The sequence below is a fragment of the Pan troglodytes genome, chromosome 17 (assembly GCF_028858775.2).
Source record: "Pan troglodytes isolate AG18354 chromosome 17, NHGRI_mPanTro3-v2.0_pri, whole genome shotgun sequence".
Taxonomy (NCBI): domain Eukaryota; kingdom Metazoa; phylum Chordata; class Mammalia; order Primates; family Hominidae; genus Pan; species Pan troglodytes.
The window spans coordinates 86,283,964-86,356,052 of NC_072415.2; the positions used below are offsets into that span (position 1 = coordinate 86,283,964).

At 41.7% G+C, this 72,089-nt stretch overlaps 2 long non-coding RNA genes across 5 annotated transcripts; one reads left to right on the forward strand and one right to left on the reverse strand.

Moving 5' to 3' along the window:
* Positions 1-3,089: 3,089 nt before the first annotated feature.
* On the reverse strand, positions 3,090-34,058 carry LOC107969532 (uncharacterized). The gene is made up of 2 exons (XR_001711434.3): positions 32,958-34,058; positions 3,090-4,618 (listed from the first exon to the last, which is right to left on the reverse strand). It is a non-coding gene; the product is annotated as an uncharacterized LOC107969532 (long non-coding RNA).
* LOC104003202 (uncharacterized) lies at positions 11,128-38,850 on the forward strand. 4 transcript variants are annotated; one of them, XR_001711430.4, is made up of 7 exons: positions 11,169-11,569; positions 14,527-14,593; positions 29,878-30,111; positions 35,576-35,685; positions 36,210-36,314; positions 37,879-38,070; positions 38,548-38,850. It is a non-coding gene; the product is annotated as an uncharacterized LOC104003202 (long non-coding RNA). The 4 variants fall into 4 exon arrangements; XR_001711433.4 differs by lacking the exon at positions 14,527-14,593 and adding an exon at positions 26,494-26,614 and having other exon boundaries at positions 11,175-11,569; XR_001711431.4 differs by lacking the exon at positions 14,527-14,593 and adding an exon at positions 28,426-28,577 and having other exon boundaries at positions 11,175-11,569.
* The last annotated feature ends 33,239 nt before the right edge of the window (positions 38,851-72,089 follow it).

Below are 72,089 nucleotides of genomic sequence, written 5' to 3' on the forward strand. Positions count from 1 at the left end.
GAGCGAGGTCGCTGGTCTCTGAAGTAAGTCCCAGGTTTCCCACACTTCCTCCATGAGAAGAATTCTGGGGTGCTTGTTAAACATCCAGCTCCCCAGGTATGTACCCTGAAGATTCTGTTTGAGTTGGTCTTGAGTAGGACACAGGAACCGGTGTGTTTAATAGGCACCCAGGGGATAACAATCAAATGTGACTCAAAGCCAGTGCCATAACCTTGGCTCAGAAACAAGCAAATCTGCCCAGGCGCAGTAGCTCACACCTGTAATCCCAGCACTTTGGGGGACTGAGGTGGGCGGATTACTTGAGGTCAGGAGTTCGAGACTAGCCTGGCCAACATGCTGAAACCCATTCTCTACTAAAAATACAAAAATTAGCTGGGCGTGGTGGCAGGTGCCTGTAATCCCAGCTACTCGGGAGGCTGAGGCACAAGAATTGCTTGAACCCAGGAGGTGGAGGTTGCAGGGAGCCGAGACTGTGCCACTGCACTTTAGCCTGGGCGATAGAGAGAGAATCAGTCTCAAAAAAATAAAGAAACAAGCAAGTCAGTCCAGGCTCTTAGACAATTCACCATGGGTTTTGCCAAATTCAGTCCATATGCAGAATGGTAGTACACATGTGGATTCGGTGTTTCAGGGCCCTTGTGCAAGCCATCAAACAGGGCAAACCTGCCACCCTTGCAAAATGTGGTAACTAAAGAGCTTCTTATCAATAAGGGGCATCTATACAGGTCAAGATTTCACATGCGACTATCCCATTCCTAAGGTGACTGTCCAGTGGAGAGTCTCCTGGTTCTTTCATGGCAGGAGTGTCCCAGGAGACCATGCATCCAGAAAACATGACAGAATCAGGTGGGAAAATCAAGCTAGTCTCTGAAGTGGTTTAAACTGAGAAGTTTCCAACCAGGTTTATCGGATGCCGACACGCTTCCCCATGCCTGGCTTCGCTGGACGGTCTGGGGTGTGGTTCTCTCTGCCAGCGTGGCTGCTGCACATCTTTGCTATTAATTTCCAGAGTGAAGAGATAAGGTTGGTGGGGCCACCATGACTTTGTTTCTTTTCTTTTTCTCTAATAAGAAAATTGCTTTCCAACCAGTAGAGAAATTCAGAGACAACTGGTGAGGAGGCTCGGTTGGGGAGAAGCAGGCTCCTACCTTTCATGTGCTCCTTCCCCAGCACCGGCGAGGCCGGTGACCTGCTATTTAGTGCAGCAGCCCGAAGGCAGCAGAGAGCAATGCTCGCAGTTTTCACCTTCTCTAATGTGGTCGGCCCACATTTTGTAAATGAGTCTGTTTCACATTCAGTGCTACACGTACTCTTTGTGAAATAATTTTAAAAGCCTCAGGATACATTGCATAAAAAACCAAACAATTAAAACATTTCATGAAACACAAACAACAACAGCAGAAACCCATAAAAACAGCATCTGGGCTTTCATATCTCCTTCAGGGCCTGTAAAGTGGCCGAGGTTGTTGGATCACGAGCCGTGGAACCCAGCCTGCTTCTTTCGCCAAGTACAGCTAGGCCAGGTGCACCCACCCTCCCTGACAGGCACATGCCAGCAGGCCAAAGGTCCTGACACCTTGCACCCTGCTCAGCGTCTGGGAGCCTTCCACCAGCAGGTGGTTTGTGGGCGCCTTGTGTTCTCTTCACATTGACCAGAGGGCCTGCCTCCCTGAGGCCATGTCCCTGTGGCCTCCAGGCTCCTTCCCTTTCCCATCCCGTCCTCTCTCACTGAGTCACAGGGCCTCAGAGCTCACTTGTTTCAACCATGCCTTAACATTGAAACTGAGACCAATTGAAACCCCCAATGCAACAGTGCTGACCGATGGTGGGACATTGAAGAGGCATTTGCAGCAGAGGGCTGGCTCTGCCTTCATGGCGGGATTAATGCTCTTTCTCCAGAGTGAACTCTCACTCTTGCAGGATGAGCTATCTGGAGAGCAGGAGGTCACAGAGCAAGGCCACCCCTTGCGTTTTGTCTCTTTGCATACACCTGCTCACCTCTCTCACATGTGCTCTTGCCAAGTAATGTCATCCACCATGTTGCAATGCACACGAAGCCCTTGCCAGATGCAGCCACCTGATCTTGAACTTCACAGCCTCCAGAACTGTGAGCTAAGCCTCTTTCTTCATAAATTACCTAGTCTCAGATCTTCTGTTATAGCTACAGAAAACAGACCAAGACATGACTTATCCAAGAGCTTTCAGGGAATTAATGGCCAAGCAAAGGTTTGAACAAGCAGCCCTGACTCTTGGACAGAAGTATTCCTGACACACCATGCTGGAGGCTCAGGAGTGAAACCACCTGGCACAGGTGCTTAAAGAAAATGCACGTAAAGAAGCAGCTGTCATTCCTAGTAGGCATAACAGGGAATCGTTCGGCGGTTGGGCCGAGGTGTGTCCCATATGTGTCCAGACACGGTCGCCCAGTGTCTGTGATTGGTGGCTAGACCATGGCATGTTTTCTGTGTCCAGACACAGTCACCCGGTGTCTGTCTGTCTTGCTGCACTGGGTCATGAGTGGCTTGTCTGGTGTTGCTCTTCAGCGATGTGTTGTGTTAGGGAGGATGCCAGGCCCAGCTGTGTGGGCTGGGCTGGCACCAGGGAGGGGCTGCTATTCTCTTTCTCAGAAATGCTCCCATTTCACAGCTTTGTTCCAGTTGGCTTCTGGCACGTATCGGTCATGTGGACCTGCCCAGCAGTGTGCATACCTGCGAGTATCAGTGCCCCATCTCCACAGCATCAATCCCTTTTTGGTTCCTGTGAAAGGTCTCAGCTTCACAGTGGAGGGGCTGGGACAGGACCATTAGTGAGAGCCTCAGTGCTCCTGATGTTCCTACTTGCTGAATGCCAGCATAGCCATGGTCAGAGGCAGTGTTCTGTAAAAGTCCAGGCTTCAGAATCAGGCAGACCTGGGATTTTGCTCAGGCTCCGTCTCTGACAAGTTGTGACAATGTTGAGCAGGAGATGAAATCTCTCCAGGCCTCAGTTTCCCATCTGTCAGTTTACCCTCTCTGTAAAGAAAGGGTAAAAACACTTACCTTCCATATTTATTGTGAGGATTTAATAAGATGGTATAGGTTTACCATATGTGAAGTATTAATAAATGTTTAATCATCACTTTACTGCCTTTTAGTAGTTACAATTTACTTAACACCTACCATGTGATTTGACATTTGAAGTTCTCTCATCTTCACAAAAATACATAATTGTCCCTGTTTTACAGACAACAAACTGGAATGTAAAGACGTTTACTAAGATACCCTGAGGTTAAAAAGTGAGTGAAGTCTGAGGCAGGGTTAAATCTCTATCTGCCTGTATCCACAACCCATAATCTTCCCAATTGACAAGGGATCCCTAACCAGGGCTGTGGGCCACATGCACAGATGGCCTCAGCAATCCTGACGCAATATTGTGGGGTATGAGCTTTTTTTGGAGAAACAGTTTCATCACATCTCAAAAAAAGGTCTTGCACCAAAGAAGGTTAATAACCCAGCATCATACCAACTTTTCCTGACTTCCCCACTGCAGGGACTTTCAACATGTCTTGGCATCAAAATCTTTCTTTAAATAACATCTTATCCAAAACTTTATCATTTACAAAAGGCGGGGAGGTTAAAAACTGCTTTGGATTAAGGGCACATAGAGGGTGGGAGAGAAGGGATCAACAGCTCAGGTCCTCACCAGCTCAGTCTCCTCCTCCTCCTCCTCCCAGGGCTGCCCCTGCCAGGCGCCAAGACTCCAGGGATCCCAGGTGGAAAGCCACCATGCCAACAGCCACAGTTACCACAATAGTTTTCCATATTATCTGCATTGCAGCAGCCACTAACAATTCCATCAAGAGACACTCAGAGCAGAAACCATAAATGTCTCCAAGATGCTGTGTGGACCGAGGCAACACTCAGCTCCAGCGTGACAGGTTCCACTTTAAGGACCAGGCCTCAGATGGTTGCGTGAGGAGGTTTCCTGAGCAGACAGTGCAGGGAATGGAGCACAAAGTGCTTGGTGGACCTCCCAGAGTGCTCGCTGTCCTGCCTTCCAGCATGTGAGGAATTGAACTCTGAGTTGAAGACGCTTAAGCCTAGCAGTCAGAGGAACACAGGACAAACATCAGCCAAGAACACCCTCTAGAGGCACCTGGACAACCTTTTTCTGAATGATTTCAGAGACGCCAGGAGGAACTTCCCAAGAACAACACCCCCTATCCAGCCTGCTAGGAAATCTGAAATGAACCCTGAGGCTTCATTATTCTGTATCCTAAAGAATGTTCTACCTTCAAATACCCTGGCTGGAGCTGCACACACAGAAGGAGAAAGGTCCCCGGAGACCACAGGAGTCACCACTCCAGGGAGACCATGGGTTAGAGCCTCAACCAATGTCTGAGCAGTGCCTTAGATTGCAACAGTGCTTCACAGCCTCACTTCATCTGTTCTTCCCAACTACTCATGAGATTGAATGCAGGAGGTAGATGATCCTCTTCTCACAAATCAGCCACTTCATGAGATGGAATGCAGGAGGTAGATGATCCTCTTCTCACAAATCAGCCACTTCATGAGATGTTTACAGAGGAATGCAGCAGAAATACTGACGCTGAGCCTGTCCCCTCTCCAAATCACTACACCTACACCAAGAGGGTACAAGAAAAGACGTGGGAAAAGGCATTAAAAAATAATTTTAGCTGTTTCTTAAAAGTCTCTGGCCTTGACATTGGCTAGGCATCATCAGAACACTAGACCACATTGCACTTAATAAGCATTGACTTTATGGGAATCTGTCTTCCAAATGTATTGCTTCCCGCTATGCTGTCTTCTGTTGTAAAAACACTGCAGCATTTTTACAGGTTCCTAGAAAACCCAGAAAGAGTTTCTAGAATCCTAGTCTCACATAAGGAGCTGCATTCCAACGTGAGGTATCTGTAGCCTGCATTGGACTGGTGGTAACCAGTGTTTCCTGATCTACATTATGGAAACACCATCACAAGGGATAGCTCCAGAAAATGGCTAATTTCAGGGCCAGGTCACGGAGGAAAATGTGGCACAATTGCCGTCAACCCAATCAGCAAGTGGATGATCACTAGGATAATGCCCTTCTCCGTGAGCCCTTAGAACAATGTCAGAGGAACGCAGGACAAACATGGCCAAGAATACCCTCTGGAGGCACCTGGACAACCTTTTTCTGAATGATTTCAGAGATGCCAGGAGGAACTTCCCAAGAACGACACCCCCTACCCAACCTGCTAGGAAGTCTGAAATGAACCCTAAGGTTTCATTATTCTGTATCCTAAAGAATGTTCTACCTTCAAATACCCTGGGTGGAGCTGCACACACAGAAGGAGAAAGGTCCCCGGAGACCACAGGAGTCACCACTCCAGGGAGACCATGGGTCTTAGCCTCTATTATGTGACCTCTGTGTGCCTCCCCTGCTACCATAAGCTCCTTACAAGTAAAAGGTGAGTTTTAGAGTGAGGTCATTGTGCCATAAAAAAAGTGCCATATGGACAAAGGATTGTTATATTGTAACACATGTGCTTCCTCCAATGAAATTTTTTAGGATGGGGACCTTATTGTACTGATAATCATTTTTGTCTTTTAATTTTTGACATAACATTAATTTCTTGGGCACCCAAGAAAGTGTTGATGTTTTTGACACGTAAGAAGCCAAGCTTCCCGTTGGCTTATGCACCTCCTGCCTTATGAAATTGCTGTTCCTGTTATTTACGGCCATGCTCATCTTGTTCCAGGTACTGGACCATGCACATGTGTGGTCCCAAAGCCTCCACACCGCAATCCAATGCCCAGTTCAGCGAAGCTGTCAAAGACCTTTAGGAAAAAAGATTTCAAGACAAGCAAAAAAAAAAAAAATACATAAGGCAAAAAGAAGATTTGCCCATGAGGCAGTAAAGACCTAGCATGTAGCATAGCGCTTGGCAGCTCCAGCTCCAGCAAGGCAGCATGGCTGTGAAGCCCCTCTCAGAACGCCTGCACAGGACGCCGTGCTCCACGCGGGATGCTGGGAGGAGCAGTGGGCCAGGCTGTGGAGGGTCACAGACTCAGAATGGGTGGCATGCAGCTTCTGGAACTCGGTGAGCTTCCAAATGACACTTCACACCAAAATTATGCAAAGATTAGTTTTTATGAGTGGCAAAATCACAAAAACACAAGACAACAAATGAAGACAGCAGCTAATGTGTCATCACTATGCGTATTTTGTCTACTTCCAAAAACACTTCTCTAGAGCCTACAATTGAAGAATATGTATACACATGAAAATGTTTGAAAAAAAATTAAGAAAGAAGTCAGGTAACTGAAAAATGGAAAGTGAGTCAATAGTTGTAAAAGCAGCTAGGGATTATACACTTAACCATAACTGAGTTTTGAACTTCCTGGCAGTCAGGTCAATAAGTGAAACCTATGGCTTTCTAAGGACATTACAGTTCTCAACAAAAACAAACATTTTTCCCAAGGTAAAGTTCTGTGCTTAATTCATTAAGCAGATATGTAACATAAAAGACACTGAATAACATCATTAATAGTCTTTAACAAAATTCAGAATATAGAAAAATGTGGATTATTTAGCTGTCTCCTTTAAGATAAAATCAAAACCTTAATTTCACTTGTTCTTGTAACTTCCAAAATTAGTACATCTTATTATAAAGGATTCTTATACTGCACAAATGAGTAAAAATGTAATTGTTTTCATTTCTAAGACAGAATTTTTAGTTTTCGTTCATTAAAGATATTTGTATTGTGGCTTTGCTTCTCGATGAGCCTAGAACGTGGGAGAAGGGATGTTTTCAAATCCTCTACCCTTTCTCTCTCAAGTGTCAGCTACCTGCTTAGATTTCTGCTGAATTCTTAGTAGGAGTCAATTCGAGATGTGGCTCTAGACAGCTCTGTCCACAGAGCTGTCTGTGCAAGTAAAAATGCTGCCCACCTGCTCTGCCCAATGCCACCGCCGCTGACCCCGCGTGGCTCCTGAGAGCCTCGACTGTGTCCAGTGCAACTGAGGGACTACAGACCACTGAAGTGTTCACTCTAAAAACAGTAAGGCAGCAAATTTTATGTTGTGTATATTTCATCAAAATAAAAAATAAACAGTGCATATAGCAAGCTGTAGAAAGTTCACAGAGATTCTGAAAGAAACACAAATTTGTGTGAAGATTTTGCCAAATCTGGGTCAATTTTGCTGGGCTTACTCATAAGATTTCCAAAAATGTCTCTTGGTTCCTTTAGACTCAATTTCTAGAGTGATACAAACACAGGATCTGGTTTTCTGTCTGTGAAAAGTGCAGGATTTGGTTTTTTCTCTGTGAAAATGACAGTTTCTTTAAAAAAAAAAGGTTGCAAAACTTGGCTCTTTGCCTGATAGGGTGATCTATCCAAAAGCAAAGCCTTCACCTCTGACCAGAGCTACCTTCTGCACTTTGGTTCTTTGTCCCGCCCTGATCATTCTCCTTAAAATAAAAGAAACAGCAAATATAAAACACATATAATACAGGCACATATACATATATAATAATATTATATATACTTAACATATTATACTAAATATTATAAATATTTTTCTACATTTACATAATTAAACCTATTTTTTTAATAATCCTGATCGAGGCTTCAGCTCACCTTCCACACGAGAACACATGCAAATTAATACAGACCCAGAATTAACAGACACACAACTAAGCCTACGAGATTTCGGATCACCAAATATTTCAACAGATTCATAATTAAAGTTGGTAGTAGGTGTGGGGCCTTCTCAGGTATGGCTTTGAGACATGTGTTCTAGGTATAGGTGAGAACAAATTTGCAGTAGGTACATTTTCTAAAATGGTTTCTTTTATGATCAAGCCAGCCCACTGTCTCAATCTCCTACTGACAGGAGGTGCAAGAGCTTTGCCTCCAAGTTGCCACAGCACCTTCACAAATCTTCCATTCACACAGGCATCAGATGCCTACACATCATGTTTTGCAATGACAGGATACTACTTTTTGAAATATTGCCCTATTTACTTTTTCTGGTAATTCCTTTCCTTCCTTTATTCTTACCCCATTCAAGCACCTCTGCTGTCCTGCGTTTATTGACTCAGGGGAATAATTCAGTAGAGGAGGAAGGAAGGAATCTTGAATCTCCTGGCTTCTGGGTCTCAAAAATGTAGTCCCTTGGAGGAACAAATAAATGCTCAAGCCAAGATATATGAAAGTTTTGAGGAGAGACGTGCTTGTCTCCCCAGTTGCCCACCCCGAACTCACCCTTGGACTAGATTAAAATGTACTGGCTTGCAGGGAAAGAGAAGAAAGGTGGATAAGAAAGAGAAGTCCAGTTGCAGGTAGGACCCTGGGAGGCTGCAAAACCTGACATAAGTTCATAAGATCCGGAGTTCCCACGCCCAAGAGAGAACACCTGTAGAGTGAGTCTGGGTCAACTGGCCCATGAGGAGCCCACAAGATTTTTGTAATCTAACACAGCAAAAGCACGAAAGGCAGATTCCCAGGCACCATCAAGTGCAGGCCAGCAGCAGCAGCTACCAGGCACATGCCAAGGAAGGGGAGAGCGACCTGAAGGCCAGGGTGCCAAGGACCAACTCACTGCTCTGGAAGGGTAGGGGCCCAGACAGAGATCAGCAAAAACCCCGGGCTTCCCTGAGCATCCCTGCAATGCTGAGTAAACAGTGGTGGGACATTCGAGGGGCTGACTGACTTTTATTAAGATTCCATTACCCCCAGGAAAAGGAAAACTTGAATTAGAAATTAAATCAAGTTACTAAAAACTGAAGACGCATATTTCTTCCACAAGAGTTTAGGCACTAAGAATTTTACCGCCTTTAAGTAACAATCTACAGCCTTCACACGAGGGTGTGCATTCCCCGGGGCCAGTGGGCTTTCCTGATTCATCTCTTTGCAGAGCAATCCACAAAAGAAAGCCTGCTTTGGCTGCAACGCCAGCACTTACAGACCAGAGCATCCTGTTCTGCACACTTTCGCCTTATTTGAAATGTGTGTATATCGTGTTCAAGTATCTAGAGCAGGAAGTGCAGACAGAGGGCAAGGGTCGCACCTGCATCACAGCGTGCTCCCCTCAGAGTCCTGCTGTAACCTGTGCTGTGGATTTTCCCTTCACAAACGGTTTTATTAACAGTTACCTCTAGGATTTAACTGGAAAACTAAGCAATGTCGCAAGAAGGCTCTGGGGAAGACTGACCTTCCCAAAGATCTCCTTTCTGAGCCAAGAGTTGTTGAATTCTCTAAGCCAGAAAGGGCAGCTCTTTCTCTTCTGAAGGCACCACTGCATTCCAGTTAGGAAGCATTCCTAGGACAGGCTGCCCAGTGACCAGTGGCCACGCCGGCCCCCAGGGATGGATGGAGAGCTCTGAGTAAATGTGATCTCTTCATCTGTACACGAAAAACCTTTTGGAAAGGGTATGCATGTTGTCCTTATCCCTCAGTGTCCACGGAGCCCTGGGGATAAGGAATCATTCACAGAAATCTTCAGGAGAGCCTTGAAAACCCACTTAGTCATCCACACATGCTTCAGAAATTATTCACATAAGTTAGAAACCCAGAACATTTGGGCTGATTTTGTTATTTGTTGTATTTCTCTCTTTACGTTCATTTTTATCCTCCAAGTTCCTTTCCTCTTATGCTAATAATTATCTGCCTTGAATGGATAAAAAGTGAAGACCCATTTCCTTCTGATTAGTCTGCCAGTCTTCAATGGGTCTTCTTGCCTGATCTATGCATTCCTTCTTACCTCCAGCCTCAGGGCCAACTCAGGTGATCCAGTTGATCTCACACCTGGATTCCCGCAGTAACTTCCAGCCCCGCCTCCAGACACACCCCAGCCTGGTCTGCTCTGCTTTCAGCTAGGTCACTCTTCTCAATCACTTCCTTTCTCTTCTTACCCTTGACTGCCTGCCACAGGCCAATCAAGCTGGCAGCAGTGATACAAACCGTACTGCAACCAGACTGGCCAACGTGTTCCCTTTCCCCTGGCCACAGAGAGATCATGGTTCAGGCCGACCACAGCCTCCCATTCGGCTCTCTAGAACTTAACCTTGCAAGTTGAGGCTGCTCACCCTCTGTGGCCTCGGGGTCATCAAGACTGGATGTTCCCTAAGGCCTCTTTCAAATGTGCATAAGCAGAGACATTATGTGGAGGAGCCTATGCTGCTGGAGTCGAAAGGGGTCTTAAGTGCCACCATGACACCTCTGTTTATGCAAACTCCACATGCAGATGCCCTGTGCCAATTTCTCTGCCTCCATTTCCTCATTGTAAAATGGGTATCACAACAGCACTCACCTTGAAAAATGATGAGACTTAAACAAAATATCCACATTAATATTTAGAACAGGGCCTGGCTCACTGTGAGATCTCAGTAAATGGTAACTTTCTTCGGACATCAGCCCACATCCACCACCTCCAGGAAGCCTGCCATGACAACTGCAGTCCTTAGTCATTTCTCCCTCTTAGTAACTTACAGCATTTCTTCTGTCTTCCCTTCACTTGACACACAGTCATATACACTCTACAAATACTGTTTCTTGTATTCTTATTTTATCCAACTTGTAATGCTTTTCCCTCAACCAGATTTATGGAGGGTGCCCCCTATTGTGCTTCTCTGTAAACACTATGGTGACTTCACAGTGCCATGCCTCTTGCTGAACACCTGGAGCTACAGACATTGGAAAACTCCAACAAATGCCCAATGTCCTGGTGTGCCCAGAAAAGGGCCTGTCCAGGAAGCTGAGAGTCAGCCAGCTTCAGGACCAAAAACTTCACTTCAACAAAGATGAGATAGTCATTGACACATCAACTTCCAGAGAAATTGCTCATGGTGGATGATCTGTGATAAAAATAAAAATTAAAAAAGAAAACTCCCCAGCTGTTTGATCCACTTACAGGGCTAAGGAAGCCCAAAGATTTGGGAAAACTTCAGGTTTGGGGGTTTCCTTTAAATTCTGCATGTTATTAGCATAGTTTACTTTTCCTTATCAGTGAATATTGTATCCTTTGCCAATAAGAACACATCTCCACATATAATGTGCCTAAAAGAAAAAAGGAGAGAGCAAGACCAGAGTGTTCGGGTGGTAGTAGTTCCTTAACACAACCCAAACACACAATGCTCAATATGTCATAATGGAGATATCAATCTTAAAAGAATTTCATCAGTCTCCAAAGACACCATTGCCAGGAACCATGCCACACCATACCAGTCAGTGAGCCAGGCTGGTTCTTCTTATCACAAAAGATCAAATGCCCAGGAATATGAGTCATCTGAAGATTCCTGCTAATGAGCAGAGCCCTGCACGAGAGTTGACAAGACTGAAGCCCAGAGTTCTTTGTCCATGAATGTTGGACAAGAATGAGCAGTGCCTGCTTCTCTTAACTTCGAATCTGCTTCAACAGAAAGAGCTTAATGGAAAAGCATGCCCTGCACTTCTGTTTTCCATGAGGAGCCAGAAGTCATCAGCAAAGCTGCAGCCCAAGATGAGAAAAGCCATTCGCCTCCTGGGGCCTCCATGGAGTGAATGCCTTTAAGATGACAAGAGCTGGGATGTAGGAGGAAGGTCATTTTGTGAGTGTGTCTTCATTTTGGTAGATTTTCTTGCAGATGTTTCCAGATGATCATGTCTTTATAATGGTCTTAGTAGACTTGCAGCCTTAACACTTTAAAATAGAAAGTTACCACCTCAGCAATGCTATTAGTGTCACAATAGGTGGTCGTTTGTAATAAGAATCCTTGTACCTGGGATAAAAAGACAACTCTGCTTTTCTACCAGATGATAGATTTTCTGAAGCCTTGGCTGAGCAAGTGGTTTAAATTTGGGTGTAGCTTTCTGGAAAGGAAGCCTTTGGCCATAGAACAAAAGTAATCTTGTTCTAAAACAACTCCTGTGAGATCTCCTTAAATATGGGAGTTAACCAGGGCTTCTCAAATGATCCAACAGAGATATTTCAAAAACAGAATGCTCTCAGCAATCTGGAATATTAAGTCCTTGATGGTAAGATCAATGATTTGCAAAGAAGCCCCTAAATCAGGGTCTTCAACCTTGGCACGATTGACATTTGAAGCTGGATAGCTGGATAATTCCCCACTGTAGGGGGCTGTCCTGTGCACTGTAGGAGGTATAGAAGTGTCCCACTAAATACAAGTAGCAGGAAGATCTCCTATGTTTTGACACCAGATTTCAGCCAATGCCTGATGCTTCACTCAGTGAACCAGCAAATTTTACCATATCACAATTTAGCATTTAGTAAGGGAACGTAAAAGACACCCCTTCATGTTCTTCCAAAAGATTTTCCAAAGGAAGCAACTCAGAATGAACCCAGGTGATTCCAATGGTTTCCAGGAATTCTCATGTTTCATGCATGGGACGTGGCCCCTGGTGCTCAGATCCTGCCTTATGAATAACTGTCTCATCCTCCTCAGGGAACAAATCCTCCAGCTTTTGAAGGACACCCAGACAGGTTGCTTAATGATCATTGGGACATTGTGGCACCGATTTTTTAAATGAAATACACATAAATATCCTGAGCCTGGGGGCTATTTCTCTCTAGTCCTGATGGCCTCTCTCATCTTAAAATAATTTACAGGAATTCTGCAATTATAGTAGGTCCCGGGTTGTTTTTCCTTGCATCACTTTACAGAGATACTTATCAAAAGCCCAAACAAGGCACCATAAATCGTTCACTTCCTTGGTAGGCTCATATAGTTCTGAGTCCCATGTGGTCTATCAAAAGGTCACTTGGTGAGAGGCCAAGCTGCCAGACGTCTTCTCTCATTGCTTTTTAATTTCCTCTCTTCCTTTCTTTATTCTCAGAGATACTACATCTTTAAATAAAAGACAATGCACAACTTTAAGGGAATTTCATTTTAAATAAAATGTTCTTGAATTTAAAAAAGAAGAAGGAAAAGGAGAAATGAGGGGGAGGAGGAGAAAAAGAAAAGCCTCTTCTTGATAACTTGCCTGGACTTCTTGGCTCGGGGTACTGGCTGGGTTCCCACTCGTTCCATTCCATACAATCGGTTACTTTCAGACAACTAGTCAATGGTACCAAAGCCAAACAAAAAGGGAGCGCGCTCATTGACTGTTTTTCTTAAGCCTTGCTATTTACAGAAGATGAGCGTCGTCTGCCTTCGCTAGCTGGTCTTTCTCCGTTGGATGGCTGGCTTCCTTCGTTGAGTCCATTGTTGCTGCACTGGGCTTTGTGCAAGGGACTCGTTTCTTGCAGGTGGCCAATTTCCCATCTCCCTGATGTTCCCCCTTCCTCTGTGAATGGTCTCATTCCAGCAAACCTCATAGTCAAATGAGTGAGTGGTTTGGGGACTGAAGCACGCCACGTTAGACTCATTTCTTTTGCCATTAACTCCTGAAGCCCCATCCATAGTAATCAGAACATTCTGTCCAACAGATGACAAAGTCTGCATTTTGTCTCCTCTTTTGATCTATGAAAAACCATGCATCTCATGGCTGTATACGAAAGCAATCTGAAAAAGAGGTTTTTTCCTCCTTTTGACAAATGTTACTAGAACAGAAACTCTCTTGTTCCTCTCACTTCTGTGTTTCTTGATATTTTGAACTAGATAGATGAATGAATCAATGAATAGTTGCAATGCAATTCTGAAAGAGAAAGTTTTATTTTAAAACACAAATTGATAGCACATGTGTGCTTGGGTTTTGTTTTCATTAGAGTGCAGTTTCCCTGAGGACAAGTATTTGCATGGAGCTCTCTATCCTTTGTTATAATGTAATTGTGGTATTATCAGTATATATATTTTTTTCTTAAATTAAGATGTAGTTGTTAATATGCTTCATTCATACCCTGGGCTAGGCTCCAAAGATACAGTAGTCCCTAAGTGGGGTTGTCATTTTGTACATGTATTTGTAATGTATTTTACATTAATCCTGTATTAGGGTGGGTTTCACACACCAGAAGAGAGGACAATCTCTGGTCCCAACTCATGGCTATGACATGACATGACTGGTTTGTGTCTAAAAAGAATGTAAGCATTTCCTCGCCTGCTTGCTGAAACACCTTGGATGGAGAGACTATCCAGACTTAAGCTTGAATTAAAATGCAAGAAAATTCTTAGAAAATCACTAGGCAGGTAGGGGAATTAAATGATGTGCCACAAAACTGGGTGGGAGAGAGAGCAAAGAGTCCCATATCAAAATCCTACCTGCCTAACCTTATTTATCACCTGTGATAAATTCAGTACTAAAGTAATTCCTATTTCGCTGGGCTGATGTTATCTCAAGAATAAAATAACTATAAATTCCACATCTAGAAGTCCCTCATTTACTCTTAGGAAGGAAAGTGTGACACAGAGGGGGATGGTTGTGCTTTATTGAAGGGTGAAGTGCATGGGAGTGATGATTTTTAAAATGCTAAAAATGAAACCCACTAAGATTGTTAACATAAAAACAGAGTCAAGGTAAATCAATCATCATCAAAAACAACAACAACAAAAGATTCCTTGATTTAGAAGGTGATCATTTAATCAAACCTTTATTCTTTTTCTGTTGAAAGCTCTCCAATCTCACACTAAGAAAACGACTATACATCCAGGTTATTCTGAACCATGGAAAAAAACAGAGTAAGATTATTTTTTGTTATTTAGAAAAATTGAAACATTTTTAACTTCAAAAATTTAAATAGTAGTTTTATTAGTATCTTTTGTTATTACCTGTTCTGAATTCTTTTCAAAGAAAAAATACAAAGGAAGCAAAGGAACAACGAAAATTGAGGGATGATGAGAAAAAAGAAATGAAGGGAAGGAAGAATGAAACAATAAAGGAGAACTATAGGAAGAAAGGAAGGAAAGAAGGAGAAAATAGTCTTCTAACACTTATAAAGATAGGTACGCTAATATGGAAGTACTGACATCATCAGCAGGAAATATAACATCATAGACTACTCATTTAAAATTATTTTTGAATATTCCACTTGCAGAAATATGAAATAGTCATATTTTTTTCTATTCCTCCTGCTAAGAGCAGATAAAATTCCTGCACATTACATATAAAGCAAACTTCAAAAGACTCTAAAAGTTGAAGAGAAGAAAACAGACCACCAGCAGGACCTTAGAACCCCAGGAAACACACAGTGGTGGTTTTTGTTGGTGGTGGTGATTTATTTATTTGGTTTTTGCCTCATATATACTAGACTTGTTACTAGAGAAGCCAGAAACCCAGAAATATCCATGGGCACATAGAAAGAAACAGAGAGGAAAGCTTGTTCCCCATAGACAAAGACCAGAGGAGGCACTGCTTAATAAGAGTGAAAACTCTTAAGTGAAACTCATTTTATTCCAGCCAAATACCACAAAAATCTGCAGCCCACTCCCACCCCTGCCAGCACATGGCAAGTTTGGACTTCCATCATGACAGAGCCATAATGAGGCACCCAAACCCTATTCCATGATGTTGCCTAGGAAAGCCAAATGGTGAGTCTGGACTTCCAGCTCACCCACGGTAACAAAGAAACCTTCCCCTCCCCACAGGCATGGTATCAGAAGTGACCTCCTGGACAGTCAGGATTTTTTATCACTAAACAATAGGAACAAAACCATCCCACCATAATGTCAGTGAAAGCCATATAGCGTGCAGACACAAGCACACTGCCCCTCCCAGCCAGGTGGTATCAGCAAGACCTAGTGGGGAGTTTGAGCTCCCAACCACATTTAGCACTAATGAGATGCCTTTACCTCTTCCTCTATCAACAGAGACCAAGTGGGGAACTTGGACTTCCACCCTACCTGGTTGTAATGAGTGGCATCCCCACCCTTCCTTCCTGTGCCATAGAAGTGTCAGAGAAGGTCTGCTAAAATAGAAGACTTAAGTGGAATCCAGAGACTCATAACATACTACACAAATGCTTAGGTTGTAACCAATACTTATTCATCATAGGAAAACCAAGAATATCTCAATTTCAATAAGAAAATACAATCAATAGACACCAATACTGAGATGGTACAGACATTAGAATTACCTGTGAAAGATTTTGAAGTAGTCATCCTAATAATACTTCAATGAGCATGTACATTTTGAAAAAAATTAAGAAAGTCTCAGCAAAAGAAGAGAACATATAAAGAAGGACTAAACAAAAACTGTAGAACTGAAGAAAACAACTAAAATTTTAAAACTGAATGGATAGACTCAACAGCAAAATGTAAGGGACAGAGGAAAGAATCAGTGAACTTGAATATAAAACAATAGAAATTATTCCACTGGAACAACAGAGAAAAAGCAGCCTGAAAAAGAAAGAGCCTGTTGCTATCACTAAATAGCTAATAGTCATGGCGCCAGAATCTGGCAAGGAGAGGAGAGAGAAGGTAGAGTTTACTCGATAAGATAATAACTGAAAAATATCCCAAAGTTGCACAGACATAAACCTATGGATTCAAGAAGCAGAGAAAATTCCCAAACAAGACAAACCCAATGAAATCCATGAGATGATATATCATAGTCAAAATCTGAAAACTAGAGTCAAAAAAAAAAAAGCAGCAGGAGTGAAATGACATCTTACATAAAGGGGAAAACCAATTGAAAAGATAGCAGATTTCTGATAAGAAACCATGTAGTCCAGAAGAAATTGCTATGACATTTTTCAGGTTCTGAAAGAAAAGAACTGTCAACTCATAATTCTATATCCAGGAATGATGGAGAAACTAAATACTTTCAGATGAAAAATAGCTAAAAGAATTTGTTGCCAACAGATCTCTCCCAAGAAAATGTCTATAGGAAGTTCTTTTTCTTTTCTTTTTTTTTTTTTTTTTTTTTTTTGAGACAGAGTCTCGCTCTGTCGCCCAGGCTGGAGTGCAGTGGCGCGATCTTGGCTCGCTGCAAGCTCCGCCTCCTGGGTTCACGCCATTCTCCTGGCTCAGACTCCCAAGTATCTGGGACCACAGGCACCCGCCACCGCGCCTGGCTAATTTTTAGTAGAGACGGGGTTTCGCCGTGGTCTCGTTCTCCTAACCTCGTGATCCGCCCGCCTCGGCCTCCCAAAGTGCTGGGATTACAGGCGTGAGCCCCTAAGCCCGGCAGGAAGTTCTTTAAACAGTATACAATGTACAGTTCACTCAAACTGGTAAAATGACATCACCCGTAGACTTTAAGTTATGTATATAATGTAATGCCTAGAGGAACCACTAAAGAAAGCATGCAAAGAAATCACTAAAAAACTATAAATAAATAGAAATGGAATTCTAAAGAGTTTTCAAGTTACCCATGGAAAAGTAGAGAGAAGACAACAGAGAAACAAAACCAAGAGAGACAAACAAAAAGTAAAATGACAGACATATGCCCTAACACATAAGTGATTACATTAACTGTAAGTGGTCTAAGTATACCAAGTAAGACTGAGATTTTCTACCTTTTATGACATTATGAATGGACCTGGACAACACTATGCTAACTGAAATAAGCCACATAAAGAAAGACAAATACTACATGATCTCACTTATATGTGAAATCTAAAATAGTCATACTTATAGAAACATAGAATACAGTGATGACTTCCAGGGGCTAGTAGGAGGAGGAAATGGGCAGGTGATGGTCAAAGGACACAAAGTTTCAGTTATGCAGGATAAATAAGTTCTGAAAGTCTACTATATAGCATAATACCTATAGCTAGCAATACTGTATTGTATACTTAAAATTTGCTTTAAAAATTATAACGATAATAAAAGGGGCATGAAGACATTTTGGGGGGTGACGGATATGTTTATAGCCCTGACAGTTATAGCCCTGATGATAGTTTCACAGGTGTGTATTTATCACCAAACTCACCATGTTGTATACATAAAATATGTAAGCTTTTTACATGTCAATCATACCTTAATAAAGTTACTTTAACAAAAATGACAGAGATTTCCAGAGTAGGCTAAAATACATGGCCCAACCATATGGTGTCAACAATGAATTCACATTTAGTAAAACAGTGTAAGCAGGATGAAAGTAAAAGGAAAGATATGCCATCCAAACATCAATCAAAAGGAATCAGGAAGTGGCTATATTCATATCACATAAAGTAGATTTCAGAATAAAGAGAATTACTAGGGACAGAAAGGGACACCACCAGTAAAAGGTAATGATATACTAATGTATACTGTGTAATATACTGATAATTTTCCTGGTAATTACATATGTGTGTGTAATGTGCATTATATGTGTGTGTATATATACGTTATATATGTATATACACACATACGTATATATGTATATACACACATACGTATATATGTATATACACATATGTATATGTATATACACATATGTATATATGTATATACACATATGTATATGTATATACACATATGTATATATGTATATACACATATGTATATATGTATATATACATATATGTTATATATGTATATACACACATATGTATATATGTATATCTACAAATACATATATGTATATATGTATTATGTATATATATTCCATATATACATAAGGTGTATATATAATGTATATGTGCATTATATATGTATATAAGAATAAAATATTGATCCACACAGAAAAATAGAAATTGTAAATGTATATGCATCAAACAATAAAACTGCAAAATATATAAAACAAAAACTGATAGACTTGAAAGTAGAAATATACAAATCCAAAATTATAATTGGATAATTCATCATTTCACTCTCAACAATCGATAGAGAAACAAGACAGAAAATTAGTAAGGATATAGATGAATTCAACATTATCAACCAACAGGATCTAATCCATATTTATAGAACAGTCCACCCAACAACAGCATGCACATTCTTCTCTAGTGCCCTGTGCCAAGATGGGCTATATCTTGAACCATAAAATAAACCTTGCCAAATTTAAGAGAATTAAATCATATAGTACATGGTCTCTGACTACACTCAAATCAGAAACTATAATCAAATTAGAAAACAATCAATAGAATAATAAAAAGAAAGCTTCCAAACTCTTAGAAACTAACAAATAAAAATATTTTAAATAATCCATGGATCAAAGACAAAATCTCAAGAAAAATTTAAAAATACACTGAACTAAACAAAATGAAACTATATTAAAATTGGTGAGATGCAGCTAGAGCAGAGAAATGTATTGCACTAAATGCTTGCATTAGAAAAGAAGAAAATACTTTAATCAGTAGTCTAAGTACTCATGTCAAAAAACTAGAAAACCAAATAGCAAAATAACCTAAAATAAGCAGAAGGAAAGAAATAATAAAGACGAGAGTGGGGATCAATGAGATTAAAAACTGGAAAACAATACAGAAAATCAGTGTAATTATGATATAGTTATTTGAAAATATTAAGAAAAATGCCAAAGTTCTTGCTAATTGAAAACCAGAAAAATTATTCATATTAAATGATTAATATCAGGAATACAACAGTGGGTAGTAATACAGATTCTACAGACATTAAAGGAATAATAAAGGAATACCACATACAACTCTACAGCATAAATCTGACAACACAGATAAAATGGACCAACTTCTTCAAAATATGCAAACTGCCACAGCTCATCCAATATAAAATAATTTGCATAACCCAATAACAATTTAAGAAATAGGATTTCTTATTTGAAACTCTTAAAAAGGTAACTCCTGGCCCAGATTATTTTACTAGCAAAATCTACCAATCATTTAAAAAATTAACACCAATAGTACACAATTTCTTCCAGAAGATAGAAGAGAAAGAAACCCTTCCCACTTCATTTTGTGAAGTCAGTAGTGCCTTGATACTAAAATCAGAGACAGTGCAAAAAAAGAAAACTATAGACCAATAGCACTCATGAATATAAATGTAAAGATCTTTAGGAAAATATTATCAAATAGCATTCAGTAAAAAAAAAAAATCTAAAATATGTCTGTGTGTAATGATCATGAGAAGTTTATTCCAGGAGTTCCAGGAGTTTAGTTCCAGAAGTTTATTCTAGTTTAATATTTGAAAATCAATCAATATAATTGTTATAGACTGAATGTTTATATCTCCCTCAAAAATCGTAAGCTAAATCTTAACACTCAAAGTGATGGTATTTGGAGGTGTGCCTTTAGAAGTTATTAAGTCATGAAAGCAGAGCCCTCAAAGTGATGGTATTTGGAGATGGGCCTTCGAAAGTTATTAGGTCATGAGGGTACAGCCCTTGTGAATGATACTAGAGATTCCAGAGAACTCCCTCATCCCTTCTACCATGTGAGGACACAGTGAGAAGATGCTTTCTATGAACCAGAAAGTGGGCCCTCACCAGTCACTAATTCTGCCAGTGCCTTGATTTTGGACTTCCCAGCCTTCAGAACTGTGACAAATAAATTTCTGTTGTTTATAAGGGACATATTTATGGTATTTTGTTATAGCAGCCCAAATGTACTAAGATAGTAATCCACCATACTAACAAGGTACAGAAGAAAGATCACATGTTTATATAAATTGATGCAAAAAAATTTGACAAAATTGGACAACCATTTATAAAAAAGCCTCTCATAAAACCAGGAATAAAGAGGGTCTTCCTCAGCTTCATAAAGAACATCTACAAAAAAATGCAATTAACATTGTACATCATTTTGAAATACTGAATGCTTTCCCTGCTAAAATTGAGGGCAAGGCAAGGATATCTGCTTTCACCACTGCTGTTCAACAATGTGCCAGAAGTTCTAACCAGCACAGTAAAGCAACAAAAGGAAATAATAAGCATGCAGACAGAAAAAAAAAAAAGAAATAAAACTGCCCATCTTTGCAGACTTTCTGTGTAGAAATCCCAGGATATTGACCACAAAAAAAAAAACCCTTTAAAGCTAATATGTGAGTTCAGCAAGCTCACAGGATACAAGAACAGCATACAAAACCATTTGTGCTACTATACAGTAGCAATAAACATGTGGAAACAAACTAAAATTACACTACCATTTGTAATCATTCAAAAAAGAATGATTTTTTGAAATCATTGGTAATGAATAATAATGAAATACTAACTGTAAATCTATCAAAACATACACAGAACTTATATGTTAAAAACTAGGAAATACTGATGAAAACATTTAATCAATGTCCAAGTAAAGGAGAGACATACCATATTCATGGATTGCAAGACTTAACATAAATATACCAACTCTTCCCTAACTGATATTCACATTTAATGCAATTCCTATCAAAATCTCAGCAGGATTTTTTACAAATATATAAAAGATTATTCTAAAATTTATAGGAAGGCCACAAGCCCTAGACTAGTGATAACAATCATGAAAAATAAACTGGATGGAAACACACAAAATGCTATCAAGACTTATTTTACAGCTACGATAATCAAGACTGTGGTATTGACAGAGAAACTGACACATAGATCAATAAAACAAAATACAGAATGCAGAATTACTCCCAGGAGCATGGCCAACTGGTGTTTTACAAAGGTGCAAAAGCAATTCAGTGGATAAAGAATAGTTTTCTCAACAAAAGGTGCTGGAGAAATTGGATATCCAGAGGTTTAAAAAAAAAGACCTCAAGCTAAATCTCACTTCTTATATTAGGTTGGTGCAAAAGTAATTGCGGTTGTGCCATTAAAAGTAATGTAATGGCAAAATCACAATTACTTTTGCACCAAACTAATACAAAAAATAATTCAAATGTATCATAGATACATAGATGTAAATGTAAATATAAAACTATAAAACTTTTAGAAGAAAACAGAAGAAAATCTTTGAGATCTAAGGTTTCTCAAAGAGTTCTTAGACATAACACCCACACTTATAAAATAAAAATTTCAATAAATTGGACTTGCATAAAATTAAAAACTCTTTATCGGCAAAAGACCCTTTTAAGAGGATGAAAATACAAGCTATAGACTGGGAGAATATGTTTGCAAATACATTGAACTACAGGGTCATACCTAGAATACCTAAAGAACTCTCAAACTCACCACTAGACAAAAAAATTGAAGTAGAAAATAGGCAAAAGACATTAAGAGACATGTCACCAAATAGGATACATGGGTAGCAACTTAAGCGCATGAAAAGTTATTCAACATCACTAGCCAATAAAAAATGGAAAACAAGACCATGATGATATATGACTATATTCCTATTACAATAACTAAAATAAAAATTAATGACAACACCAAATTCTGGTGAAGATGCAGAAAAACTGAATTCCTCATACATTGTGAAAGAGTATAGTTACTCTGGAAAATAGTTTGGCAGTTTCTTTAAAAACTGTGTATATACTTACTTTATGCTCCAGCAATTGCACTTTTTGCATTTGTCCCAGAGAAATATTTATGTTTCTACAAAAACATATACAGAATTATTCATAGCAGCTTTATTTTCACTAACCAAGAACTGGAAACAACCAAAATGTTCCTTTAATAGGTGAACAAACTGTGGTACAGCTATACCATGGAAAAGTACTCTGCTATGAAAAAGCACAAACTATGGATACATATAACTTGAATGATTTCAAGAGCATTAGAGTATTATGCAGAGTGAGAAATAAAAAGCCAATTTCAAAAAGCTGCATGCTATATGATACCACTTATGTAACATACTCAAAATGGCAAAATCATAGAGACAGAAAATAGACTAGTGGTTGCCAAGGTTAGGGATTGGAAAGGGAGGGGTAGAAATGATTATAAAGAGGTGGTATTAGGAAGTCTTCATGGTGATAGAATAATCCTGTATCTTGATGGTGGCAGTTGCATAAATCTATATAAAATGATAAAGTGACAAAGTGAAATGGAACCATACACACACATTGTGCCAATACAGGTTTCTTGTTTTGATGTGATGGGATGTTACCACTGGGGAAAGCTTGGTGACAGGTACATAGGACTCTTTGTACTGTCTTTGCAACCTCCTGTGAATCGTTCTTATTTCAAAACAAGAGTTTTTAAAATTATTCTAGCTTTTACTTACAAAAGTAGTGCATCCATATGGTCAAAAAGTCAAACAGTATGTGAAAACATAAAATCAAAATCAGAATTCCCCTTTTCACCATGTCTATGCCCAGATCCACTCCCAAGTAATAAACATAATAAACAGGCTCTTCATTCTTCCATGTGAAATATGCACCACTGTTTGTGTAAGTTTCACTTTTTTTTTTTTTTTTTTTTTGAGACGGAGCCTTGCTCCGTCACCAGGCTGGAGTGCAGTGGCACGATCTTGACTCACTGCAACCTTCACCTCCCGGGTTCAAGTGATTCTCCTGCCTCAGCCTCCCAAGTAGCTGGGACTACAGGCACACAGCACCATGCCCAGCTAATTTTTGTATTTTTAGTAGAGACGGGGTTTCACCATGTAGGCCAGGATTGTCTCGATCTCTTGACCTCATGATCCGCCCACCTCAGCCTCCCAAAGTGCTGGGATTACAGGCGTGAGCCACCGCGACTGGCCAAGTTTTACTTTTTTAACACAAATGAGATCATATGATACATGTTGTTTTACACCTTGCTTTTGTTTTTTTTGGTTTTTTGTTTTCTTTTTTTACTATTATTATTATACTTTAAGTTCTAGGGTACATGTGCACAATGTGCAGGTTTGTTACATATGTACACATGTGCCATGTTGGTGTGCTGCACCCATTAACTCGTCATTTACATTAGGCATATCTCCTAATGCTATCCCTCCCCACTCCCCCCACCCCATGACAGGCCCTGGTGTGTGATCTTCCCCACCCTGTGTCCAAGTGTTCTCATTGTTCAATTCCCACCTATGAGTGAGAACATGCGGTGTTTGGTTTTCTGTCCTTGTGATAGTTTGCACAGAATGATGGTTTCCAGTTTCATCCATGTCCCTACAAAAGACATGAACTCATCCTTTTTTATGGCTGCATAGTATTCCATGGTGTATATGTGCCACAGTTTCTTAATCCAGTCTATCACTGATGGACATTTGGGTTGGTTCCAAGTCCTTGCTATTGTGAATAGCGCCACAATAAACATACGTATGCATGTGTCTTTGTAGCAGTATGATTTATAATTCTTTGGGTATATACCCAGTAATGGGATGGCTGGGTCAAATGGTATTTCTAGTTCTAGATCCTTGAGGAATCGCCACACTGTCTTCCACAATGGTTGAACTAGTTTACAGTCCCACCAACAGTGTAAAAGCATTCCTATTTCTCCACATCCTCTCCAGCACCTGTTGTTTCCTGACTTTTTTTTTTAATTTTCTTTTTTTTTTAATTTTACTTTAAGTTTTAGGGTACATGTGCACAACGTGAAGGTTTGTTACATATGTATACATGTGCCATGTTGGTGTGCTGCACCCATTAACTCGTGATTTAACATTAGGTATATCTCCTAATGCTATCCCTCCCCCTTTCCCCCACCCCACAACGGGCCCCCATGTGTGATATTCCCCTAAAATCTTTCTTGGAGATTTTTCTTCCAATCAGCTTAGTCTTTTCTTTAAAGGCCACACGTCATCAGTTGTGTGTGCATCTCATCACCTATTTCACCATTCTCCTCCCCACAGATGTTAGGGTTGCTCCTAGACTCCTTATGCATTTTGCTTTGCTCTGTGTTGCTATTGCAAACAATGCTACAATAAACAAATGAGCGTCATCTACATACACCTTTGCGTCTAGCAGTGGTATGAGAAAGCTATTTCATGAGAGTCTAACCAACACTGGGTTTTATCAAACTTTTGAAATGTTTGACATGATGCTGTTTAAAGTGCTACCTTTGTACTTTTGGACACAGCCTTTCTTTGACTTCAGCAACACCGTGCCACCTGTTCTTGGTTCTCCTGCCTGGCAGGCCCCTCCTGATCTCTTCTCCTCCCCTGAAGGCCCCTCTTGATCTCTGTCCTCTGGTGGTTCCTTTTCTTTGGCTCAAACTTTAACCGTTTTCATCCGGAGGGCTCAGTGCTGGGTCCTCTTTCCTCTCTACATGGGCTCCTTGGGGATATGGTACCAATTCCCTAGAATTTAAATACCACTGTAATGCAGGCAAGTCCCAAATTTGATCTTAAGCTCAGAGCTTTCATCCAAGTCCCAGATTTGTATCTATAACTGCTTACTTGACATATCTAATTAGACACCTCAAAGATCTCTCAAATTTCTTAAGTCTAAAGCAAACAGAAGTCTTGGTTTTCCCCCTTTAAACTTCCTGGTATCACTTGAAGTCAATTCCTTTTCACTAAAATGCCTCGAACCAATCACTCAAGGAGAACAGAGCTGCAGCCCCACAGTAGCCCTCACATACGCCTTCTCCTGTCCATCTCCAATGCCCCACCTAAACAAAACCCCCAAACATGTTTAATTGTAATAAACCTTGCTGCCTGCTTCCTTCCATTCTCTCCTCAGCTGTAAAAGTTACCTTTTTACAACACAAACCTGTAAACTAGATCAAATTATTTATTTTCTCAAAATCCTTCTACGGTTCTTCACCAGGCTTCATTCCTCAAATTCCCACATGCTTTCTCCTACCCACTGTGTTAGAAACCTGTGGCTGCCGTAACAAAACACCACAAACTGGGAGGCTTAAAACCACAGAAATCCACTCTCTCTTACCGTTTTGGAAGCTAGAAGTTCAAAATCAAGGCATCAGCAGGGCCTCACTTCCTCTGGAGGTTTCAGGAAGAATCTGGCTCTCCCAGCCACTGATGTTGCTGGCAGACTCAGCATTTAAATTTAGCAGCTGCATCATGCCAGTCTCTGCTCATCATTCTGTGGCGCTCATCCATGACTCTTCCATGTCTGTGTCCACATTCCCCTCTTACGAGTGCACTACCCACTGGACTCAATCCCACCCTCATCCAGCACGACCTCATCTTCACCTGATTGCACCTGTAGAGATCCTATTTCTGAGTAAGGTCACATTCTGTGTGGGTTGCTGGGGGTCAGGACCGGAACGTATCTTTCTGTGGGACAGAGCCCACTACACCAGTATCCCAACTTCTCTTTATACGTCTCTCCTCATCACTCGTTGGCTTCATGCAGGGGCACCCTCCCTTCCTTAAAAGCACCCAGCAGCTCTGTCCTATTATAAGGCCTTTGGACATCCTATATCCTTCCTCTGGAAGGTTTTCTCTCCACCTCCCATTCTCCATGTGGCTTTTTCTTTGGGTCTCCATTTAAATACCATCTCCTTGCCCACCCTAAGTCAATAGGCCTCCTTTGCTGCTTTCCGCCTCAGCCTCTTAGAGTGCTTGTCAGCCTGGCATGGTGGCTTACGCCTGTAATCCCAGCACTTTCGGAGGCCAAGGCGTGTGGTTCACCTGAGGTCAGAAGTTCGAGACCAGCCTGGCCAACATGGTGAAACCCCATCTCTACTAAAAACACAAAAATTAGCCAAGCATGGTGGTGGGCAACTGTAATCCCAGCTACTCAGGAATCTAAGGCAGGAGAATCACTTGAACCAAGGAGGTGGATGTTGCAGTGAGTCGAGATCGTGCCATTGCACTCCAGCCTGGGCGACAGAGCAAGACTCCGTCTAAAAAAAAAAAAAAAAAAGTGCTTGTCATGGAATTTATGATTGCATCTTAAAATTATTTACTTTTCTTTGCTCCTTCCTTGAGTTGCTCTCTGCTGGATAAGTGGTGGCCAAGAGAACCACGTGTGCTGGTGGAAAAGCGCTGGACCTGCTGCCCAGCACCACAGCCGACAGCAGCAAATGGCCATTGAACACTTCGAAATGCGGTTGGTGCAACTGGGAAACTACATTTTTAATTTTAGTTCCTTTACATTATTTTAAATTTAAATAGTTACATGTGGCTAATGGCGCTTGAGTACTGGACACAGGCAATCTAGAATCTCAACTTTGGACCAGCAAATTCAGTGTCAGTCTTGTTGACATCTGTGTACATAGCAACTAGCTCAGGACAAGACATGTTTCTGTTCAATGTGTATTTTAAATGAATGGTAATAGAGTTTCGTTCTTATTCGCATTTATTTAATTATAATGAGGTTGGGTATCTTTTCATGCACTTGTTCACCACCATTTTTAATTCTTTTATCCATGGGCTGCCCACTTTTCTGTATAGCTCTTTATTATCTTAAGCATTTTTGCATCTTAGGAAATTCACCCTATGACTATCATATGTGTGGCAAATTTTTTTGCAGATTGTGTTTGTCTTCTTACTGAGGCCTCTGCCATGTGAAAGCTGTAAATTTACATGTAATCAGTTTTATCAACCTATTATTTTATGGTTTCTGAGTATAAACTCTTAGTAAATTGTTTTTATAGTACATGTAAGTGAATTTAACAATAACTGGATAGCTTTATATTCCTTTTTATCTCAGCATTTTTCAGAAGAAAAGACAACCCCAGCCATAGGTTAGTATTACAGTTGCATCATGTTATTTTTTCTCAGAAGATTCATAAATTTCCATGAACCAAATGGCCAATAACAACTACTAGAAGAAGTAACAGAAAATGAATGTCCACTGAGACTTTTAAAAAAGAAACATTTCTAATTCACTGAATTAAAATTTTATTTCAGAGTTGTTTGGCTTGATGTATAATTAGAAAGGAAAGTATCTCTTAAGAAACCCCATAAACTACACAATAAGGCACCATCTCACGCCAGTCAGAATGGCGATTATTAAAAAGTCAGGAAACAATAGATGTTGGCGGGGCTGTGGAGAAATAGGAGTGCTTTTACACTGTTGGTGGGAGAATAAATTAGTTCGACCATTGTGGAAAAGTGTGGCGATTCCTCAAGGATATAGAACCAGAAATACCATTTGACCCAGCAATCCCATTACTGGGTATATACCCAAAGGATTATAAATCATTGTACTATAAAGACACATGCACACATATGTTTATTGCAGCACTGTTCACAATAGCAAAGACTTGGAACCAACCCAAATGCCCATCAATGATAGACTGGATAAAGAAAATGTGGCAAATATACACCATGTAATGCTATGCAGCCATAAAAAAGGATGAGTTCATGTCCTTTGCAGGGATATGGATGAAGTTGGAAACCATCAACCTCAGCAAACTAACACAGGAAGAGCAAACCAAATACTGCATGTTCTCACTCACAAGTGGGAGTTGAACAATGAGAACACATGAACACAGGGAGGGGAACATCACACACTGGGGCCTGCTGGGGGGTGGGACAAAGGGAGGGAGGACATTAGGACAAATACTTAATGCACGCAGGGCTTAAATCCTAGATGACGGGTTGATAGGTGCAGCAAACCACCATGGCACATGTACACCTAGGTAACAAACCTGCACATTCTGCACATGTATCTGGGAACTTAAAGTAAAATTTTAAAATAAAATGAAAATGAAAAAAGATGGAAAATAAAAAGAAACCCCATATACCAATACAGTTGCTCACAGGTATAACCAAAAGTAGGGTTCCAAGGGACAGGATACTCACGTTGGGCACTTCCATGCACCTAAAGAACCGAAATGAAAACTTCACATCAACACTGCCTCATGGGAAGTGACTCACTGACCTTATATTCCTCTGTTTCTTTCCTAATGCAAGGGGACTCTCGCCCATTTCCCACAGACCTATATACCCCGCCTGCAAACCTGACGGAAAGGCCCACACACCACACCAGAGAGATGTGGAGGGACGGAGCATTCATCATAGACAGCATTGGAGCCCCCGTCCCGGAACCCTGAGCATGCCTGCAGGTAGTGGAGGGTTTGCCTTCATCAGCAAACACCAGATGCCTTTCACATCTTACCCACAGGGCTCCAAATTACTGTATTTTTCATCGTCATTTAATCAGTGTTCCTTCTGTTGTGACACCTGACAGACACTGCCAATGATGGTGGGTGATCCCAAATTTGAACAATTCATTGTTGACTGTAACAAATACCTGTCAATTTTAAACTGACAATTTCTACTTATGTTAAATTGCAGAAAAAAAGATAAAACACCCTCTGTTATGGTATTATGAAAAGAAATAAGAAAATATTTGATATGTGCTTTTACAGGTTTGAACAAAACCTAAAAGATTTAGCTTTCATATTTTCCAAAAAAAGACAAAGAAAAAGAAGAATGAATAGAACAAAGCTGGCATCATATTGTATCTGATTGATGGTTCCATCACAAAGTTTTCTCTTTGTACAAATGCACATATGTCTACATATACCCTTACATCTGAATATTTGAATTTAGATTTCATCGCATCAAAATTTTAAAAGTAAAACTCATTACCAATAGAGTCAATTAGGAAAATGTTTCTGGCTCCAAAAGTCTCTACTTCTTAAAAGGAACATAATTATAAGGGCTATAAACATTTGAATCATTTCCTCGAACATGTACAAGTATGTGCCTGGTGAACCTCTTCCATAGGAAACTCTAGCCCTTTCCCTAATGGCACATTTTCTTAATGGCTTTGCTGTTCCTGAGTTCATTTCATTGCACGGTTACTTGTTATATCCGACATGAGTTAATATTGCAGTAAAAAATATTGAAAGGCATTTCTCCACCACATCAACTCCCTCCACCTGCAGAGGAAGGGATGGAGAATGAGACTGAGTAGAAGGAAATTCACTGGTCCCAAAACTCCTGGGATCACATTTAAAACTCAAATTGGAGGAAGAAGATGAGAGATGAAGGGAAGCTAGAATAAATACCTCTCAAAACAAAGAAGAGAAATGCCCCTCTAAAAACTACACCCTAAAGGTAAACAGAGGAATTCGACATCCACGGTCTGGACTAAAAGATACATGCGATGGGCCCCTACATGGACGCACCAAGCCAGCCCTTCCAAGAGTGCAGCCTGTGAGCTGACTCAGGAACCATATCTCCCATGATGGATGCTCAAAATTGAGAAGCACGTTTGCAAACATGATGACAATCGAAAGCAGGCTCCAAAACCGGAAACGGGCAATCTCCAAAAATATGCACTTTTATTTATGCATTAATAGTCTAGACTGCGTTGCCTATAACAAACTCACTAATTACACTTTCATTCATTTACAGGTTATCAGTGGATGCCTCACCTTAGAAAAGTCCCGTAAAACTGAGGAAGATTGTGGGAGGTATCCTTGGGGGTCATCTAGACCAGCACTCCAGCCTGCCCCAAATCTACAGATCAAAAAAGCAAAGTCCAGAGAAGTAACGTCTCAAGGTCACATAAGTCAGTCCCTATCAACATCAGCACTAAAATCAAGGCTTCCTAAAACCAGTCGGATCATTGTTCCATTACAGCATATGGTAATTCTTGTTAGATGGAAAACAGAAATATTTAGAAAGTCCTAGGAGGGTCTTATTTCTTGAATGGAAAGTGAAGATTTGACATTCTTTAAGACTGCTGGTCAACTCCAGACAAGCTGTATTAAATAATGAAGTGGGAACAGAGACTGTGAAAAATCTAAGGGGAGGGAAAAAAAAGAATCTTTAAAAAAATGCTATAGATTTCAAAGCACTTAGAATTACTATTTTCCTTCCATATCTTTGGCTCCTTCTTCTATTCTGGGTCCTAGTCAAATGTTAGTTTTACTGGAGTGTTCTATCGAGGCCAAATTAACACCCAAACTGGAACTAATACTCACCTTTGTTCTGCAAATTCAGACTCCCAGACGTCACAGAGGTGCTGAACACATTTTAACACTCAGGGACATTTACACCAGAGAAATGCATCAATTTACAAAAAAGTATGAGCCTCAAATGTGTACACCCAATCCATATTGGCGGCCAGAAAGCAGTTTCCCTCCCCCTGCCTCCTCTTCCTCCACTCCCTCCATCCTGCTGGACCTCCCGTGCACTGGATTACCCGGCCCACTCTGGGACTGTCGCAGCACGAGCAACTTTGGTGCCATGCTCTTAATTCCTCAAACGCCGTTACCTCTCTTTATGCTTAGCCCCAAGGTGGGAAGAAGGAAATAAATCTTGTTCCTTGTGGGATGTCACATCCTCGGGCGTTCTGGGACCTTCCATGCCAGGCCTCCAAGCCCTGGTGTGCCAAGGCTCAACATGGCTGAATACAGGGTTCTATTTCATCTTGGCAGAGACACGGACTTTCCACACACAAATTAACATTGTTTCATCTCATTTTGACACCATAATGTCTTTTCCATACACCTGCTCTGACATTTTCATGAAATCATTGCATCCCAATCAACTGAGTAGGGAATTAGCATTGTTACACCAAACATTCTGAAAAGTGTGGGTTATTTTTCATATCTAAATATCTCATCCCCATATGCTGCTTTGGAAAGATAAACTCAAGATCTAACATACTGCAAATTTAAAATTCTAAAATATGCATATTTGATTTTACAATCCCCTTATTGGCAACATGTGCCATGCAAAGCTGTATTCATGCTTGGGTAAATGGGTAACTTTTAAAGTAAATCAAATCTAGGATTTCATAGGAAATGAACCCCCTTTTAATGTTTCAGCATTTTAAAATTAAGAAATATTCCTGGATTGTCATTCCTGACATTACAAATAGTAATTATTCTTCTTGTGATTAATAGCAATGATAGTATTTCTTGTTTCTAAGATGTTTCTGCATACCTCCTAGATGGAGGTATAATAAACTCAATACAATTCATTTATTATGGATTTCATTTCCATGCAGAAAACTGAGGCTCACAGATGCTGCATGTGGTATGCAAGGCACCAGCTCTAATGGGGAAAGGAGGGAATAGAACTTCAATCTTCTGATTTCCAAACTACCATATCATAAAGCACATGAGACAATAACCCTCTCAGAACTAGTGACTTTGCATACTACTATTCCTAATTGTTGCTTAAATGAATCTTAAATAATTTTTTTAAACTTTTTATCAGTGTCATTTTGTGATCCAAGAAATAGCTAACCAAAATCAGCTATGTGTGGGCTCTGGGCAGTTAATTGAATGCTTGGAAGGGCCCAAGTTAAACAGATTTTTGTCAAATAATGTTGCCACCACATAAGGTGACGTGAAAAAGGCTTTTACATGAAGTCTCAAACTGTAGTGCCCCCTATGTGTGCTGTGTGGGAAATGCCTAGGATTTGCTGATAAAGAAACAGGAAAAGCAAACACAGAAATTGTTCTCATCTGTGTAAAATGGCAGGAATACTTAGTTTGCCAGGGTAAAAACGTGCATTTAACAAATTTGAAACCAATGTTCCTCTATCTAAATGCCTAATTACTTACACGTTTTCCTCATCCCCCTCAAACGATTCTCACTCTACAAGAACTTAGCTAAATGTTGTTTTTTTCCTATTAACTCTTCCAGACGAAATGATAAATAACCTTTATGAATTCGTTTTAACCAAACACACTAAACTATTATAACACATGACAATTCATTTGATATCTGTGTTTATATTTCCACCTTCCCCACTCCCAAAATTTAGCCTATTAAATCCTTGAGGGCAGAGATAGTATGTTATAATTTTCAAACCTCCAGTAATTAGCACTTGTTAAATAAACAAATTTAACAAAACATCTTCCTCACCTCCAACTATCTCCCTCAATTTATACTAGGCATGTGGAAAAACTATTAAATCAATATATATTCAAATCAATTCAACAAATACTGATTTGCACATCTAGTTTAGAGATGCAGTGTGACCTCCATACTTTTTCTCATAATGCAATAGCTTTTCTGCATTTTACAAAATACTTTAAGATATTTACCTATTTTGAAAACAAGTTGATATGGATGCACCTGACACTTAGACATAAGACATTCTGCAAAGAATACCAGAGCAAGAGATGGATTCATTCTTCAAAGATCATTCCAACCTTAGTTTCTCCTCCAAGCTCAATTAGTGGAATTTTATGGAGCTTAAGGTGTTGGCACTCAGGAGAACAAGCATGGGGAATTTTGTTTCATTTTGCATATAACCCCATTCAGGCCTATTTTCTCTGCTGAGCAGTTAACTCCTCATGCCTCTGGTAATTCTAATGGATGTACACTTAATAGAGTTAATATTTTTGTGATTGTAAATGGTTCCACCTTCTTAAAGTTTGCCATAAATAGCCAAGTACTGAAGAAAGGAACATGTTTTTCTTTAGGTGCTAGACTTTTTTAAAAATTGTGGATATTAAAAATAGAACACTCACCACTGAGTATCATCAATCATTCTCCCAATTCCAATGAGATTACTTCCAGATTCTGGTGTGGACAACAGGTGTGAGGCTGAAGGAAGCACATAACCTACATTTTCACACACACCTGGTGGGAAGATTGATCCTCAGCTGATCTATGCTTTTCCTAGTGACACCATGTGATGCATCATCAGTAACAGTCCCATTGCTGGCCAGGTCCACCCAAGGTCCTTAGGCTGTACAGATACCCGCCACAATCTCATACATAAGGAGAGAAAATAGGATGTCCAAATGAGTCATGATGAGCCTACACTGAAAGCGTTTTGTGGCCCCAACCATCAGTTTCTCCAGAAATAAGTCTGCTACAAAGTGGAAGGTCCTGCTTCATTTCCCAACTCCCTCGTCATGTGCTCTGAGGGCTGTGAATGCTTTAACAACATCCCAGCCCCGAAATGCGGTGGAGCCAGTTTCCAAGGAAGAACAGCAGCAGTCGACCCCTAACAACAGGGCACAGGTAACGGATAAAAGCTCACCCCGATTTCCAAGTCGCCAAAAGAGTGATCACTGCTAGGCTTTTACCTCTGCTCAGGGTTCCATTTCCATGTGTTTAAGAGGTTATCGAGGTTTTTTTAATTCCAATGGGTTGGCAGGGGAAGTTGTCGGGCTTTTCAGTGACGAAAACTCCTCTGCATGTGAGCCCATAAAACATTAAATGAGAAATACAGATGCTAGAATGCCCAAGTTAGAAACTGAGAGCTAAACATCACAATGCGGATGTTCCCCCACGCATTGGGACGAAACCTCCTGGACAAGATGCTGCACTTAGGAGCCTCAGTTCTTCTCCTGCAGAGACTCCGCCTCAGCCACTTCCGACCCGCCCGATTATCAACATTACAGGGCTAGGTTCCGTTAGTCAATATTTAGTGAGAAAAACTCTAAAAAACGGCGATGAATTGGAGAAAATCTTCACAATCTATACCTCCAACAAAGGACTAATATCCAGAATCTACGAGGAACTCAAAGGAACGGTGAACAGTTTTCATCACCATTATTACGCCCGTACTTAGCCGGAAGTGTGTCTGTCCAATTCCCATCCGGCCGGACTTCAGACTGACTTCCTTTCAGGCGTTCTGGAGAGAATGCGCGTGCCCTTCTCTGCGGATTCTGTGTACCCGGAATCTCATTAGTCTACTGATTGGGAATCGCAAGCATCAGCCAGGCACAATGGCAGCTGAACACTGATTTGGTATCAACGTGTTTGTGCTGAATCCCTCATAAACTGGGAAGATGTTTCTTTCTTAGGATCCCTCGCAGACCACAGCTTCCTCACAGGTACCCGATGGGGAGACAAGAAGTGTACACAGCTGACATCCAGCCTTCTCTCTGGCTGATTCAGGCACTGAAAGCCACATGGTCATCACGGTCTTCTGAAGATTATTAGTGAGAAAGCCACTTAGAACAAAGCCGTCCACAGTTATAGTTCTTTCATCTCGAAAACTAACAACACAAGGTCACTGCCCTGGAGGACCCCTTGAAAAACTGACACTTGTCCATTATGCAAATTCTTTGTTGATTGTTGTTGTTGGGTCCAGAGTCTAGTTATGTAGGGAACTAGAGAGAAAAAGAGAGAGAGAGAGGAGAGAGAGGGAGATAGAAGAGAGGAGAGAGAGATTTGAAACCCATCTCACACCCTAAATGTGGGCAGGCTTGCAGACAGATATCTTGGAACTACGAGGTAAACATGTTCTAAATCCCCTGTTTTGGGAAGATAAGTGCTCAGAGTTCTGTAAGCTAAATGCACACTGCTGAAATGTGATTGAAAACTTTGTGATGTGAAGACTAAAAATCACAAGTAGGAGGCAGGCAGTGTTTAATCTTCTGCTGGATGACAATTCAAGATAGACTGATAGAGATACCTGCTGCCTGATAAACCAGTCAATATTGTAGATGGTAGATATTTGCAGTCAACAGGCCCTGGGAGCAGGGAGGGGGAGCTGGGGACCACAGCATTACTATACTGCAATTCTGCTTCCAGCTCCTTGCTAAGGAAGGCGAGACCTATAATTTGCTGTATTATGTTATCATACTATGGATCGAAAAGCATTCAAATCCTTCCAAGTAGACCATGTTAATCCTGTACATAGGCGTTCTTCGGCCACGTCATTGTCCATTGCAGACGGCACATGTTAATCTATCCTAAAAGTGAAAGTGAAGGGTGCTCTTTGAAAGAACTCTCTCTCATTCTAGAAAAGCCAGGTTTTCAGGCAGAAATTTTTCTGGTTTGTCTGTACTTAAAATTCTTAGCTTTTTTTTTTTTTTTTTTCAAATACACTGGCAGGAATATACACCAAACACTCACAAAAGAACCAGAGAAATCACTGGTTCTGGCCAAATGAGTAGAACACACACACACACACACACACACACACACACACAGTGACTAAAGCGGGATAGTAATTAATGTGTCTAGAGTAGTTTTCAGAGTATGTGTGTGTATGTGTGTGTGCGTGTGTGTACCTACATGTGCATATCCCTGGTAGTGCATTACTGCTGCACTTATTTGGAGGAAATTTGAGAAAATATCTTTGAACATGGTTGTCTTACTGGATTTCATTTATTAAATAATTCACCAGGCTTTTCTTCTGGAAAAATGTCCAACTGTAGCAGACAGAAAGGAAGCCAAGAGAGGGTGTTTACAGCAAGGAGGGGCTATGAAATATCTTCACTCCAGGTTCTTTACGAGGTAAAACCGTGTCCCACCACACCACTATCCCTGTTGCAAACTGTTCATCTAATTTCCCTCTTTTTTGGGATATTTTGTTTTCCCCTAAATGTCAGAGTTTGCTGGGGGAAAAATATTTTTGGTTGTTTCTTTGGAAGCTTCTTGCAGTATGCCTCCACCTGCTGGAAGGAATCAGGCATGTTGTTAGGTGCGGCTGCAGCCCTGCACGTTCAGAGCTGCCTATTTCTGTGTAACTGAAGAAAACAGAAATTATAAATCTATAGAAGAGATGTTTACTTATAAATGTTTACTTATAAATATCACATGTAAATTAAATGCTATGCATCAACCTACTGCAAAGTTGTATAGTCAATGTATTTTTATTATAGTTTGAAATGAAAATAACTTCATTTTAAGGGAAACAGAATTTATGATGATGCAAGTAATCCAGGATGTCGATCAAAATATACCCATTTAAAGGTAAGGTGAAATGTAAATTGTGGTATTAAAGTTCCAAATGTTAACAAGTATTTTCATTTCCCCAGCTGCAGTGTATCATTTTTATCAGTAATTGGAAGCATGCTGCATGTTTGACTCTGTGGACTCCTGCTTTACACAACAGAACATTCCGATGGTGTGCATGTGCCATAGTACGTATAGAAATTCTAAGAATTCATATAATTTACCTGCTAAATCAGGGACTATTACAGTCTGCTGTGTAAATTCACATTTTGGCACTCTTTAAAAAGTAGATTATTATTGACCCAATAGACCATAACAGCTCCAAAGAAGCCGTTACTGTACATCGTGTAAAGCCTTCGTGGTGTGTGTTTTATTGAAGCTCTGTAGCTGTCGGAATCTGCTTGTCAATCTAGCTGCCATGCGCGTGCACCAAATGCATTGCTAAAGATGCCTTGTAAATTGAAGCTTTAGTCAAATTACCCTTGTTCTTGTCCAATAAGCCATGGTATAAAATTGGATATTTCCACTGCAGTTTCTTTCTCCACCTCCAGAATTCTATTTCCCTGTATTTATAGAGGTTGAAATTTTGAAATGTGGATAAGGGAGTGGTAATTTGATTTCAAGTTTAAAAAAAAAAAAGCAGGAAGAAAATTGAAGACAGTTTTTGCTTTGCATGAAAAAACATCTCAAAGAATGCATGAATTTACCAGCTTCCAGGAGGCTGACAACGGTCACAGTGAGATTTCTCTACTTTAGGCTTTTGGGAATCCAAATAAGATTTTTATTTAATTTTCTATGTGCTAATTTTGTGTTTTTCCACCTGTCTGTCCTCTTCTTTCATTTAACAAAAAAATGAACATTGGAACATTTGCCAGGAAAAAAAAAAACCTTTTTAGTTACTTGTACCTTCAGTAAAAATAAAATAATACTTTGAGGTCTCAAGCTGTAGGTGCAGCACTTTCAGTGTTTTCCTGGGCTGGTGAGAGGTTTTGGCAAAGCCGTCCTGACACCCACACAGCATACACAGCGTGTTTGTGACGATGATTAAGCCATTTGTTAGTCTCTTCCTGATATGGCTGAAGCCATGCAAATCAGCATGGATTCCCAATCCTCAGAGACAGGGTATGTTCTAGAAAGCAAGCTATGAACAAAAAGTTCAGGCTGGATTACCTGAAGGAGATCCAGGCTTAATGTCACTAGGTATATGTCCTTACTTTCTGGCCGAGAGCAAACATTTGGTAAGTTTCTGAGCTAGGAAGAAAATGCTTATGGAACCGTGGTTTTAAAAACATGCAGTCATCAGAACATATCCGCTTAGAGACCAATATTTCTTCAAGTTATAGAAGAAAAAAAATAGGAAGGGTGAGATTAAGTGCTGTATAACTTTGTTCTTTCCCGTAAGAAATAGTAAAAGCTCATATTTTTATACTATGTTATTTCAATATATAATTGTTATAATTGATAGCTTAAAATCCTAAAGTTCAATGGTAATGTGACAAATGGGAGACAGAGCTAGAGCAAACTCAATGAGGTATTTTTTTAGTTCCATATCACGTCAGATAAATGGATAGAGAGTTAAGAACCGCAAATTTCTAAGAAATCACCAGCGTAATTATCTTGGGAAAATATAGTTTATTTTCATTTTGCAAATATCTGCTAACCACTGCATCACCCCTCCTGTGCTCAAGAGAAAGGAGCACAGTGTGTCCCCCTAACACTGTGGAGTAAAGCATGAGAAAATTCTTTACGCAGCCCTGCCGTAACAAATCTCAGCTGGTCCTCTGCTGTCCTCTGGGGAGAATGCATTTGAACTCATCTCAAAGAGCTGGTTTTCTACCCTGGAGGTCTCCGATGGCTACTGCGAGAAGAAAGCCATGTCCCGAAAGCAGTGATACAGATTGGCAGCCACTGCAGAGATGCAGAATGTCGAAGAGTGTGTGTGTTGTAAGAGATTCTTAACCCCTCCCTAGCACCCATAGGGGCAGTCCACAGCCTGCAGCTTGGGCGGGAGGGGGTTAATGCGGGGCAGCTGCCTGGCAGGGACCAGCTGAAATGGATCAGCTAGGAACCAGCCTCCCCTCTGCATTAACCCTCGAAGGGATGCAGAGGCCCAGGACAGAGGCCAGCCTGCTGTGCTGCACCTCGGCCTCATTTATTCATGGGAGACACACGCGCGTGTGTGCATACACACACACACACACACAGAGAGAGTTCATTTTACCTCCTGACCCCTTCTGCCTCTTGTCCTGATTTGAATGAGAAGTTATATTTCTAAACACAGTGCTTTCTCACTGGGCTATTTTTGTAATATAGTATGCTGAGTTGCTGCCTTAAAATTATATATATATATATGCACACATACATGCACACACACAACAGGCGTGCAGACCTTACAGGCTGATGATTCTGCCTCTTGCCAAGGGAATTCCTGGACAGACACTGCTCTGAAAGAAAAACCCTCTGGTTTTGGAAGTCTGGTTGGGCAAGGCAGGCGGAGGTCATGGAGGGGCCGGCGTGATGGAATCCTCGGTGCAGCTGACTGCGCAGCCCGACACTGGCGTGGACACTGGGATGCGTCATGCAACATCCAACCAGAGCACACTCACGAGGACAAACATGGGCCCACCTATTTACCATCAGAAAAACAAAATCACGCTCTTTCACTTTGAAAGAAGGGGGAAACTGGAAAGTTATTATTTGAAATAAAATGGAATTTTAGGATAATTATTTTCTTTAATATCCCTTTTATTTCCCTGTTTTTCATTTGAATTCTGGTCTATCCCGCATACAAAGAAATTGGCATTCTCTGCCACCAATCAACATTTGAGTATTTGGCAAAGTTATGATTTCAGTTCCATACACGACAGCTGAATAAAAGAGTTGCAAATCCAGAAGAAAAGCAAAGTCCTGGGGGTGGGGGGGAGGGGGTTCACAGAATTGCATTTCCAAGGGATCCAGTGTCCGGAGTGCTCCATGTAGCACACACCCACCCTCAGCACATTACAAATGTGTTTGCACTATCAATAAATCATATTTCTAGCACTGTACTAATTACAGGGGCAGCAATGCATATAATAAAAAGTTTATGCCCATCGTGCTCAGCACACACCCCCTCTGGGATACTGTTTAGCTCATTCATGATTTCTGCTTGTGAAGACATTCATCCAAAACATGCCTTTAATTGTAATGTCAAACACGAGAGCAAATCTTCAGAATCAGAAAGGCAGCATCCCTTCACATCAATTCTGGTCCGATTCAACTTTTTTTTATTCATTGTTATTAGTCACTGTATTTCTGGCACAAAGGGGGATTTGGTAGCCAGAGAAACTGAAACTTGGGTGGCGAAAAGCAGTTGTGGCAGCTCCTCTCTTCCCCAGGAAAGAAGCGAGGCTTTAAAAGATATTTCTCAGGAAGAAATGAGCGATCCATACAGTACAGCCTTGTGTGGAGCAGAAAATGAGGCTGCGTGCTCGCTGATGTCTAGTTACTGCAAACTTAGCATCACAATGCCCGCACTGCCAGGCCCTGAGCCTCCCGGGAGAGCATCCCTGAAAACCCGAATGGAACAAGAACAAGAGCTGCTCTCTCTCGGAGTCCCTGTTCCACCGCTGTGTGCAGGGAGCAGGGCACAGGCTGGCATCGCCTCCCACCGGGGCCTGTGTCTCCGGGCTCATATGAGGAGGGAGATTTGTGAATGATGCGTATGGAGAGGCAGGAATTGTGTTGAAAAGGAATGTAAAAGAAGGGAAAAAACTTGAAATTTAGAATCAGAATCTTGATTTTCTTTTGTAGACACTTTTGTAAGTTGATTAAAGGCTTTCAAGGCATGTCCTCGCAGAATGTGGAGAAAGTTAAAAAGGAAAAAAGCAAGTGCCTCCCTCATTCCCCTCTGCTGTGCCTGTGTGGGAGGCAGCCCACCAGCGACACACACCCTCAGGACGCCTGACTCTCTAAACCCATAGGAGAGCTGCCATTTGCTCTCAGACACATTTGCTCTCTGATGTCTGAGTCAAGGAAGGAGAAAAAGGCTCTGAGCAGGATGCAGACCTGAACACTCAGCTCAGAGACCCTCCGTGCATGGTGCTGAGGACATGTTCATGGTTAGAAGGGAAGAGAACAGCTCTGTTTCTGGAATTCTGTGGGTTTTTCGGGGGGCCAGTGGGAGCGCTGGGAGGGACGGTGGCAGGGCCAGCCATGTATGGCAAGATTGGGGACTTTCTCTCTCATCCTATGCTCCCCATACTCGCAGAGGTGCTCTGTGAACTCTGAACCCCCAGACAGTACAGCCATGACAGGGGGCTCCAAGGTCCCAGAGCCAGGCCTCCCTCTCGGGAGGCCTCCCCTTTCCCGAAAGTGGGCGTGGGGGCAGAGCACATCTTAATGCTCACAAACAGGGGGCCATGAGGCATTTGATCCATGGCCTCTAATTATCTGTACAACTTTAATAGTCTTCGAGTTCATTATCTTGGAGATGAGAAATAAAGGACCGAGTCATAGGCATCCATATTTTAAGTTTATTTATTGCCTTGCTGAAATCAAAAAGCAGGGGAAGAACTCTCAAAACTTGGCCTGTGCTAGACAAAAGGATTTTGCTCCATTCCAGGACTGATTGAGTGTTCAGGACCCAGAGGAGGATAGACAAGTCCCAGCTCAGAACAGGCTCTCAAGGGGTTCCTGGGGGTCTCCAGGCACAGGACACCAGGACGGCCAGCAGGGAAGGCGGTGGCCTTGCCCAGAGAGCCCACTGGAAGCAGTGTGGAAACAAGCTCCTGTGGGTGGGTGACTTGCTGTCTCTCCACCCCAGGCAGCATCACGTATGAGCCATTAAGTAATGACACAGGGTTACTACATTGAAAAGATGTCTTGTAAGATGCTGTATACAAACATTGCTGAAGAACAAACAGGAGGCCGGAAACGTGGCGCTGAAGGCTGGAGGCTGAAGGCTCCTCGCAGGGCAGCCCTGGGAGGGCCGATGCTTCCCACTCCCTCTCCTTTCACGATGTTATGAACAACATGCTCTGCTTCTCAGGAAGAGCTGGAGGATGGAAACAATGAGGAAAGGGGCAGAGAGCATGCCCGGGGAGCGGTCAGACCCCCTGACTAGCTCCAGCCAGGGAGCAGTGGGCCTGACTTCAGGGGAAATGCCCACTCTTCCTCCACAGTTGCGTCTCCAGTGTTACAGTTTAATTATCGTCTTCATTGCTGCCTTAAATGAAGAGTCTAAACACCTTCCCCTTGTATCCGTGCTTATACACGAAGCCAGCAGTCAAACGGCACCGTTTATAATGTCTCGACTCCTATTCTGTGACTTCTTCTCCCCCTTTTAACCTGAATCTCTAACCTATTTTAAACATGCCATCCCCCACCCCCCCATTAACAGAAGGGATCCTTTTTTCTCTTTCTGTCTTTCCCCCTCAGTAGATGAACTTTAAATGCAATCCTGCGCTCCTCCTGGCTGACCCGCCTGCTGTGAGTAATTGTCTAGAGAGAATAGGAGAATCTAAGAGCTTTTGTGAAAGGGAATAGAGAAGACAGACATTATTATGATTTTGAATCCGGAGCTCTCTTCTTTTCTTTCCTTCCTTTTATTTTTTTTCCTGGATCTAACAGCTGTTTCCCATCACAACTGGTGTTTGAAAGACATTGCAAAAATGACTGTATCCGTATCACAATTAGTTTCACAGGCAGCTAATAACTTACTTGCCATCCATGCCTGATTTAATCGGGACAGCCCTGATTTACGAGTGTTTGTCCCAGTGTCCGACCCTCTCTGCCAGTTCCTCGGGCTGGGTGCCCTTTGGGGTGCTGATGGAGGGAAACGCCCCCTCCAGGGCTGCCTGTCCGCCAAGCAAGGCGAGGATGGGACCCTGGGCTTCTTCCCAGACAGGAGAACCCCAGACCCAGAGACCCAAGAACTGGGTGGGGCGAGGCAGCCTCCCATGGGCCACACCCACCCCTCCTGCCCCCACCCCACTCACCTGCCTCCCTCTCCTCCCCAGCACAGAGCCCTCTCACACTTTAAGGTCAAAGATAGTTCCAAGCTTCACATTCGTTCAGACATAAAAGCCCCAAGCCTTTGGTGGGGAGGCTGCTGTCAATGGTGCCAAATTATGCGTGTCTAGTTTTTGTGATGTGATCTACTGCCGTTCATTAGGGACTGAGCTGGGCCCATCGACTCATTTTTCTTAGGGCAGCGAGCTGGTCTGTAGGGAGTCCCAGTGCTGAGAGGCCAATCCGTCCTTTGCTCACTCAGCAACTTTGCTCTTTGATTTTTTTTTTTAATGAAAAATTTTAATGCAGAATAGAGGAATCAGGCCTTGGACATAGAAGTGAATGAATCAGATCTTGCAGGAACCAAGCCCTGGAATATATTAAGATATAGTGGGTGCAGTAACAACTTTGAAACATTCAAAAATCTGTCTGACAGGGCATGTCTCCTATATTAAAGTGTCACTGCTAGGCCTTAATTACACACATAAGAATAAGGTAAGGGGGCGTGTCACACTTCGGAATTTTAGAAATTCACATTGTATGAAACACTGCACCTCCAAAAGGCTGTGCAAACCACACTAACGTGTCAGAACTTCCCTCTTTGGCAAACATACAAAAGACTCGTGCAAAGAGTAACGGAAGTTAAATGCAACGGGCTAAAAGCAACACTTTTCTGTTCCTAAGCGACCAGAACTGGGCCAAGGAGATTCAGAAAGCATTTAAATATCCCGGTAATGGATCAGTGAAGGAATGAAGAGGCTTGTCCTCCATTCAGCTGCTCCAGCTGCTTCAGCCCATCTTGGCAACTTCCGGTGGCAGGGAAGTAACAGGCATCAGGGCGGAGGGCAGGGTGGAGGGCAGGGCAGAGGGCAAGGCAGGCGTCCTGAGAGGCGGACATGGTGGATGCACCAGTTGGGCCTTTGAACCTCCATCTCCTGCGCCGTCCCCTCAGGAAGATCTCTTCCTAAGGCTCTCCGTTCTAGGGAGCAAAGTCCTGTCCCAAGGTTTAGAAAGCAAAGTCTTCAAAACTGCTGCCAGTCAGGCAAGAAGAAAACCAAGGGAGTTTCCCAGAGCGCCCAGGAGGGCAGGAGATCAGATGGACGAGCAGGCATCTTGCAGAATGCTTTTCATCCCAGCACCCTGTCCACAGCATCCGCATGGAGGCCCAAGAGAAACAAAGGTGAGGACAAATATCTGCCCTGTGGTACCTGAAATGGCCATTTCACCCAAAGCCAGGGATGCTGCCTGCTGTTGTACAAAGTAAACACACACACGCTCCTGAAAATAGGGCATCAGGTGGTGACTGCGTAGACAGCGCACTCCAGCCTACTCAAGAGCCCCTCGTCAGCTCACAACTATCTCACAGGCTCTCAGGCTCGGCAATCGCCACGCCTGGGAAGAAAAAGCCTCCATTCCCGACAGTCATCACAATCTGTTTGCAATTACCAAGAAAAGAAAGGAAAGATCCTAAAGATCCATCCTCACGGTGTTAAATGGAGCCTTTGGTTTTATATCTGTGTTGCTGATGAGCCCATATTTTTGGAGAAGCTGTAACAGGAACTATGGGGGACTTAAGTCCCCTTTTGTTTTGTGTTTTTGTTTATCGGGCATTTTCTTTTGTGAAGAAAGGTCAGAGATGGGGGACAGTATTCCCTTATTTGTTAGGAAGGCACTGAGCGGAAAGAAGTTTTGTAAGAGGTTATTTCAAAAACATTATTTAAAGAGAAAACAAGACTGCCATCCAATGCCAGAGATGGACGTCTGAGATGCTTACCAGCCTCCAGCTTACATTTGGCATTATTTCTTACATTTTTCTGCATACTTTTTTTCTCCATGTGCAAAACAGGCCAAGTTTGGTTGTTTTGGGGCAGTGCTAGGATTGGACTCTGCACAAGTACTGCAGTCAAAGATGAGAAAATGCAAGAGATCCATCTCACTTGGCATGTTTATATGTTCTTTTAAGCAAAAAAAAAAAAAAAAAAAAAAATCCTGTTTACCAAATGGAGTGTCAGGAACATTGTGTAAAAGAACACTTATCTGTGAAACTTTGATCTTTCTCTGAAGCACCATTAGCAGAGACTCACAGGATGATTGCTTGGGAGCAGGGGCAGGCAGAGGGGAGGGTGGAGGCAAGGAGTTTTCCAAGGGGGAAAAAAAGCTTATTGTGCTACCTATGGTCACGTTTAGAACAGAAATCCTGTGAAATCCCAGGAAGCAAGCTGAAGCTGGGCCACTGGCTGGGCAATGCCACCGCCCAGGCCCTCCACACCCACAGAAACATGGGCCAGGGCCCAGCTTCAGTCAGCCCCTCGCTAAGGCCGTCTCCAGGAAGCACAGTCCAGCAGCTCTCAGGCAGGGTGGAGGGGCAGCCCAGGCTCCAGCCTCCTCCCCGAGAAGCCGGAGAGCACCGCATGATTTGTTACTGAGATCAGGAAATCAGAGGCTTATGAAATTTCCAGTTACTTTCTGTTTCATCTAGGTCTGGCAAAAACAAGCAGAAGAAGAAAGAAAAGAAAAAGGAGTGACAGAGAAAAGGAGGAAGGGAGGGAGGGAGAGAGGGAGGGAGGATGGAAGGAAGGAAGGAAGGAAAGAAGGAAGGAAGGAGAAGGAAGGGAGGGAGGAAGGAAGGAAAGGAAGGAAGGAAGGAGAAGGAGGGGAGGGAGAAAGGGAAGGGAAGGGAAGGAAAGGGAAGGGAACACTCTCATATGATTAGGATTTTCATGTCCAGCTTAATTCTTTAATTTTTACCTGTAAAGGAACAAACAAAACCTGTATGTAGAAAAGAAATCTTAGTTTTTACTATATATGTTCAAACTGGAAATGTTCAAGGAAGAGCAAGGAAGAATTAGGGAACTGACAAAAGGACTTCACGGGAAAGCCTGGGGCAGGTGCCAACGATGGCGCAGCTCAGGGCAGAGAACAGCAGAGCGTCCCTGGTCAATTTTTGCTCATGTGGCAGCACAACTGGCACTCACTGGAGGAGTAGTGTTGCCCCTGCATGTGTCTTTGGATGATCCAGAATTCACATGAGTCTGAGTTCTTCAAATGTTGCTGATGGCATTGCGTGGTAAGAGAAGCCTAATGATGGTAGAAATGCTTCCATTGCACAAAGGCTTCCATTAGGCCCTGGCTCATCAGCCTACCTCACTGAGCACCCACACTTCTCTTCAAGCCTCCTGGATAGGAGCCGAGTTTCCGAATGAATTCTGTGTCCCTTTTGGAAGTGTTTCCCATGCACCTTCTATAGGTCAAAGAGGGTTAGCCACCAAGAGCTGTAGAAGCTTAGGGCATAGTCTCTGTCCATAAACAAAACAAAAGAATGTTCTTGATAGAGGCCAAAGAGCCCTCAAGAACCATTAGTGGAAGCAATAATTCTATATAATAAATTACCAAAAACGTGACACATGCAATTAAAAACGGAAGCCAATGGATGCCAGTAGGAAGTACTGGCCAGGATGCTGAAGTCAATGAGAGCAACTGTGAGGGGCAAAGGCATCAGAGAGGCCTTCAGAGGGCAAGTGACTTGGATGATGAAACATTACAGATCTGATGTGGGGCCAGGGCCCTGGGTGCCCAGTGAACACTGTCTCTCACACTCCCAACAAAAGGCGTGGAGTGCCACAAGTCAAGGAAACCAAAGAGCCCATGAAAAAGTAAATGTAAAGCCAGGCACAGTGGCTCCCGCCTGTAAACCCAACACTTTGCGAGGCCAAGGTAGGCGGATCACTTGTGGCCAAGGTAGGAGGATCACTTGTGGTCAAGCCTGGCCAACATGGTGAAACCATCTCTACTAAAAATACAAAAATTAACCGGGCGTGGTGGCACACGCCTGTAATCCCAGCTACTCAGGAGGCTGAGGCACGAGAATCACTTGAACCCAGGAGGCAAAGGTTGCAGTGAGCTGAGATCGCACCATTGCACCCCAGCCTAGGCAACAGAATCAGACCCTGGCTCAAAAAAAAAAAAAAGGAAGTAAATATAGAAAGCTACCTGGGCAGTGAAGTGGCTTGACACCCCTTACCTATTAGGGGATACTGGGGATGCAGATAAATTTCTCTGAGCTTCTGTTGCTTTTACTGCAAAATGGGAATTCCAGCATCTTCCCCCTGACCGCAAAGGATGCTATGTAAAGGTACAAAATAAAGAGAAAGCAACGAGGATTTATCATTTTAGTTGGAATCTCATTTCAACGCTACTAAAAGTAAGGTTCTTTCATGTACCTGAGTTAATCCAAAGAACCCAGCGTGGTTAGTATTTTCAGCAGAAGCCACAGAGAAGTAAATACGTTGCCTCAAATCTCCCAGCTATAATGAATCAAGGACTAAAATGTTGTCTTCTATATTCTTTTTACAACATTATTTTATAAAAGATTCTAAGTTAGACTTTCACAAGAGTTTAAACAATTCAGTGTTCTAAGTTGTTGCTTTCTATTACAATTTAGTAAGAATCAACTCAAAAGCAATGTGTATGCCACGTAGCTAATACCCTTCCCTCCGTTTCATCTTTGCTGCAAGACAGAGGGTGGCAATGCTAGGCTTGTCTGACAAATGACGAAAGTAAGGTTTAGCAATTTTTTTTTTTTGAGATGGAGTTTCCCTCTGTCTCCCAGGCTGGAGTGCAGTGGCACAATCTCGGCTCACTGCAACCTCCACCTCCCAGGTTCAAGCCATTCTCCTGCCTCAGCCTCCTGAGTATCTGGGATTACAGGTGCAAGGCACCACGCCTGGCTAATTTTTGTATTTTTAGTAGAGATGGGGTTTCACCATGTTGGTCTGGCTGGTCACGAACTCCTGACCTCAGGTGATCCACCCACCTCAGCCTCCCAAAGTGCTGGGATTACAGGCATGAGCCACTGCGCCTGGCCGAGGTTCAGCATTTTTAACAAATTAGCCAAAATAGCACCTCCAGAATGTCCAGAAATGTGCCAAAATTGCAGAGCAGGTCTATCTGCCTCCAGGAGCCAGTGCTCTTCCCTGTCATGAAGCCACGGTCACCCCTCAGGACATCTAGTCACCCCACAAAAGATCACAGCTAGCTTATTAGCTGTGTGGCCTTGGGCAAGTCCTGTGGTCTCTGTCGGGCTCCTCATCTATAAAATGGGTATGTTAATAGTATCCACCTAAGGCTGGGTGTGTAAATTAAATTAAAATTTTAATTTTAATTTTTAATTTGAGTTCAATTAAAAGTTAATTCAATTTAATTAATTAAATTATATCTATTAAAATGAACTTGGTTAAAGTTAAAATACTATCTACCTAATGCAGGCAGCTTGGTGTGAATTGAAGGAAAGAAAATATGTAAAGGGCTTAGCTTAGAACAGCACCTGGCACATTTTAACACTTTACAAATGTTTGTCTTCAGTAGTGAGAGTGTCATTATCATTACTGTCATTTTTATTATTATTTTGGTTGTGGCCAAGAGAGTTCACTCAGGTTCACGCTACTGATCTGAAAAGTGTTCTGTGTAGGTTTCTATGCAGTAGTCAATAAAAACGTGATTTTGAAATCATTTCTTGCAATGTCCTATAAATTCTACCTACATTTGATACATGTGACTATCTGGCAAACTGATCAAGGTCTATCATCTGCCCTTCGTGCTGCTCACAGTGCTTCATTGCCAGCAACTCAACCCATTTGCAAAGGTCACCATATCCCGCAATTCAACATGTACACATGCAGCTGCTGCTTTAACCCAGGCCCCTAGCTCTGCTTCTTTAGAAATCTGACTATGCCCAGGGTCTGACAAATCGATCAATCAACTCAAATCAATGCACTAGGAACTCAGATGCATGCTGTTTTCAGATTGGTGGACACACTGGACAATGCCCAGGTTGTGTCCAGTGCAGCTGACCACACCCTTCTTCTTGAAACCCCACTTCTTTGTTATCCCAAGAACCCACCTCTATTGTTTCTCCCCGCTAACTCTTGGGTCATGTGTTCTTGGTCCTGGTCATAGTTTCCTGTATATCCAGTACTTAAGTGGATCTCCATCCCAGCCTATTTACACACTGGGTGCTTTCCTCCATTCCAATGGTTCTAACTCACTCCACTTGTAGGCTGAAGACCCCAAAGTTACCATTCCTTGCCCTTGAGCTTCTACATCAGTCCACCTGTGTGATGCCACCCTTGTAAAGCTGAACTTTGCATCTTTTCATCATGCCAGTCCCTCAACACCCAACCAGACCTCAAGCATTCCTGAGGGTTGGACTCCTGTCTCTCCCATTATCACCACTACCCGGTTCACAGCTTCGTTGTCCCTTATCTGGACTGTTGCAGTAGCCTCATGCATGATCTCTCTGCCTTTAGAATTGCCCCTTCAAATCCACCCCCAACACACACACACACAGAGACATGCACACATTCACACACACACACATATGCACACATGCAGGCACACACACATTCACACACACAATCACACATGCACACACACACATGCACACACACATGACCACCCTAGAGGTCTGTCTCAGACACTCACCAGATTAAGCCATTCTCTGCTGAAAACCTTGGTCTGGACCCTATCACTACAAGACAGATCCTAAGCCCCTCTGCATGTCAGAGGACCCTCCAGAACCCACTCTTCACATGTGCAAATGTCTCATCCTCCACCCTCTGCCTTGACCTTTATCCTTCGGTCATCAGGAAATGCTTATGATCACCAGCACTGCCTTCACCCCTCAGGCTTTCATGCTGTTGAGTGTCCTCCTTTGTCTACTCCTGTGCTGTTCAATATTGTCGCCACTGGCTACATGTGGCTACTGAGCACTTGAAACGTAGCTGTACGTGGAAAACAGACATTGCATTTTGAAGGCCTGGTGACAAAACAATGTAAAATATTAACATATTTCATATTAATAACATGTTGAAATGATGATAAGATTTTTGATATATTGACTTAAATAAATTATATGATGAGTATCAGTTTCACTTGTTTCTTGTTACTGTCCTACTACAAAGATTCATAGTAGATGCATACCTTGGGTATGCAGCTCACATTCTATTTCTAGTGAGCAGTCGTGGTCCCGTCCACCTTCTCTCCATGCCTCCCTGACTTCTCTTTTCTTCACCCATCAACGTCCTTCACATCTCCCATGACAGCTTATCAGCTCTCTCAAGGGGCCCTTCTGACATCCCGCAGAACTAAGATAAGCACGTTACTCTGTGCTAAGACACCCGTGCTCACCTTTATCCTTGCATGTTTCACACTGAAATAATCTGGTTACTCACACCCTACTAGACTGTAAGCTCCTTGAGGGTGGGTATTATACTCAGTCACATTAGTATAAATGCATTCATACATTCAACAAATATTCCTTAGACATCTGCCATGCCCCAGAACTGCTAGAAATTCATTCCTAATGGTTGACACAGTACTAGTCAGGAATAAGGAAGAACTAAAATAGGTAGATTAAATTTAACGAGTATTGAAAGCATCTTAAGAATTGGTAATTTTCAAATAGTCTACTAATCTAGAATTAAACTGTTTATTTCAATTTAACAATATTTCCTGCATGCACACCTCATTACATGCTTCAGAGAATGCAAAATAGAATATTCATTCATGCACTCTTCCCTCAAAGAGTATTAAGTCTAGTAGCGATAAGATACAGGAATAAATAGGTATGATAGAATACAGAATATAAATGTTGTGAGAAATGTTCAATGTCTTATGAGAATGCAGAGAAGTTTCTTTGGTTGGGCACGGTAGCTCACACCTGTAATCGAAGCACTTTGGGAGGCCGAGGCAGGCAGATCACTTGAGGCAGGAGTTTGAGACCAGCCTGCCCAACATGGTGAAACCCTGTCTCTACTAAAAATACAAAAATTAGCGAGGTGTGGTGGCACACACCTGTAGTCCCAGCTACTCAGGATGCTGAGGCAGGAGAATTGCTTGAACCCAGGAGGCAGAAGTTACAGGAAACTGAGATTGCTCCACTGCACTCCAGCCTGGGCGACAGAGTAAGTGAGACTCCATCTCCAAAAAAAAAAAAAATTCTACCATCTAGAAAGTCAGGAAAGGCTTCATGGAGGAGGTGAATTTGAGATGGCCCTAGGAAGACGAATGGGATTTTGAAGGGAGGAGTGGTGATGGGGAAGGAAGGAAGAGATGGAGCACAGGTACTCAGGAGAGAGGGACAGGGTGCAGCCTTGCCAGGAGACAGGACAGAACTGAGTTTGGTAAGAGGCTGATGTATGTCTCCTAGACATACATTTGCTGGGGCTGCCATAACAAAGTACCACACAGTGAGTGGCTTAAAGCAACAGGAATTTCTTCTCTCACATTCTGGAGGCTGGAAGTTCACAATCAAGGTGTCAGCAGGGCCACGCTTCCCACAAAGGCTCCAGGGCAGAGTCCTGCCTGGCTTCTTCTGGCTTCAGGTGGTGCCCAGCAATCCTTGGAATGGGCACCTTTGCTTGCTGCAACGTCACCCCTATCTCCACCTCCGTCTCCAATGGCCATCTTTCCTCCATGTGTCCTTGTCCAAATTTTCCTCTTCCTAAAATATCATCAGGCCAGGCGCAGTGGCTCACGTCTGTAATCCCAGCACTTTGGGAGGCCAAGGCAGGCAGATCACTTGAGGCCAGGAGTCTGAGACCAGCCTGGCCAACATGGCAAAAACCCTGTCTCTACTGAAAATATAAAAAATTAGCTGGGCGTGGTGGTACATGCCTGTAATCCCAGCTACTCAGGAGGCTGGGGCATGAAAATCACTTGAACCCAGGAGGTGGAGGCTACATTGAGCCAAGATTGTGCCACGCACTCCAGCCTGGACGACAGAGGAAGACTGTTTCAAAAAAAAAAAAAAATCACCAGTCACTGGATTAGGGCCACCCACCCCAACATGACCTCATCTTAACTTGATCACTCCGCTTAACTGGACCAATGTGACCCAATCAAGTTCCAATCCATAGACTTCAGGGGGCGGGGCTTCACCAAACCTTCTTCAGGGGGACACAATTCAACCCACAGCAAGGAAAATCAGGAAACAAGGACCAAAAGGAAGCATGGGGCCAGACCATGCAGGACCATGAATCCTAGCAGAGGATGGTGAGGCTGATATGCAGGGAAATAGTTGCTTATGTAAAATCCAAACAGGACTGAGATCTGTCGAGCACGAAGAGCTGAATTCCTTACCATCTTTATCCTGCTGCCCTTAGGCGAACGGTGGCCACAGAAGGTGCAGCATGGAAAGCGAGTGTCCTCCCACACACCCATGCTCTGGTTGTGCTTTAGGTACTTGGGGAAAGTTCCAAGGTCACCGGAGTACTCTCTGGCTCTTGGAAGTCGTACTTTGTAATGACCCAGCAGTGGCTGAGAGAGCCGTGCTGTCTGTGTTGAGCGCAGTGGTATTGACAAGACCATGTAGACTTGATGGTGCCCCGGGCCACCAGGGCTCAGAGATCAGGAGCCGCGCTGGATATTCACGTGGTGTCTGATTGCACAATTCCGGGAGGCCGAAGCGAGCCCTGTCTGAGAGTATTCATTCCGTGCCTTATTGCCTTCCTGCTGTGTAGCAGCTACGCGGCACTTTCCCCATCAAATCCCATGAACATTAGGCCTAAAAATACGTATTAGGGTTTTTAAAAGTTAGGAACTGTACATACAAAATGAACCTTCATCAATTTCTAATTAGCGTTGAATCACTCATAACGGGCATTGAGGGACCCTGTTTCACTGAACAACTGTCACTTCAGGATGCATTAAAATTTTCAGAAAAAGAAAAGCACAACTACGTAAGAACTTATTTAATGCCCCTGATGGCTTGGTAAATTTTAATGAGAATGTGCTGCATAAAGAAGTAACCCACAAAATGTATACAGCCTTTGGGAATGTAATGATATTTTCAATGCACAATATTTTACATCTCACTTCGGCCCACCCCTCCTTGACACACTGTTCACTTGGACAGACATAATTTTGTGCCCTAACACTGGATCTAATGCCTCGCTCACTGGCCATATAAATATGTGAGCCCCTCCAGCTCCTTTTCTGAGGAGATCTACAAATAAGTATGCAGCCGTTTCTTCCAAAAGTTTATCTGCATTGTCAAGGTGATCCCTTTAAAAGACAGACTTGAAAGGCTGAGTTGGTTGTGAGTGTAAAAGAGGGCCCTGCCGCTCCAGGAAGGTGTGGTTCATCGTGGGGAGAAGGAAAGAATGAGAAGATGAATCCTCAGCTCCCAGGCCTCCACCACGGCCCAGGCTCCCTGGCGCCAGGAGGCCCCACTGGCACAGGCCTCCTCGGAGCATGGGATCCCCTCAAATCCCTCACCCAGGGTGCAGCTGCTCAGCTGCAAAATCCTTCCTCAGCACCTCCCAGGAAAACTGGGCCTAAACAGTCATGCTCCTGTGTAAGATAAATACAACTGGCTATTATTCCTGGAGCCAGAATGCCATGCGGAGTGTGGTGCAGGGCAACCAGGGGGCTGAGGGGAGCCCGCAGCCCACTACACCAGGGACTCAGAGTGATGGTGCCCTCTCAGCACCATGAGAACCTTCACAGAGAAGTTCAGTTTATTTTTAATGGGGATTTGGTATCTGTACAATAATGACTCTAAATATGCAAGCCTCTAGAGAGACAAAGTGCCCAGGTCTCTCCCAGACCCTCCAACCACTTAGCCACCTCATTGGAAGCTCATGGGGAAGACACCTGCCTGGATTTTATCAGCAAAGCCTGACTGCCCAGCTCACTCTGAGCAGTGTGTGCGCTGCGCCCTGGTGCAATCCCCTCTCTGCTCTCTCCCACGCCCACCGCTCATCCTCACTCCTCTCCGCCTTTCCAGGGTACCAAGGAACTCAGAGGATGTTGTGATTTCTGTGAACTTAGACAGGAAAAGAGGCCCCCTCACCCTGTGTCGTCGCCTTCAATGAAGATGCTGCAGAACTCGTACAAAAACATTCCAGGCAGCCCGGCTCCTGCGACGCGTGTCGGGCACTGAGGGTGCTGGTGACATCTTGTGGTGGAGCCTGTGACAGCCACTGCTCACGCCTCCCCGACACCACACAAGCTGTCCAGGAGCATCTAACCCTGTCACTCCTCATACATCAGCAAGGAGGCATCTGGGATCTGAGGGCTGCTGCCAGGATCCACCGGTGCACCCACCCGAAACTTCTTTGCCCACCTGGCCAAGCCTTGCCACTGACAGGCCTGCCAGCTCCTCTCCCAGCAAAGCCCTTGGATTGCGGGAATGATTTGTTTGCCATTAAATCACAGTGGTACCTTTTGGTTAAATTCATACAAAAAGATTCTTGTGCAGAGTGTCTGCAGGCAGTATTTGTGAACCCTGAACCCTGTAATGAGAGCGTTATTGGAAGCATGAGGGAAGCCAGCAGAATGATTTAGAATGTGTCCTCAGAGCAGAGTGGAAGTCCGACTTCTCGCAGGCACGGAATGATCCGGGGACAACAGGGAATTGAGGTGGGAAAGGGGTTTCCAGTACCCATTTACTTTCCGTCTCATGTTTCTTCTCAACACACATTTTATGCAAGTGATTTGGAGAGTTTTCTTTAAAGCAGTGGGTTCTGGGTCTGGATACTTTCTGAGTCACTGATGCTTAGAAAAATGCAACATTATTTAATCAAAGCAAATAGTATAATGTATTCTTTCAAAGAAACCATATTTCATGTTTGGAGCCTACCAACATACTGAACACAAATGACTGTGCTTCGCTTTGAAGACGTCCTGTCTTTTAAATCTGATTCCCTAAACACTACCCATCAGTGCTCACTATTTCCAGAGATTATTAGAGCACATTGTGTTGATTACCAACTCTACTATTCTAGCACTTGTGTAACTATTATTTAACTTACATTTAAGGTAATCTTTCAATATGGGAAATGGGGATATTGCCATAACTGTTTTTTTCAACAGAACATATTGGAAACCAGAAAGCGTTTTCCTGCAAAGTTACACAATTAGTGATATACTAGGAAATAGTAAACCAACTCCTCCCTTTGTGCTGGGGCTGGCACCTCCCATAAATTCCAGTCCTCTCTCTCAGCAACTTGAGGGTGATCCTGTCCTGCTATTGGCAGAAGCAGACCACTCTGGATTGCAGAAGACCATGTGCATCTCAAAAGAAGGATGTGCAGAGCTCCGGAAGTGGTCCACGCTACCCTGACTGCCACGTGTTGTGGTTCAGATTGTGCACTGCACAAGTGGGCGTGGGGGAACCGTTATACCTTGGTCTATGCAAATGGCACTTCCTAATGTGGCACCGTGCCCAACCTGCACTGCCATCAACAGCAGCTTCTGGGTGTGTCTGACACTCTGAAACTCGACCTGACTGCCTGAGATGGAGCCCTCTCCCAGAAGGGGCCAGGCTGAGCCTTCTTGTTTCTATAGGGCCCTTTTGTGACCAGCCTAAGGTGCTGGCTCCCCAGCTGAAGATAACAGAAAATTTGACAGCTGATGCCCCGAGGGACTTCTCTTTCCTACTCAAGTTTCAAAACACAGGGATTCTGAGGAAGTTTGGCTTCTTCATGCCAGAAAACATGTAGCTAGTACCCTCAAGTCCAGATTGCAAAATGCCAAAGTCTGTTGTGGGCTTAAGCACTGCTGTGTCCTCCTGTGCATTACACACAGCTGAGGGTGTCACCCCAAAACAGGCATTCAGTGCTTTCACAGGTATTGTTTGAAATCCTGTAGGCAAGAAACACTGGATATTAAATCGAAGGATCTGCTTTTAACCTATTATGTGGGTATCTTATTGTCACAACACCAAATAAAGTTGAATCCACAGCTACAAAAGAAATTCCAAAAATATTCAAATATGTCGATGACTTCTACATGCATTCTGTTCTCACAACCTACTGTCCTGTGGTCCTGAGAGCATGCTGGCCAAAATGGTGTTGTAGCATTTTCTTTTCAGGAATGCAGTGGCCTGTGGGGTCTGCTGCACATGACTGGCTTGAGCTTTGGGACCCAGCTTGCTCTGGCACATTGACAGTAGACTCTGAAGTTAGTTGTGGTTTAATTTCTTCTTCTCCCTGGATATAAATTTATGAATAAACTGGAACTCCCCACTTGGAGAGAGGGAGCAGCACTCTAAGGGTATCTATCATGCATACAGAGAACTTCCCAGGCATTCAACTCGACATCAGCAGATAACTGTACAGATGCAGATACCTCTTGGAAACAGTCAAAAGACTACATTTTTTTAACAGAAAGGATTCAGTTAAAATGTTAGCTGAGTAATCTGCTAATAGATAATCACACAATACAAAGAAAACATTTCAGTAAATACTTTGGATTTCTGTCTTCTGCCATAAGTTCCAAAAATGATGGCAACTCAGAATAAAAAGGATTATTTGAGGCAATGGTATCCCAAGTACCCTGATTTGATCATTACATATCATATGCTTGCATCAAAATATTAAATGTACCCCACAAATGTGTACAACTATTATGTACCATATTTTTTCTTAAAAATGGTGTTTAATCCTAATGCACCAAAATTCTCTGTTTATTCCCAGCACATTGGTATCACTTGTGAAGCCTCTCCTCTACACAGGATTCTGTTTGGGTGTGAAAATACTGACCAAAATTGAGGCAATACAGCCATTGCTCTTAAAAAGCCTAAAATCAAGAGGAAGACAATAAACATATGAACATTTTAACTGGGACTGACAGTGAGAAAGGGGATAGCCTTGACACACAGCAACAGAAAACACCACCATGACCAAATACAGAGGATTGCAGCCCCTCAGGGAACTGAAGCAGTAGCATCCCACCCCCTCCACTGCACTGAGACATGAATGCTCCTCCCAAGATGAGTGGAGGAAAAGAATGGAAATAAAGACGAGGGAGGAGGAAAAGCTAAGAGAAGAGAAGCTGAACAAACATAACCAAGCTCCTTATTTGCACATCTTAAATAAAGGGCTAATCTAGGTTCCTCCTGCCAATTAAGGTAAATGCGGAAAAATCTGATTTCTGGAGTTGGATGCCGACCTCCCCCATCTCTCTACTGCTCCGTTTCGGAAAGCACAGCTAACTGAATGATAGATGGTGAAGTCACTTGGGCAGTAGCCAGGAGCTATCTCCTTCTGTTCTGAGACCTGCATCCAAATCTGAGCCTGTGAAATGGCTTGGGTGATCTTAATTTGACAGTTGTCAACATTTCAAAATCATTGCCAAGTTCAACCAAATGGAAGTCTTTGATCAGGCATGGCTTTCTGTGTATGTGTGCATGTGAGTGTGGGTGTGTGCCTGTGTGTGTATATCAGAGAGTTGCCAATCTGAGCCCAGATAATACACCTGTGCACCCTTCTTCCGTCATATCTCATTAGCATCTCTCTACATGATGAATTCTGTGGGAGGGTGAGAAAAAAATGGCACTTCAACTTCAATAAGTTTGGTCCAAGAAGGAACAAAAAATATGCACATAAAAATTTTGGATAATGGATTCATTTAAGCATCACAATCTGAAAATAAGTACATTATTGCACAGAATATAAAGAATATAAATGTACATAAAACAGGATATAATAATGGACAAAACACTTCTTAGTATTATTGACTCCGTGCATACATTTTTCAGCACAAACATCTCAGCAGAAGCTAAATTTCAGAACCATTTAACCAATTCAGCATCAGTAGAAAAATCATTAATAAAAGGAGATAATAATCATAAAAACAAGGCCTGGTGTGGTGGCTTACACCTGTAATCCTAGCACTTTGGAAGGCCGAGGGGGGTGGATTGCCTGAGGTCAGGAGTTAAGCCTGGCCCTAACATGGCGAAACCCCATCTCTACTGAAAATACAAAAATTAGCCGGACATGGTGCTGGGTGCCTGTAATCCCAGCTACTCCGGAGATTGAGGCAGGAGAATCACTTGAACCTGGGGGTGCTGAAGTTGCAGTGAGCCAAGATCACACCACTTCACCCCAGGATGGAATGAAACTCCATCTCGGCCGGGGGAAGAACAATGAGATTTACCACATACAAGATATCTCATTTGAAAATGAAACTTTTGGCACAGTAAATATGGCATCACCTTAGGGAAGTTATTGAAATAAAAATGCAAAAATATCTAAATCCTCCATGTAGGGAATATAGCTGTGGGTTTACGAATCTTTTTTCTTTATTATCTAAGGGGCACTCACAGAATCTAAAGGTCATTTCTATTAGTGCCAAATATCAAGAAAGCATTACTAGAAGATAAAGGATATGTTTTTGAGGCTTTCCCTTTTTTTAGTTTCAATATGTTGAAATGATTGCTTCCCAAAAAATTAAAGTCTTCATAAAAGTTGTGGATGTATAAACACAATGTTTGTTTGATAAAAATAGGTCAGAATGGCCTATTTTTGGAAGTATCTAATAAATGTTTATGGAATAAATAAATGGATGGCTAATGAACATAAACAAATCCATATAGTTCCATAAAGCAATAAAAATGTCTTTAAAAGCTGAAATTTCTGGTTAATTCTATGGTAAAAGTATTTCCAAAACTGTCACCAGTTGAACTGTGCTAAGTTCATAAGTTATGGAGATATTGCCAATGGACTTTGACATCCTATAATCAGCTCACTGGAATAGTAACTAAGCATCAATCTCTGAAAAGGTCTAGAATCTTGTCCAATAATCCTAATCAGAGCCTCTGAATAGCTCAGCCTCTGGAGTCAAATACTCACCTGTGATTCGTCGCGAGGTGCTTCTTATGCAGATGTGTTGACCAACATAAGGATCCACCTGTCAAGAGACATCAAAACTTCCTCAACTGCCTTTTCCACCTGGCCTTACATGGGTGAACCTGGAGTGACCAGATGTTTTTTAGAACTGCCCCATGACTCAAGGTAGAGTCATGCACCTCCATCTTGTGATTCTATTGCAGGGCTAGTTAAGTTTTGTGAAGGAAAAAGAACTCATAAATTATTGCAATGGTTTAGAGAAAGAAGTTTCTTCATGGCCATGGATCCACGTTTCATATTGATGATGGCTGTTCATTGGAGTGCCTGCAATGGTCACAGGGTTCCAAGTTTTCCATCAGCAACCAGATATGACTGCCCCAAATAGTCAATGAACTCCAGAAAGTATAGAGATGATTGTACCCGTGATAAAAGTTTTGCATGTTAGAAATGGAAGGAATTATTAGTAATCCTACACATTTGTATGCCAATATTTTTGGGGGGGTTGATTAAACTTTTTACTTTGAGATAATTGTAGATTTGCATGCAGTTGTAAGAAATAATACATAAATCCAGCACTTTGGGATGCCAAGGTGGGCAGATTACCTGAGGTTAGGAGTTCAAGACCAGCCTGGCCAACATCATGAAACCCCGTCTCTACTAAAAATACAAAAATTAGCTGGATGTGGTGTTGCATCCCTGTAATCCCAGCTACTTGGGAGGTTGAGGCAGGAGAATCACTTGAATCCAGGAGGCAGAAGTTGCAGTGAGCCGAGATCACGCCACTGCACTCCAGCCCAGGTGACAGAATGAGACTCTGTCTCAAAAAAAAATAAAGGAAAGAAAAGAAAAGCAATAATACAGAGGATCCCTTGCACTCTTTCTCCAGTTTCCCTGAATGGTAACATCTTTCAGAACTAGAGTGCAGCATCCCACCAGGATTAACCTAGCCGGGATGCAGAACATGACCTTCTCCACAACTCTCCCTCCTTTCACCCTTTTACAGACACACCCACGTCCCTCCACACCCACCCCATCTTTACCAGTGGAAACAAGCTGTTCCCCATTCCTATAATCATTTCTAGAATATTATGTCAATAAAATCAAACAGCATTTAACTTTTGAGTCTGGCTCTTGGAAACAAAATAATTCTCTGGAGATTTGTCCAGATTGTTGTGTGTATCAATAAGACTTCAGTATATTGCTGGGTAATGACCCAGCAATGGTGTGGCTGCTGCTTCTAGGGTGAGGTTACTATTAACAAAGCTGCTATGAACAACCATGGACAGTGCTGGTGTGAAAATACATTGCATTTCTTTGAGATACATGCCCAGGAGTGTGACTGCTGGATTGCATGTTAAGTGTGTGTTTCATTTTTTTAAGGAACTGCCCAACTTTTTTCTAGAGTGGCTGTACCATTTTACACTCCAACCAGTAATATATGAATGACTCCATTTCTTTGCATCTTCACCAGAATTTGATGTCGACCCTATTTTTTTATGTTAGCCATTTTGATAAATGTGTAGCGATATCTCATTGTGGTTTTAATTTGCATTTCCCCAATGGTTAATGATGTTGAACATATTTTTGGATGCTTATTTTCTATCTGTATATCTTCTGGGGTGAAATAGCTGTTTATGACTTTTGTCTGTTTCTAATTGGCTTGTTTCCTTACTGTTGCGTTCACTCCCAACTCACTGACTCCTCCTTTCCCTCGTTCATCCCTTGAGCCTGTCCATTGAAATTTTATTCCACTTATTGTATTTTTCACTTTTAAAATTTCAGTTTGCTTCTTTATACCTTCTACTATTTTGCTGAGGCTTTCTATTTCTTTGCTGGAATTTTCTATTTCTTTTCTCCGACTTTCTGTTTCATTCGTTTGTTTCAAGTGTGTTCATACCAGCTCGTTGACACATTGTTGTAGGGCTTCTTTCAACCCATTTTGAATAATTCTAACACCTGTGACCTTTGATCTTGGCAGCTTCTGATCATCTTTTCTCATTCCATTTGGGATCTCCCTGATTCTTCGTATGACAAGCGGTTCTCCATTGAAACACAGACATTTTGGGCATTGTCTTATGCGGCTCTGGGTCTTCTCTAAACCTTCCTTTTAGCTGGCTCCCTCTGGCACCCCTCCAGTGGGGAAGGGAGCCACCACCTCATGACTGCCAAATGAGGACAGAAGTCCAAGAGCCTCAGCTGCACTCCACTGACACCCAGGGTGGGGCTGGTCATTACTGTGGTGGAGGTGGTTTCTGCCTTCCCACAAGCCTCTGCTGATACTTTCCTGTCCAGAAGGGGCTGGAAAGCCGGGCATCTGCTCCCTTCACAGCCTTGAATGACACCAGCACTCTGACCCCAAACCAGAGGGGCAGCAAGAGGCCTCCTTACCACTCAGACTGCCAAAGACTGGGCATCTTAAACCACAGACAGTAATTTTCTCATAGTTCTGGAGGCCAGAAGTTGAAGATTAAGGTGCCAGCAGAGCCCATGTCTGGTGAGGGCTCTCTTTATGGCTTGCAGACAGCAGCCTTCTTGTTGTGTCTTCACATGGACTTTCATCTCTCTCTTCCTCTTTTTTATAAGGACACTAATCCTGTAGGACCAGGGTCCCACCCTTATGACCACATTTAACATAATTATCTCCTTGTAGAGCCTGTCTCCAAACACAATCATGTGGTGGGTTAAGGCTTCAGCATATGAATGTTGGAGGATACAATTCAGTGCATGGCAGGAGGGGAAGTCCAGGTTCCCAAAGTGGTCTGCACTGACACAGGCATCATTGCCAGCCAGCAAGATGAAACTCCCATCTCCTGGAATGCAGACTTCTCTGACACCACCCTAGTGGGGAATTGGCTGCCTCAGCCCACATGTCTAGGTTCTCCACCAGGCCTTTTCTGGTGGGCAGGGCCACAGTTTTCTTGCAGTGTTTCACTGATGGAGTGGTTATTGACTAAAAGTTCTCTGTTGTACTTGGCTGCCTCTTTCCTGCTCCTCTGGCAAGAGAGCAAGTTTTGTAGGGGCTGCTTTCATCTGAGCATGTTGACTTTTCCAGGTTGTCAGCTTCTTTAGTTCTAAGTCTGGGACATATAAGGCAAAAGGAAAACCCAGAAAACCCAAGGTCACTGGGAAGCCAGCCTCCTCTTTCTTGCCTTTCACAGTCTTTTTTTTTTTTTTTTTTTTTTTGAGACAAGTCTCGCACTTTCACCCAGCCTGGAGTGCAGTGGCGCAATCTCGGCTCACTGCAAGCTCTGCTTCCTGGGTTCATGCCATTCTCCTGCCTCAGCCTCCCGAGTAGCTGCGACTACAGGCGCCCACCACCACGCCTGGCTAATTTTTTTATATTTTTGGTAGAGACAGGGTTTCACTACATTGACCAAGATGGTCTCGATCTCCTGACCTTGTGAACCGCCTGCCTCGGCCTCCCTATGTGCTGGGATTACAGGCGTGAGCCACCGCACCTGGCCAGTAGTTTATATTTCTTAAAATAATTTTAGAAACATTTGTTTTTAAGTGTATTGGTATAAATACATTATTCTTTTTTTTTTTCTTTTTTTGAGATGGAGTCTCACTCTGTCACCTAGGCTGGAGTGCAGTGGTGCGATCTCAGCTCACTGCAAGCTCCACCTCCCAGGTTCATGCCATTCTCCTGCCTCAGCCTCCCAAGTAGCTGGGACTACAGGTGCCCGCCACCACGCCTGGCTAATTTTTTATATTTTTGGTAGAGACAGGGTTTCACTACATTGGCCAAGATGGTCTCGATCTCCTGACCTTGTGATCCGCCCGCCTCAGCCTCCCAAAGTGCTGGGATTACAGGCGTGAGCCACCGCAACTGGCCCACAGTCATCTTATGTGTGTTGTATATATCATGTCCAGAGGGGTTAGTTGTGCTTAATGGGAGGAATAGAGAAAACTATATTTACCCCATCTTTCCAGGCACAGAAGTCTCAACCATTGTTTGTTAAGGAGTTCCAATTAGATGTCAACATTTACAAATTTTCTATAACTCTGTTTCTATGTTTTCTTAAACAATCAGAAACACTATTCCCTGAGAGCAGCAGAGGCAAGACCTACGTCATGTCTGCTCCCTTGAAAAGGTCACAGTTACTCTGGTAGCTTCAGTTCTCACCTGAACGTTCACACACATCGATTACTGGCCCAGCCCTCATGGAGAAGGCTGAGCCAAGCTTGAATGAGGGTCTGGGCTATTGCTGGGTGTGTCAGTCAGGGTTCAACCAGAAAAATAGAACCACTGGAAGAGACAGACAGACAGATACAGATAGAGAGAGATGGAGAACTGTGTGTCAAGAATTGCCCTGTGTGATCATGAGACTGAAAACTAAATCTAAAATCTCGTAGGGCAGGCAGTCAGGAGGGGTGTACCCAGTGCAGGGTGAGCCATGAACACCTTGATGCTATTTGGAGTCCAGGGCAAGGAATACCTGAGCCTTCCTGTGCAGGGCTCTGCTGATCACACCCACCAGCATGCTCCACTTACTTAAGGTCAACTGAGAAAGATTCAATGGCATCTGCAAAATCCCTTCACAGCAGACCACAATGAGTATTTGGTTGAATAAGCAGGCAAAGTGTGTGCATGCTACACAATGGCAGCTCCTCCTGCCTCCTGTCCTCATCCAGCCTAGCTTAGTTGATGTCAATAAACATCACATGGGTGGAGGAACAGGCACACCAAGGGAGGGCTAGTGTCCTGCACACTCACTTCCACATGCAGTCACTCATTTCTCATTATCACAGACATAACAAGCATCATACCAACCTACGCTCATTTTTAAAATTTTTCAAAAGGTATCACTTGCTCCACTCCTAGGTATATACCTAAAAGAATTAAAAACAGGTATCAAACAAGTACATGGATACACAGGGTCACAGCAGCATTGTTCACAATCACCAAAAAGTAGAAATGGCCCAAATGCACACTGATGGATGGATGGGTAAACAAATTGTGGTATAGCAATACAACAGAATATTATTCAGCCATAGAAAGGAATGGAGTACTCACACATGGTACAGCGTGAATGAACACTGAAAGCATTATGCCAAGTGAAATAAGTCAGACACAAAAGATCATATGTTGTGTATATGATATTTCCACAATAGGTAAACCTGTGGGGACAAAAACCAGACTAATGGTTCTAAGACTAGTGGGTAGGAGGCGAGGGAGATGGACTGCTGACTGGGTACGAGGTATACTTTTGGGCAGGTTAAAAGGTTTGGGGACTAAATAGGGGTGGAGCTTACACAACATTGTGAATGTATTGAATGACACCAAAGCGTGGACTTTAAAATTGTTAATTATATGCTAATTAACATAAATGTATATATTCTAAACAGTATCACTTTAGGAAAATGTACTCAGAGGAAGAAAGTTCTCCCAGCTGCCCTCTCTGTGAACCTGAAATACCTAATGCAGGCCCGACCTTTCACATATGAGGATGCTAAATCACCTGCCCCAGGCCAAACAGGTAAGGAGACAGAGACAGGGCAGGGACATCACTCTGAAAAATGACGACTCTTTAAACATTAAAACAGCTTCTCTCTGCTAAATATGGTGAGTGTGTCGTGTTGTTTATATTATTTCTGGGAAAGCACATTTTTTCTTTGTTTGTTGGTTGGTTGGTTTTTTTTGTTTGTTTGTTTTTTCTTTGAGACGGAGTCTCGCTCTGTCGCCCAGGCTGGAGTGCAGTGGTGCGATCTCGGCTCACTACAAGCTCCGCCTCCCGGGTTCACACCATTCTCCTGCCTCAGCCTCCCAAGTAGCTGGGACTACAGGCACCTGCCACCACACCCGGCTAATTCTTTTTGTATTTTTAGTAGAGACCATGTTAGCCAGGATGGTCTCAATCTCCTGACCTCGTGATCTGCCCGCCTTGGCCTCCCAAAGTGCTGGGATTACAGGCATGAGCCACCGCGCCCAACCAAGCACGTGTTTTTAAGAAGAAAATAAATGCCACCACATCAGCCTGCCTAGTCAAATTTCTGCTCATGACAACTTGAAGCTCAAAGGTAAAGAGAAGAAAGCTGGAGATGGAAAACTTGAGAGAAGCCTCACAATGTAAAGAAAGGAAGAAACTCAAGGTAAACCCCACAAGATAATAAATCCACTACTGCATTTCTCCAAGAGCCCTTTCTCTTGAGCTAAACCTAAACCTCGTGGAGGTGAGCAATGCGCACCTGTGACTTCAGCAATAATCAATGCTGTCTCTGATAAGGAAATCCAGTCAGGGGTCCAGAGAGTAGAAGGAGAAAAGAGCAGTCACTGCAGGGCAAAAAGCAGAGGCCACCCCACTGCACCCAGCCAGACTCCCAAGACATCTGGGGAAGAAGCTGGGAGGCTCAGACATGGGCCACAAGTACAGAGCACTGTGTTTCGCTGCTGTTCCCATGACTACGTTTGCCCCCAGCCTGGAGGAAACAGGATTTCATCTCAAACTTGCTGCTTTTGTGAAAGTGTTGACCAGCATGCCACCCTCCACACCCCTCCCTGCAGAAGCACAAAGGGAGGTGGGACCGATTCTCAGAAGCAGAGGTCAGCACAGCATCCTGGGGTGGATCGGGTGGATGCATGAGGCAGAGGAAGTGAAGGGGCTGCAGGGACAGAGAGCGACTGGACTGGAGCTCAGGTTTAGGGGGACCTACTGCTTCTTGGGGGGTTTCAGTTTGAAGACAGACTAAGTGGGGTAAGTTAAATGCTCATGGAATTGGTCAGGCTATGGATTTGGTATTTCCTATCCCTTTCCAAACAGGAACTTACAAGGACGTTTTGTATTTCACAAAGCTCCTTGGAGAGGGATAGTCTATGCTTTTCTTTGGTAGCACATTCCCAATCTTACTAACACTCAATTTCCACAGTCATTTTCTGGTGTCACCTTTTTTTTTTATTAATAATAATGTTTGTTCACTTGTTTGTTTTTTGTATTTCTCAAGCTCTTTTGTCATTAAGGGGAAGCTTTGTGGCCATCCTAACCAGTTCACACACTAAAGAGACTATCTCGGGTTATGCTCAAAACTACCTACACAATTGTCTTTCATAAAAAATGTTCAGGCCAATGGTCCATGATAAAGAATCTTTTGAAGTAGGTAGAGGGAAAACTACTTTCTTAACTCTGAGAGAGGAAATTTAGGAAACTGGTGTTGTATTAACGAAGGATGGATTTCTTCTTTCTACAATAAGTGTTTATGTACATATCCTTCAAGTAACAGAAGTAGATACATAAATAATTGAATTTACGAGACATTATTTACAGAAAAATCTCTGTTCTATCTGGGATCAAGATATAGAAGAAAAGTTAATTCACTTTCTAGTGTTTACACATAGCAAATTATACCAATTTGAATACTCTTCTAGGTACTTTACATGCCATCTTTAATTCTCACCATAATCCTACAAATTAGTCTGTATTGATCTCATTTTACAACGAGAAAAACAGGCTGACAACCTGCCCAAGCAAGGTCTGACAGCTCACAATTATTTTCTTAGCCTAACCCTGGACTTGGGTGACACAATACTCTTTGATTGAAGGAAAAATGCACCAGTTAGCTATGCCCCAAATAGGACCACACATTGACAATAGTGTGGATTACTGTATTTGAAAACCCAAATTTTACCACTATCACTGATATATGAGATTTCTCCTTCCACTTCATCACTTCAGCCTTTCCTAGAGAAAGTCTGTGGGTTTCTATTATTTTCTGTAATTTCTCAAACTGAATGTCTGCTCAAGGCCAGAAAAACCAGGCAACCTGAAGCTAAGTTGCTATCAAGTTTCATTTTACATCTGTTTCTTTTGGTTTCCAAACTGGCTGTATAGATTTTCTTCATTTCTATAATTTTATGAAGGAAAGAATTCATTAATGAAAATAGAGGGAGAAAATATGTAAATTAGTTAAAACAGAAAATTAATATCGTTAAAACAGAAAATTAATATCCATAAAACACAAGGAGTTTCTTCAAATCAATGAGAAAAATCCAAGCAAAAAGACAATGGATATAAATAAGCTTTCCACAAGAGAGAAATCAAATGACACAAAATTTATGAAAATATGCTCAATCATACCTCTAATCCAGATGAGATCATGAATTCCTCTTCTGTTAATAAAAGAGTAGCTTGTGTTAGACTAACTTCCAACGGATAAAAAATATAAACTTTGAAAAAAATATAAAAATCACCTAATTGGAGATTAATGAAAAGGAGGCACAAAACCCAAGGGAACTTAATATTTTAAAGAGGGGCCTGCACAGGGTGAGATGCAGGATTATGTGGCTTTTTCCTGAGAGCACACGCTCACCTGGGTGGAATAAAGCTGCTGAGACTCAAGCGGAAAGCCAGGGATTACCGCCTTAAGAAGTCAGAATACAAAATTTGGGACCACCAGAGTGCTAGAAATTGAAAGAAGAAATCACAGAAAGGATGATATACAAATGAGAAGTTCTACTTCCAAATATAAAGTCTGCCCAAAATTTTAGCTAATTTCTGATTTACATATGCACAGGAGAAACTTCAGGAGGATCAGCAGAAAAGATGAGTAAAAGGGAGAGATTTTAGTGGTGACAGAGGAACAGGGTTTGGAGTTTGAGTTCGGCCAGGGTAATTGACTGCTAGAATGTTCTTCAAAAAATATATAAGAAAATCCAAAGTCTGCAATGTAATAGCCAGACTCTCAAGTACCCAAAAATTAGTAGACACGCAAAAAAAAAAAAAAATCAACCATAGTCAAGAGAAAAAGCAGACAATCAAAACTGACTCCAGCTGGGCGCAGTGGCTCACGCCTGTAATCCCAGCACTTTGGGAGGCCGAGGCGGGCAGATCACGAGGTCAGGAGATCGAGACCATCCTGGCTAACACAGTGAAACCCGTCTCTATTAAAAAAAAATACAAAAAGAATTAGCCGGGCATGGTGGCAGGTGCCTGTAGTCCCAGCTACTCGGGAGGCTGAGGCAGGAGAATGGTGTGAACCCGGGAGGCGGAGCTTGCAGTGAGCTGAGATCATGCCACTGCACTCCAGCCTGGGCGACACAGTGAGACTCCATCTCAAAAAATAAAATAAAATAAAATAAAATAAAATAAAATAAAATAAAATAAACTGACTCCAAGATATCCTATATATTAAAAATTAGCAGAAAATAACTTAAATCAGATATTATAAATATGTTCAAAAACTTAAAGGAAAATATAGTTATAATCAATGAAAAAATGACAAATACAGCAGAGTAAGAGTAACTATTAAAACAAAAACCAAATGAAAATTATAGAACTGAGAACTCCATTAACTGAAAGAGTGAATATAGTGAAGTAGCACAAGAAAGAATCAGTAAAATTGAAAATGAATGTACACAATAATACAATCTGAAGAATAGAGAGGGTAAAAAATAAATAAATAAAAGGACAGCATCTCACAGACCTAAAGGAGAATATCCAAGTTATAAATTTATACACAGGCTGGGCGTGGTGGCTCACGCCTGTAATCCCAGCACTTTGGGAGGCCAAGGCAGGCGAATCATGAGGTCAGGAGATCAAGATCTTCCTGGCCAATGTGGTGAAACCCTGTTTCTACTAAAATACAAAATATTAGCCAGGCGTGGTGGTGCGTGCCTGTCGTCTCAGCTACTCAGGAGGCTGAGGCAGGGGAATAGCTTGAACCCCGGAGGCGGAGGCTGCAGTAAGCCGAGATCGTGCCACTGCACTCCAGCCTGGCAACAGAGCAAGACTCCGTCTCAAAAATAAATACATACATACATACATACATACATACATACATTTATACACATAATTGGAGTTCCATAAGGGCAAAGCAAAAAAATTAAGAAATAAGGTTGAAATGTTTCCAATTCAGTTAAGAATATAAACTTACAGATTCAAGGCTCTCAGTGAACTCCCAGTAAAAAAAAAAAATTCAAAGAAAAAAGAAAATCTTGAAAATAGCTGAAGGAAAAGACACATTACATACAAGAAAACAATATCAGTGATATTTATCTTCTCACCAGACACAATGGAGGAAATGGAATTAACATCACCAAAGTGCTGAAAGAAACTGTAAGCCCAGAATTCTTTATCAAGTAAAACTATTATTTAAAAATGAACATAAAACAAAAACACTTATTTCTTGTTCTGTATATCTGCATAACAAGTAAATTTTTGTAGTCTGAAGGCAAATGACACCGGGTAAATCTATAAGAAGGAAAGAAGAATACTAAAAGTGGTAGTTGAGTAGGTTGCTATCAAAAGTTATAATTTTCTCAATTTATTTAAGACATATCACTATTTAAAGTAAATATTACAGCAATGCATTGTAAAAATAATAACATGCATAGTTGTAATATACATATAAGAACAATAGCACAAAGGATGGAGGAACTATGCTGTTATAAATTTCTTCCTAATTATGTGAAATAGTATAATATTAGCCTTAAGCAGAGCATTATTAAAGGTGCAGTGTAATCTCTACAGCAATCACTAACACGTAATGTAAAGTGCTAACACATAATGTAAAGTGTAACACATAATGTAAAGTACTAACACATAATGTAAAGTGCTATAGCCAAAAAGACAATTAAAGAATTATATTAGAAGCCTAAAAGAATATTTGAATAACCAACAATAAGAGAGGAAAGGAAGAATAAAGGAACAATGCAACAAACAAAAAAGATAAATGAAAACAAAAGAGTAAACCACAAATAGACTATATTAATAATTACATTGAGTGTAGGTTAACTTTCATCCAAGAAAAAGGCAGGGATTCTGTGACTGGATAAAAAATGTAAATCTCAATGATGTGCTAGCTACTAGATTCCTGTAAATATAAATATCAATGTAAAACATAAATATACAGGTTGAAAGTAAAAGGTTGAAATATACATTACATATATTTTATAAAAATAAGCTGCTAATAGCTACATTTTATTTTCAATTTTCATGGGTACATAATAGGTGTATGTATTTATGGAGTACACGAGAGATTTTGATACAGACATGCAATGTGTAATAATCACATCAGGGTAAATGGGTATCCATCAACTCAAGCATTTATCCCTTGTGTTACAAACAATCCAATTACACTTTTTTAGTTTTTTTAATGTAAATTAAATTATTTTTTAATCAGATTATTATATTTTCCCTATAGAGTTGCTTGAACTCCATATTCTGTTTATTAATCCTTTCTCAGATGAGTAGTTTGCAAATATTTTCTCCCATTCTGTGAGTTGTCTCTTCACTTTGTTGATTTTTTTCCTTTGCTGTGCAGAAGCTTTTTAACCTGATGTGATCCCATTTGTCCATTTTTGCTTTGGTTGCCTGTGTTTGTGGGGTATTATTCAAGAAATCTTTGCCCACTCCAATGTCCTGGAGAGTTCCTCCAATGTTTTCTTTTAGTAGTTTCATGGTTTGAGGTCTTATATTTAAGTCTTTAATCCATTATGATTTGATTTATATATGTGGCAAGAGATAGGGGTCTAGTTTCATTCTGCATATGGATATCCAGTTTTCCCAGCATCATTTATTGAAGAGACTTTTCTTTATACAATGTATGTTCTTAGAACATTTGTCAGAAATGAATTCACTGTAAGTGTATGGATTTGTTTCTGGGTTCCACTGTTCTATGTGTCTATTTTGTTCCATTGTTCTATGTGTCTGTTTTTATGCCAGTACCATATTGTTTTGGTTACTATAGCTCTGTAGTGTAATTTCAAGTTAGGTATTGTGATTCTTCCAGTTTTTTTCTTTTCACTTAGGATAGCTTTGGCTATTCTGGGTCTTTTGTGGTTCCATATACATTTTAGAATTGTATTCTCTATTTCTGTGAAGAACGTTATTGGTATTTTGACAGAGATTGCACCAAATCTGTAGATTGCTTTGGGTAGCATGGTCACTTTAACAATGTTGATTCTTCCAATCCATCAACGTGGAACATCTTTCCATGTTTTGGTGTCTATTCAATTTCGTCCATCAGTGTTTTATAGTTTTAATTATAGAGATCTTTCACTTCTTTGTCATTATAGAGATCTTTCACTTCTTTGGTTAAGTTAATTCCTAGGTATTTAATTTTATTCGTGGCTATTCTAAATGGGATTACTTTTTTATTTCTTTTTCAGATTGTTTGCTGTTGGCATATAGAAATGTTACTAGTCTTTGTATGTTGATTTTGTATCCTGCAACTTTACTGAATTTATTTATCGGTTCTAATAGTTGTTTTGTAGAGTCTTTAGACTTTTCCAAACATAAGGTCATATCATCAGCAAACAAGGATAATTTGATTTCTCCCTTTCCAATTTGGATGCCCTTTATTTGCCTCGCTTGTCTAATTCCTCTAGCTAGGACTTCCAGTACTATGTTGAATAACAGTGTTGAAAGTGGAAATTCTTGTCATGTTCTCGGTCTTAGAGGAAAAGTTTTCAGGTTTTTCTCATTCATTATGACACTAGCTGTGGGTCAGTCACATATGGCTTTTATTATGTTCAGGTATGTTCTCTCTATACTGTTTTTTTGAGGGTTTTTTTTTATCATGAAGGTATGTTGAATTTTATCAAATGCCTTTTCAGTTTCAATTGAAATGATTATATGGTTTCATCCTTCATTCTGTTGATATAATGTATCATATTGATTGATTTGTGTATGTTGAACCACCCTTGCATCCCTGGGATAAATTCCACTTGGCCATGATAAGTGATATTTTTAATGTATTGTTGAATTTTGTTTTCTAGTATTTTGTTGAGAAATTTTGCATCAATATTCATCAGAAACCTGGGTCCATAGTTTGCTTTTTTTGATATGCCTTTGGTTTTGGTATGAGAGAAATACTAGCCTCAAGGAATGAGTTTGGAAGTATTCTATCCTCCTCTACTTTTAAGAATAGTTTGAGTAGCATTGGTATTAGTTCTTCTTTAAATGTTTGGTAGAATTCAGCAATGAAGCCAGCAGGTCCCAGGCTGTTGCTTGCTAGGAGACACTTTATTATGGCTTTGATATCATTACTTGTTATTGGTCTTTTCAGGTTTTGGATTTCTTCATGGTTCACTCTTGGTAGGTTGTGTGTGTCTAGGACTTTATTTATTTTGGATTTTCCAATTTATTGGCATATGGTTGCTCATAATAGCCATTAATCATCCTTTGAATTTCTGCAGTATTGATTGTAATGTCTCATTTTCCATCTCTGATTTATTTGGGTCTTTTCTCTTTTTTTCCTAGTTTGGTGAAAGGTTTGTCAATTTTGTTTATCTTTTCAGAAAGCCAACTTTTCATTTTGTTCATCTTTTGTATTACTTTATTCATTTCAATTTTATTTATTTCTACTCTGATGTTTATCATTTATTTTCGTGTACTAACATTGAGTTTGGTTTGCTCTTGCTTTTCTAGTTCTTTAAGATGTATTGCTAGGTTTTGAAGTTTCTCTTTCTTTTTGATATGGGGGCTTATAGCTATAAACTTCCCTCTTAGTACTGTTTTCACTGTATCCCACAGGTTTTGATATGTTGTGTTTCAATTATTATTTGTCTCAAAAAAATTTCAATCTTCTTCTTTATTTCTCCATTGACCCACTGGTCATTCAGAGCATATTATTTAATTTCTATATGTTTGTGTAGTTTCCAAAATTCCTGTCTTTATTTATTTCTCATTTTATTCCATTGTAGTCAGAGAAGATATTTTCTATTAGTTAAGTTTTAGTGAATGTTTTAAGACTTGTTTCGTAGCCTAACATATGGTCTATCCTTGAGAATGCTCCATGGGCTGAGAAGAATGTGTTCTGCAACCATCGGATGAAACGGTTTGTAAATATTTATTAGATCCATTTTGTCTTTAGTGCAGATTGGGTCCAATGTTTCTTTGTTGATTTTCTGTCTGCATGATCTGTCCAATGCTGAAAGTGGAATGTTGAAATCTCCAGCTTTTATTGTATTGCGGCCTGTCTCTCTTTAGCTCTAATAATATTTGTGCTTACATATCTGGGTGCTCCAGTGTTGAGTGTATATATACTTACAATTGTTATATCCTCTTACTGAATTGACCCCCTTATCATTTTATAATCACCTTTGTCTCTTTTCATAGTTTTTGTCTTCAAATCTATTTTATCCAATATAACTATCCTGCGCTTTTTTTGGCTTCCGTTGGCATGGAATATATTTCTCCATCCCTTTATTTTCAGTCTATGTGTGTCCTTATAGGTAAAGTGTGTTTCTTGTAGGTTATAGATGGTTGGCTTTTGCTTTTTTAACCATTCACCCACTCTACATCTTTTGATTGGTGAGTTTAGTCTATTTACATTAAATGTTATTATTAATAAGTTAGGACTTACTCTTGCCATTTTGTTGTTTGTTTTCTCGTTGTTTTGTGG